The sequence below is a fragment of the Pinus tabuliformis genome, chromosome Q, assembly GCF_031772625.1.
Source record: "Pinus tabuliformis cultivar Carrire ecotype Pingquan chromosome Q, CPIR1, whole genome shotgun sequence".
NCBI lineage: Eukaryota > Viridiplantae > Streptophyta > Pinopsida > Pinales > Pinaceae > Pinus > Pinus tabuliformis.
This window is the reverse complement of record NC_142296.1, coordinates 1282215967-1282288055: the sequence shown is the minus strand read 5'-3', so window position 1 is coordinate 1282288055 and position 72089 is coordinate 1282215967.

Sequence of the window (72089 nt, the reverse complement as noted above, 5' to 3'; positions counted from 1 at the left end):
TCCTTTCGAGAACTTGCATGCAGAAAATATTTGAAATTTTCTTTGGTGAACACTTCGTCCAAATGTGAATAAGGATATAGAGATGTCAAAGTATAATTTTTTTATGCAATAGTCAATGTTTCATTGGATAAATCTTTCCTTGTGCACAACTTTTATTATACAGAGGAAGCTTCAAACATTAACTATGAAAAAATCGAATTTAACTTCAACTTTATGACCAAATCAAAAGAAAAGCATTTGTCTCCCATTGTGATATTGCGAGTCTGACCGTTTAATCTTATCTTTGTGAAATTGCGAGTATGACCGTTTAATCTTATCTTTGTGAAAAATACTAACATATATGATAATGCATACAATGGTTTCATTGGTTTGCCTAGTTTTATGCGATTACAATTAAACTTTTATTTATAGTTTTTTTTATGAACCAATATTCAGAGTAAGTTTATGGCCAAGAGCGGAGATATAAGAGTAACAATTACTTTGGAGTGCACTAGTTGTACCCAAGATAGTGTTTATAAAAGATTCCCGGGGATTTCTAGATATACGACTCGGAAAAATCGACGCAATACACCTATTCGATTGGAATCAAATAAATTTTGTCCCTATTGTTACAAGCATACCATTCATGGAGAGATATCTTAGCAATTGTTTGCCACAAATATGGTTGGGTTGATTAAGTTTATGTGGCCTCCATTAAAATCTTAGTCACATTCACTTATTAAATAGTCACATTCACTTATTAAGTGTAGTAAGTGAAAAGTTCGTATAACATTGTTAATTTTGACTATTATTTATTAAGTGATGCATCCAGGAGTTTTTTTCCCACTTTCTTGAATGCATCGTTGCCCATCTAGGGGTTGCCAAAGGCTATGGTGGTCACGGGAATTGTTGTCTCTGTGGAGGGTTTAATGAGGTCGTTGATGATGATGTCGAAGGGATAGAGCGTTGCAAGGAATGCATCCAGGCTGTGGCCGGTGGTAGTGATGGTTATCTCCTTATCCTTGTATAATTCCGTCGGTCGCTTAAGCTCTTGCGGGACTTGATTTTTGGCACTAGTTTTGTTGAATGGCGAATGGGTTTTGTCAGATGTGTAGATAGGGTTTGTTTGTTGGTAGTTGTTGATATTCAAGAAAATCTGTAGTGTCAGATGTGCAGATAGAGTTTGTTTATTGGTAGTTATCAAATTCAAATCAGAATTTGATTTCGATTAGATATGAAAAAAATGGACATTATAAAATTTAATAAGGAAAAATTTGAAAATATACATTTTAAAAATATTAATAATTTTCTTTCTCAAAATTTAAAAAAGATGAAATGAACTAAAATTATATTCAAAACTACAAAGAAATCTCATTAAATATTTCTCACACTATCTTTGTTTGAGTATGTTCAACATTATTTTTTTCTATCTATTTAGATGATCTAGAAATAATAAAAGAAGAAGATTGTGAAAACTTATAAGTAAAATTTAATAATATAAGTTTAAAAAACTCAATATTGGAGTCCAAAACAAAGAATAAGATATTAAATATTAATAATAGGCATCAAGTAATGTTTACATACTAAAAAAATTATCTCTCCATTTATATTAATTCAACAATAAATGTGTGTAGATTAATCTTTCTGATGAACCAAAAAATAAATTTCTCAAATAAATTTCCATAACAATAATCCTCAGTTTACAATCACCTGCAATATTGTCCAATATTACAAATAAATTTCCATAACAATAATCCTCATTTTACAATCACCTGCAATATTGTCCAATATTATAATCACTGTCATCCAGAAAATGGTAAATTTAAAAAATATATGTTTTAAAATTTTTGCAAACTTTTAAAACATCAAACTTGCTCTTTCTTTACAATATTATAATCTGAAATTTATAGATTTTTTACTGTTATCTTCTTTCTTACAATGTTAAAATACGACGTCTACTATTTTTAAATACTATCTTTTTAACCTAACTTCTTTCTAATTTTCAAATACAAAAACTATTATTTTTTACCTTTAATATAAAAAATTTTATTAATAAAAAAAATCCTCCCATATTAAATCTTAATATAAAACTTCCTAATATGAAAGATTTAATCAATAAAAGAATGAGTAAGTATTAAACTTAACGAATTATTAAACGAATCGAATCGTATTCACACATTTTCGATTTCTTTTGGACGATACCACCGAAATTGATAACTATGAGAAAGTCCATTCAGAGTTTGGCTCAAACAGTGAAAGGGAAAACAAATTTCTAGTTTCCAGATATTAAATGACAGTGAAGGATTCATTAAAATTATTATTATGAAGTGTACAAGAAAATGAGAGACAAATTTCTAGTTTAAGTGATAGTGAAGTATTCATTCAAATTATTATTATAAATAGTGTACAAGAAAATGAGAATTTCACAATGTAATTTGCGGAAATGAAAGTTTTATTCAAACTCACCATATGTGTGCATATCAAAGTTGTGGATCCTAGCTAGTAGGGGGCACTAGTGCAAATTTGTGGAAATGAAAGTTTTATTCACACTCACCATATGTGTGCATATCAAAGTTGTGGATCCTATCTAATAGTGGGCACTAGTGCAATTTCCATATAAGTGCAAACAAAACAAATTTAATAAAGAGAAGACAAACAATTTATCAATAATATCATTTTCTTTTAGATAAATAAATAATAATGACATTGAATTTTTTAAGGACACTGGGATGATAAAGTTCATGGTTAAAATTCATCTCATAACTACAGTTGTTTTAAAAGTCTAATGTGAGTTTTCCACCATACAAATGCCTTTTCCTAGTTTCTCATGATTTTGTTTTTTATTAGTTGTGCTATCAAGTTTCTTTGAGGGTGTGGAGGAAGTTTTTGTTGTGAGAAGTGCAGAGGTGGCTTTCATTTTTAAGAGTGTGGAGGTTCAGAGGAAACATCTATAGAGACGGGAATAATGATATATTGTGGAAATATTTCCAGGAACATTATCGAGTAACGACAAAAAATAAACTTCTCATTACCTTAATAAATTAATTAACGATAGAAACGAAAGCTATATTACATTGTATTAATTAATCTTATTTTTTTCCCTTGGAAAAATCTGCGTAGATCAACTCTGAAGGGAATCTTTTAAAGCGCGTTGGCCAGACTCGCAGGGCCTAACCCTAAAGGCGTAGAGGAGAATTGACCCTATGACTTCCCGATCGATAAGGTACTTAATAACAAGGACTCAACCAATTAAACTAACCCTTAAAACTAATAATTAATCTTATTATATATATGTAAAATATATAAATTTACAAAATATCAATTTAGTAAAGTCCTAAATAAAAAGAGTAGAAAACATTATATACAAAGCATAAAATTGAGCATTGACATGAGCTTATGTCTATGATTTTTTTTAATTTTTAAAATCGAAACCTATTCTTAATTGTTCCAATGGTATATTGAGTGTCATGTATGCAAAATAATATGGTATAGAAAAAAACGTTTTAATCTTTGGCAAGTAATATAGAAATTTCACAAGCAAATGAGTCAAAGCACACCATTAAAAATACCGCACACTAATATTTATAAATATTAAAATTCATCATTTAGATGTATAATGTATTTATGAATTTTATTAGTAAATTAAAAAAATAGGCGTATTTTTATAAATATAAGTTAATTGTTTATTAAATATTTAATAAGTATTATAGTTTATTAAGGTTTTTTGTCATATTAAAATTCATAACTATTAGTAAAATTTTAAATTTTTATAATTATTTTAAGTGGGTAGTACGTTCCAAGTTTTGCGGGTGAAATTGATTCTTAATGAGGTTAGTGTGATATTATTCCAACGCCATATGCAGTTTCTGGTTCTTCTCTTCCTCAAAAACAATTCAAGGATTTGAACTTAGGCCAAAGCTCTCATAACATTTGAGGTTTACAATTACACTAATACCGACAAGTATTAGTAAACTTCCAAACCCTTACCATTACATTGAGGAGTCAATTAGTCTCATGTTCCTAAAATAACACTTAATCCATTTACTTATTTCCTAATAAAATAAGAGTGACTTTACCCAAATAATTGAAAATGAAAGTGAAAAAGAAAATTAACTTTATCACAACGAATTGAAATTAAAAACATGAAAATGAAATCATTGTAAATATTACTAACAAGATAATTAAAAATAAAAATCTACCATTTAACTTCTATGTTAAAAATGTCCTTATAATAATGGAAGACACGAGACACATCATGCATAGGCAAATTTGAACCACATAGACATAATATCAAAAGTAATATCAAAATGCACATGTGATAATGGCATAAACGAGAAAATTAAAACAAAAACAAAATACAATTTTGTAAAGCATAATCGAAATGCTAAAAAAAAAAAATTTTAATTCAAAAAAGAAACACATGTAAAAATGAGAAACCATAATGGTGATTGATTTCATTAATCTCATTTCCAAATGCATATATATTTGATTTTTTTGGTTAGAGACATATTTTTTAGAGATTATATTTTAGAATATTCACTTGTTTGGATGAAAAATAATTACAATTAAGGTTGAAAAGTCATGACCCATCTAATAAAAATTTTAGAATATTAAACCAAAAATCACAATATGATGTATTAATGTGTATTATATACATGAGAAATGCATTTAGCATTACTAATTTTTTCATATTCATGTTTGTAATAATATATTAAAGGTATAACAAGTTTTTGCTATGCCTTCATCTATATCAGCTTCGGTAATGTTGATCAATTTGTGATATTTTGTCCCTTTGCGGTTGTGCAATTCATCTATTATTCAATACATAAGCCTTAAAAATGCCTCAAAATACCATCCCAATAATACGAGCAATGTGTTAGGCATTTTGTAACACCCTACTCCCACATCTACCTAACTAATCGACCAACCGAGGTAAACATGTGACAAGAGGCTACTATGATATGACTCAACCTCCTAGGTGACCTTAAAGAAGTTGAATCGATAGAAACACCTCAAATATACCTTCCCCATTAGCAAAAACACTCCTAGGAGCCATCCCAACCACTCGGGTATCATGCCCCCGGGTCCCACTGAGTTTTTAAGTTATTAAACCTTTGGACGCTCCCATGTTATGGGCATGCTAGCATCTAGAGAGCTTTGGACACTCCAATAAGCCTACATGCCTGTGTCCAAGGATTATTTCCAGCAGACCTATGCTAGAGTCTATGGGATTTAAGGCACTTTTCAAGCCTATAATTCCAGTCACTACCCATAATTTTTTGTAACTTCTGGAATCCATTAAACACATGATGACAAGATTAATAAAAAAAAAGCTTACTCTAAGACTATGCATGACCATCCCCAACTAGGACTAAAATTTTGTCAAACACTTGGAATCAATGCAATCTACAGGTCTAGGATATAAGGCAAATAATGAATGTCTAAAAAATCTTATGAGACATGACAAGAAGGATCAACACCTTCTCCCTTGAATTGTTATGACATCACTTATGTCTTGTATCCATCATTTTAACAATTACAAGTAAATACATGAAATAACCATGACATGAACAAGTCAATTAACCATGCTTATAACTAGAATAAAACCATGAAAATAATAGTGAAATAAAAACCGTTCAATCCACATATAAATATGCACAAAATCAAAAGAACTTAGCTTTTATTAAACATAGGCAGATTCGACTAGGTTCAAGACTTCCACATACCACCCGAACATAGACATGGTTGAACCAAATGTTTCTTTTAGCCAGTCACCCCCGCGCCATATTCCAAGAATGAATGCAGGATCTCATAAAACACATCAATCCAAAACTATCAAGGGCTTCGAGAGGCCAACCACCTCAACCCATGAAATAGTGATTCCACCTCACAGTCAGGCATCACAAAACAATCATCGGATTGGTCTCTACCCAAGCCTTCCAGGGCTCTAGAGAATTTGTTCCAACCAAGGCTTCTAGGAATAGTAACTCAACCCACAGATGTCGTCGGGCTTTCAGAGCCTTTGTCCAACAAAAACTTTTAGGACTAGTAACTCAACCCACTAAGGGCTTCCAAAGCATTTTTCAAACTAAGGCTTCCAAGACTAGTAACTTAATCCAAGTTGTTACAGGGCTTTCAGATCATTTGTCCAACCAGGGCTTCCTAGAACTAATAACTCAATCCAAGCTAAAGGAAACAATAGAAACAACTAGAAAAACAAAGAAATGAACCCACACCACCACGAATATCCAACAAATGACAAGGATAGGAAAATCCACTGTCAACCCAAGAAATCCTCCATGCTAATGACAAGCATAACTAAGAAACCACATACATGTGCCATGCATGCCAAAAATAATGAGGAAAAGATACATGCAACTCGGTACCTACAAGAAAAATCTGTTGTAGCTGATGATCTCGATGTCCTCTTGGGCTTTCATGCCCTTCCTTTTCCTTCTTGCTCCAAAAATCCAAGTATGCCACACTCTCCAAGAGTGCTCCAAGTAAAGTCCAAGAGTATGATACAGAATAGAAGAGAGCTCCACCAAAACTGAACTGACTAAGATTACCCACTAATCCTCTGAAGCCTTTTTATTAATGAGGCCTCTATTTTCTCCATTTCCATTATTTTCCTCCTCACATGCAACTTGTGACCTTTCACTTCCCTTTTCTCCTAATTTCCATTATTTTCATAAATAAAATGCCAATTAATGCTTATTACCTTTCCAAATCCTTTTCCATTTCCTTTTCCAATTTCCTTAGCCATAATAAACTGAATGAGCACCCACTAGGATGCTTTTCCCACCATTAAGATTGGAATACGTGTCCCATGACCGTGGTCTCATATATTTTTACATGGATTTCTAACTAGAGCTATTACAGAACCCTCCCCCTTAGGGGAACACCATCTCGGTGTTTAATAACACCTGTAACCATCAAGACTGCTAAAAACAAAACGTACTGCCCATGGAGCTTTATAACACAACTCATTATAGTATTTATAATGACCAATGTTGAAACATGACAATCGTACCTCTTACTAGAGCTTTATAACACAACTCATTACGGTATTTACAATGACAACCACATATACTCATGCACATTTTATTCAACCAACAAATAACAATATTGTTTATGGAGCTTTATAAATCCAACTCGATACAATATTTACAATAATATACACATATACCAACAAACAAAAGGATATGGTGCCTGCATTAGAAAAAATGGAATCCAAAGCCTCACAACTCCACCCTCAAAGTAATACTAGGATTCACCTCCTTCCCAGGAAGTCCAGAATCCACTACAAGGTCAAATCTACATCTAATGTCCAACACTAAAATCCATCTCCACTTGTTCTCTCAGTGAACAATTACCAACTCATTGTTCTAGGGCACACTCCCAATGTGCATATGATTACATCTAGTAATGGTAATGACCAAAAACAATATATCCCCGACCTTCCCTTCTGTGCTATATAGTCCCTTGGGAAATCTAGTCACCCCCTTTTGTGCAGTCACAAACCTTTGAAGTTCCACTAGCACCCCTATCCTAGGCAATCCATCCTGTTACACAGTAATTTGTTACCATTTGTCACCGTCCATGTTACCCCTCTCTCGCATGTTGGAGGACTCATTCTGGGACTTGTGAGAAGTGACATAACCTGAAACCACTTGCATTATATTCCTCTAAGTATGAGCTTCATATGCCTTGAAGACATCTCCTGCAGAATACCCATAAAAAGACCTCTTTTTGCATTGGCGCGGTTCCACAGTGTACTGCTCATGCCAATGGGGGAAATCCTCTAAAGAGGGCGCGCCAGTTGGCGCTCTGTCTCAGAGTCGCACTCGCGCCAACCTAGTTGGGTAAAGTTTTTAACAAACAAACTTCCGAAGGTTCTCCTTAACCCATTCACCGACTGAATCCGTGTTGAGTTAGGATGGTTTGGCTTCGAATCTCCATAGAAGGGAAGGGGTTTGCTACCTTTCATGGAAGCTTCTAAGTGATAAAGCCAATCCCATGAATATTGTGGTTGATCCTATCTCCTTCCCCTCTATCTATAAAATCTTGTTCTTTTGTCTTGAGCAAGCTAGTTCCAGCAGAGTGCTAGTGGTAGTAAGAGTTCCAGGATTTCAAGAGATTGAAGTTACAAGAGCCTTCTTTGCATCCATAAGGCCAAATCTAAGTGAGGAGATTCTTGTCACCAAAGAGAGAGAGGCTTGTTTCCCATCCCAACAAGCTTTGCAAGACTTGTGTAGCTGATCACCCAGCCAAAGGAGGATTTGACGTCAGAACTATGGTTGTATTCTTCTTTGTTATTTATCAATAATAAATGACTATCATTATGGTTCCACTCTCATTGTCCTATGATTGATATTGAGTTATATCTTTTATGACTGATATATAATTGCATCTATTGGATTTTATGCTTGTATTTGTGTTCTTCTTTGCATTTGCAGGTGTCCAATCACGGAGATTATGGGGATCGTGACCGGCCGAGGCAAAGGAACGAGAGCGACGTCTCTTCTACGAATATTAGCATTGGAATCCAAGTAGGTTCTCATCATCCACTTTTAATTTGAAATTAGGAGCTTGCGTGATAGCATTGTTTGATTGTTGCTAGACCCGGTCTGGGCTAGTAGGGATCGTCTCTGTCCGCAGAGAGGATTTACCTCCACAACACATCCCTTGGCAAGTCTTCCTCGCATTCAAAGATACAAATAAGAAGGCATATCCCTATGTTAAAACAATCATACCATTCATAGCATGCTCATGGAAATCAATGGACTCTATTGGGTACTAGTGTCCCACAATGGCCTTGCTCCTGAATGTTTTACCAGCATGTTGTTGCATATTCCAATTCCTTTTGTTATTGCTACTAATTCTTGTTGTCAATTTTAGCTACCCAACAGTGTTGGGCTGTGTTATATTCTTTCCACGTAGTTAATAGGGGGTTTGAGGGGAACCCATAACCCCAATTTATGGTTTTGTATCCTATGTTAGGTTCGGTAGACCCACCTATGGTTTTGTGCATGATTTTTGCACATGTTTTTTGGACGTGATGGTTTTTGGTCCATGGTATTGGACGCGATGGTTTTTCGGTCCATGGTATTGGACGCAATGGTTTTCGGTCCATGGTATTGGATGCTTCGACATGTATAAATATGTATTATAACATTAAAAGGAACATAATGAAAAATCAAGCTGGTAGTCTCAGTTTTGGGATCCAGGGGAAAATCTTTGTGTATATGTGTTTTATGTGTTCTTCTCTCACATTATTTTATTTTCTGTGTTTTAGAATTTGTATGTAGGTAATTTCTCTACGGGGTTAAAGCCTACATTAGGTATCGGAGCAGATTTGGCTTCAAGGGGACGCCTTTATTGCTGAAAGGTTTCGCTAGGGCCTATGGTAGACCATGTTCAATGGGAGATATGTGAGATTGATTCTAGTGGTGAAAGAAGATGGTGAGCAGTGGAAAGATAGAGATCAAGAAATTTAATGGTCAGAGTTTTGAGTTGTGGAAACTCAAGATGGAGGATCTGTTGGTGGATGAAGATCAGTGGATTATGGTAGATCTGGGTACTAAACCAACAAAAGTGTCTGAAGAAGAATGGAAGAAGTTGGATTGGAAGGCAAAGAGCATAATACGATTGTGTGTCTCAGATTCAGTATTGTTGAATGTATCAGGGGAAGCTATAGCAAAGGCTATGTGGGACAAGCTAGGGACTTTGTACCAATCTAAGTCTCTGGTGAATAAACTGTTCCTATAGAAAAAGTTGTATAACCTGAGGATGAAAGATGGAGACTTGGTGATAGAGCATCTGAACGCATTTAATACTGTGGTAAGTCAGTTAGCATCTGTTGATATTAAAATTTCAGATGAAGATAAGTGCATCAGTTTGTTGTGTTCTCTACCAGATTCATGGGATAGTCTGGTTATTGCAATAGGTAGAAATGCAACTGCCTTGCATTTTGATGAAATAGTTTCAGCCTTGCTAACGGAGGAGATGAGACGAAAAAATATGGAGATCCAAAATGGTGATGCCTTGTCTGTATGAGGACGGTCCCAGAACAGAAAGAAAAATAAGTGATCAAGTGGGAGATCTAAATCTCCAGGAAAACCTGTAAAGGTGATGTGCTGGAAATGTGGAAAGGAAGGCCACTTCAAAAGGAACTGTAAATCTAAAGCTCTTGACAAAGGAAATGGATCTGATGAGGCTCCTTTTGCAGAGGTGAAAACCACCTCAGATGAAGGTGGGGATGTGTACTTGGCTTCTTCAAGTACACATGTAGATCATGAGGCATGGTTGATTGACTCAGGTGCATCCTTTCACTTCACTCCCCATAGAGAGTGGTTCTATGAGTATGAGAAATATGATGGTGGTGATGTCTTCTTGGGGAATGGCAGGAAGGCTAGAATCATTGATCGTGGAAAAGTAAAGTTGAAGCTGCAGGGTGGAAGGGTTAGAGCACTGCCGGGTGTTCTACATATTCCTGCATTAGCCAAAAATCTGATTTCTATTCGTAAGCTGGATGATGTAGGTGTAAAAATAGTGTTTGAGAAGGATACCTGCAAGATGGTTCGGGGAGCACTGCTATTGATGCGGGGAGTTTGGATTGGAACTCTATATAAGCTACAAGGTAGCACTGTTGTTGATGGGTGCAACAGTTCCATGGTTCCTGAAAGTGGAGTAGAAAATCTAGTGGTCTCTAGAGAAAAGACCATGCTTTGGCATCAAAGGTTTGGACATATTGGAGAGAAGGGCCTTCGAATACTCCATGCTAAAGGTATGGTAGAAGGTATGAGTAACAGCTCTCTGGATTTTGATTTCTGTGAAAATTGTGTATATGGGAAGCAGAATCGGGTGAGCTTCCCCTCTGGTGGTAAGAGGGCGAAACATATATTAGAGCTTGTGCACAGTGATGTGTTTGGACCTATGAAGGTTCCATCACTAGGTAAGTTTGTGTACTATGTATCATTTATAGATGACTTCTCAAGGAATACATGGATATATTTCCTTAAGAAGAAACCTAAAGTCATTGATAGGTTTAAAGAATTTAAGGTTCTAGTGGAAAACTAGACAGAGAAGAAGATAAAGGTGTTGAGGACAGATAATGGTGGAGAGTTTTGCAATAAGGAATTTGAAGAATTCTGCAAGAAGTGTGGTATAGCACTGAAGAAGACTACTCCATATACACCTCAAAAAAATGGAGTTGCAGAAAGAATGAACAAGATGTTGATGGAAAGGGAAAGAAGCATTCCCAGTGGTGCCAGGTTAGGACAAGAATTCTGGGTAGAGGCAGTGGATATTGCACGTTACCTGGTCAACAGGTCACCTTCATCAGCATTGGAGGATAAGACTCCATCAGAGGTATGGACTGGGAAGAAACCCTCTCTTTCACATCTGAGGGTATTTGGATGTGATGCATATGTACATGTTCCAAAGGAGAAAAGAACAAAGTTGGATAGTAAATTTGAAAAGTGCATCTTTATTGGGCATAAGGATGGTTTAAAGAGTTATAAGCTTTGGAACCCAATAGCAAGGAAGGTTATGTACAACCAAGATGTGGTGTTCAGAGAGGTGAAAGATTTTATTAAACATGATGTCCAACCAAAGGAACCTGAGAAGATAGAGTTTGAGCTAAAGGAGGAAGAATCAAACTCTACAACAGAGGAGGAATCAGAAGATGAAGAGTCACAAACTCTAGATGTGAGAAGATCAGTTCGAGAAAGAAGGCAGCTAGAAAGGTATATTCCATCTGCTTTCTGTTCGAATTTTGCTTTGTGTGTTATTGATGATGATCCCAGAACTGTGAAGGAAGCAGTGGATTCAGAGGATGGAAAACTTTGGAAAGAGGCCATGGTTGATGAAATGGCATCTTTGCATAAAAATGAGGCTTGGGATCTGGTAGAGTTGTCGGCTGGAAGGAAACCCATTGGCAGCAAATGGGTGTTGAAAAAGAAGATAAATGCAGAAGGAAAAGTGGAGAAATACAAAGCTCGGTTGGTAGCAAAAGGTTATTCCCAGGTGCTGGGAATTGATTTTGGTGATATTTTTTCTCCTATTGCCAAAGTAACTTTTATTAGATTACTTTTATTTGTTGTTTTTGCTTTTGATTTTGAGGTAGAACAAATAGATGTGAAGACAACATTTCTTCACAGGGATCTGGAAGAGGAGATCTACATGAAGCAACCTGAAGGCATTGCGGTGAAGGGTAAGAAAGAATTGGTATGTAAGTTAAAGAAGTCTCTATATGGGTTAAAATAGTCACCAAGGATGTGGTATCAGAAATTTGATACATTTATACGGGGACTTGGCTTCACCAAAAGTAAAGAAAATCACTTTGTGTATTTTAAATTAATTGTTGACCGTGTTAATTATCTGGTCTTGTATGTGGACGATATGTTTTTGGTTGGAAATGACAAAGAAGTTATGCAGGATTTGAAGACCCAACTGTCCTCCAAATTCGACATGAAAGATATTGGTGCTGAAAACTATATTTTGGGCATGGAAATTAAAAGAGATCAGGCAAAGAGGAAGCTCAAGTTAAACAAGAGGAAGTATGTCGAGACAATATTGCAGAGGTTTAATATGTAGGATAATAAACCGGTGAAGGTGCCTATTCCTGTAGGTGCGAGGCTATCTACTGAACAGTGTCCCAGGACACAAGAAGAGGAAGAGGACATGTCCCATGTTCCATATGCAAGTGCAGTCAGTAGCCTGATGTATGCAATGGTCTGTACTAGACCAAACATTGCACATGCAGTGGAAGTATTGATCAGGTTTATGTCAAAACCAGGGAAGGAGCACTAGACAGCAGTGAAGTGGGTTTTCAGGTATTTGCGTGGCACTAGTGATTATGGTTTGTGCTACTAAGGAAGACCAGGATTGGACAGAGTGTTGGATATTCATGGATTTGTTGATGCAGACTCGGTTGGAGATCTAGATCACAGAAGATCTACAAGTGGGTATGTGTTTAACCTATTTTGAGGTGCAGTCAGTTGGATGAGTAAGAAACAATCTGTAGTGGCACTGTCAACTACAGAGGTAGAATACATGGTAGCCACTCATGCAAGCAAGGAAGAAGTTTGGTTGCAGAGATTGTGTTCAAGTATGGGGTTAGTACAGGAAGCTATAAGGATAGACTGTGATAGCCAAAGTGTAATTTTCTTGGCAAATAACCCCGCATATCATTCAAAGACAAAGCACATTGATGTTCAGTATCACTTTGTGAGGGATATGATAGAAGACAAAAAGGTGTTGCTGGTAAAGGTGGACACTTTGAAGAATACTGTAGATGCATTGACAAAATTTGTGAGCTTTGAGAAGTTCTCTTGGTGTAGAGAGACAATGGGCATTTCAGGGCTAGAAAAATGACTAAGCTCTCTTGTGGTCCCCTGTGGAAAGAAAACGACAAGTGGGAGAATGTTCAGTTGTGTTATATTCTTTCCACGTAGTTAACAGGGGGTTTGAGGGGCACCCATAACCCCACTTTATGGGGTCTGGGGAAACGCCCTAGAAAATTTTGGTTTTGGACCCTATGTTAGGTTGGGCGGACCGACCTACGGTTTTGTGCATGATTTTTGCACATGTTTTTTGGACGCGATGGTTTTTGGTCCATGGTACTAGACACCATGGTTTTTTGGTCCATGGTATTGGAAGTGATGGTTTTCGGTCCATGGTATTGGATGCTTTGACATGTATACATATGTATTATAACATTAAAGGAACATAATGAAAAATCAAGCTGGTAGTCCCGGTTTTGGGATGCAGGGGAAAATCTCTCTGTATATGTGTTTTTCTCTCGCATTATTTTATTTTTTGTGTTTTAGAATTCGTATGCAGGTAATTTCTGTATGGGGTTAAAACTTACAAACAGGGCATTTCATGATTTCTTGTACCAAGCACGTAATTTACATTAGATTCAAAATAAATTTAAATAGCTTCAAATCATACCTCATTGGTAGCTCATCAACAAGGTACACTTGCAATCCTATTTGCTTCTTGTCACAACAAGTCAAACTAGCATCTTTGACCAAATAATCATGTATAAATACATCACATCAGGCTAGATTGAAACACAACCATCATAGATCAAAATCATAAGTCACATGTAACCATCATAAACCAGAATCATAGATCACATGTAATCATCATAGACTAGAATCATAAATCTCATGCATAATAAAACTAAAATAAAATATTGATAGTCATCCTTTAATCAATCCTTAGCTTCTACCTTTGTCCTTATTCCGTACGCACTCCGAATCGATTGCCGCACTTGGAAAACATCCAACATTTTCTCCTCAACCATGTGCATATACACATAGTGTGCATCACACACATACAACCACATACGACATACAACACCATGCAATACATGCACCTAGACCTGACCTACAACTCATACACCTACACCGAGGGTATAACACAACACATACATACACCTACACCTAGGGTACAACACAAAACATATGTACACCTACACCTGATATACAACACAACACATATGTACACCTACAGACAATGTACAACACAATACATGCATCTATATCTGATGTACAATGCCACACAATGCATGTATGTACACTTGGCATACAACACAACACAATACATCTATACCCGATGTACAACAACACACAATACATGTACCTACACATGACATACAATACAACATAATACATGCACTACACAGAGTACAACACAATGATTACACATGTCACGATACCCCAACTACACAATGGACATACATAATACTGCATGTACACAAAACAACATGTATGACATGAACCTAATACCAGATGGACACCAATACCACATGGACACCAATACCACATGTACAACATGTACACACTACCACCTATACACAACACCTCCTGCATAATGTGTACACAACATCACATGTACACGACACCACCTACACAACATGTACACAATGCCACATGTACATCATACCACCTATACAACGTGTACAGAATGCCAGACGTACACATCAAAACGTGCATGAAAAGTACATGACACCACATGTACACAACACTATATTCACGACATGTACACAACACTACCTGCACACAACACCATATGTTCAACATGTACACAGTACCACATGCTCGCAGCACCACTTGTACAATCAAGCACACAACACCATATGTACATAGCACCCTATGTACACAACACTGCATATCCAACATGTGCACAACACCATATGCACACAACAACACATATCCATCATGTGCACAACACAATATGTACACATCACTGCATATCCAACATGTACATAGCACAATCTATACCCAGCATTGTATCTGCAATATTCACACAACACTATCTATACCACCTTGTACATCAGATTGCATAAATAACATGTACAAACACTATATATACACAATATCGCATGCACACAACATCACTGATGCACCATGTACAACATATACACAACAGTAGTACCACACATCCAAAACCACACTATCTCTACCAGGAAACCTTGCTTCTAGTGTATCTATGCCATCCATGCTTATCCTAGCATGCCATGGACCACACTGCTTTCATTTCACTGATGCATCCCTTGGTATAGCCTATTCATAACATAAACATAGGCATAATACAAGCATGCGATATCAGTTCATATCCACACGATACTGACCTTATATATTTTCCATTACTACTCCTCCCACTTGATTCCTCATAGCCAGGAACCTCTTCATGCCATTCACCTACATAAGCAATAATTCCTCCACAAGAATGATCCCTGACAACCTTGTCATTTAGTGACATATATGTATATATATAAACATTAACATTAAACCATCATGATCCATGATGACCCTGTCAGACATGACATACATACATATATATATGTATACACATAGAGAAGAAAACATAATCATGATCACAACATAATTACTAAATATCATAAGATCAAGGTTAAGAGAACTCCCTTTATGCATGAAAAACATGCACAACATCGAGAACAATAGTTCCAAACATAGCCAAGGCATATGATGCCTCAAATCCATTCACCTTATGTTTCTTGATTACCTTTCCCATGACTGTCCTTCCATTGTCCATTTACACTAATGGACCCAACCAGTCAAACTGGTTGTCATACCCTTGCCTTCAACTACCCTTATACATGCACAAAGCTTCATCCAGGTCTTACCTTACCCGTTGAGTACCACATAACTCTCCTCGAGCTCCATTAACTTTCCTCTTTCCCAATCAATTCGCAAGACTCAAAACATAAAAGGCAAGACAAGAAACAAACAAGAAGAAAACCATGAAAATAAATAACAATACAACACCGCAAACAAAGTGGAAAGGCCTTGCACGAGACATAACAAAGATGCAATCAAGCGAAACCAAATTAAAAAATACGAAAAGCATAAGACCGGCGACAAATTATATGACTCAATCCCATGGTTACCAATGCTTCTAAGGGAAACCTCAACCTGAGCCTTCTCCAAAATGTCATGGTAGTCTCTTTGCCATAAAATCCCATGTGTCATATTTTCATAAACACATAACTGCCAGTGCATAAATAAACATAACAACATACTAGTTACCTTACCTTGTTGTGCAAATAATATTCCTTGTAACTGAACATGTCCATGCCATCTCTCAAGAGACTCCATGGGCATGCTAGCATCCAGAGAGCCTTGGATGCTCCCACAATTTTGCATGTCTGCATCTAGGGACTATTTCCAGCAGACCTGTGTCAGAGTTCACGGGACTTAAGGAACTTTTCTAGCCCTCAATTTCGGCGACTCCCCAAAACTTGTTGTAACTTCTAGAATCCATTAAAAACATGATGACAAGACTAATAAACAAAAAAAAAAACTTCAAGAATAGGCCTAAACATCCCCAATTGGGACTGACATTTTGTCAAACACTTGGCATCAATGCAATCTACAGGTCTAAGATACAAGACAGAGAATGAATGACTGAAAACTCTTATGAAAAGTGACAAGAAGTATCACCACCTTCTCCCTTGAACTATTATGACATCAATTGGGTCTTGCATCCATCATTTTAACAAATACAAGTAAATACATGAAATAACCATGACATGAAGCAATGAATTAACCATGCTTATAACTAGCATAAAACCATGAAAATAACAATGAGATAACAACCATTAAATCCACATATAAATAAGTAAAGGATCAAGAGAACTTAGCTTTTGTTAAACATAGTAAAACCTGACTAGGTTTGCATTTCCACATACCGCCTAACTATAAACATGGTTGAACGAAATCTTTCTTTCAGCTAGTCACCCCTATGCCATATTCCAGGCATGAATTTCAATCTCATCAAACACATCAATCCAAAACCATCTAGGGTTTCCAGAGGCCAACTACCTCAACCCATCAAATAGTGATTCCACTTCATAGTCAAACATCACAAAATTATCATCAGATTGGTCTCTACCCAAGCCTTCCAGGGCTCTAGAGAATTTGTTCCAACCAAGGCTTCCAAGACTAATAACTCAACCCACATATGCCATCAGGCCTCCAAAGTGTTTGTCCAACTAGGGCTTTGAGGACTAGCAACTCACCAACCAAGGGCTTCCAGAGTGTTTACCCAACCAAGGATTACGGGACTAGTAAGTCAACCCACGTTTTTACAGGGTTTCTAGAGCGTTTGTCCAACCATGGCTTCTAGGAACTAATAACTCAACCCAAGCTAAAGGAAACATGAGAACCAATCAGAAAAACTAAGAAATGAACCCAAAACACCATGGCTATCTAGGAAATGGAAAGGCTAGGAAAATCCACTATCAATGGAGGAAATCCTCCATGCCAATGGAAAATCATAACCAAGAAACCATATGAATATGCCATGCATGCTAAAAATAGTGAGGAAAACATACATGCAACTTAGCACTTGCAAGAAAAACCTGTTGTAGTTGTTGATCCCAATGTCCTCTTGTGCTTTCCTACTATTCGTTTGCCTTCTTGCTCCAAAACTCCAAGTATGCCACACTTTCCAAGAGTGCTCCAAGAAAAATCTAAGTGTCTAAGAGTATGAGAGAGAATGGAAGAGAGCTCCACCAAAACTGAACTAACCAATCTTACCCACTGATCCTTAGAACCCTTTTTATTAATGAGACCTCTATTTTCTTCATTTTCCTCCTCACATGTAACTTGCGGCCTGTCACCTCCATTTTCTCCTAATTTCCATTATTTTCATAAATAAAATGCCAATTAATGCCTCTTAACTTTCCAAAGCCTTTCTCATTTCATTTTCCATTTTCCTTAGCCATAATAAACTGAATGAACACACACTAGGATGTTTTCCCCACCATTCAACTTGGAATACGTGTCCCATGACCATGGTGTTATATATTTTTACATGGATTTTTAACCAGGGCTATTACACATCCATTAATTTTAATTTGGAGCATTTCACTCTTCATCAAGTGCTATTGGTGGGTGTTCATTTTTTTTTTATATGACTGCAGCAGTCGATCCACAACAAGTATCTGGTTTTGAATTGACCCTATTGTGTTTGACAATCATCTAACACAATTTATGTAGTTCTTAAACACTCTATGTTAGATCGCCAAGTTGAATGTAGGTTTTAGAAGAGAATCAATAACATTTTTGAATGTTTATCCACATATGGAAATGAAACATAATGTTTTTGTTAAATATTTGTATGAGGTGCAGAAAAAGCAAGAGTAGTGTTTGTTGAATTGATGTACAAGCAAATGCACTTGGAGTTTTTGGAATTGTAGAAAGAGTTGTTCATCAAGGGATACAAATTTAAAACTCCATCAATGGAAGCCTAGACAATAGCATTGCATGAGAACATTACATCTCATCTATGGCATGCTTCTTATGCATTTGAGATGGACATGGATTTTGGTTCCATTGTTGGGATTGGAAATAGGGAATTAAAAGTTGTCATCATTCACGTTTGCATTGGTATATTATCAAACATTAGTAGATATCATCAAATATCATCCAGTACTAGTTTGGGAATTTATCCACTCCAGCTTTTACAACCCTAGATCTGGGTACTTTTCTATAAGGCCTAATGCTGTTGGATTGTTGTTCACAATTATTTTCAGAAGATATATAAAGGATTTGACATATAACGGTAGGACTGGAGTCTTATTTCTCCATGATAGTTATATATAAATATATATATATATATATATATATATATATATATATATATATATATATATATTATATATATTTATATTTGATATTTATTATTATGGGTTTTATTGTGGGTTTTAACAGTTGCTTTGAGCAAATTTATAGAATGTGGAATTATTTCTGCTTTGTGCACTTACAAAAGATGATTTGAAGCGAAACTTTGTTTTCATGAAGGGAATGCTTCATTAATTCAACTCTAATATCACAAATATTGGTAACTTGAAAACAGTTTCTTTTGTAAGTTCACTTATTCATTTAAGAAAATAAGTTGAATTCCATTAGAAATGAGTCCGTTTTCGCTTGAAACTAACACTCTTCATTTTCTTAACGTTTAAATTGCTGAAAATGGTTAGAATTTTTGAGTTGTTAGAATTAGTGAATGCATGGGAAAAGATTTAGTTTCTTTACCTTGAATGACAACTTCAACAAGATGAATGACAACAAATGAATCAACATTTTGAATTAGTTCTTGTAAAAAATAATTTGATTTTTGAGATTGATTCCCATTAGCATCCAAGGCTTGATTAGAATAATGATGCCACTTTAGAGGTAGTTTCAAATAAAGATGCAAAAAACCTACTTACACTTCCTAAGCCCATCATCAAACCTTGGGAATAAGTCATCAACAACAAGCACAAAACTGGTCTCGAATGTGGAAAATAAGTGACCTTTCACATTCTAGACTATTCTAAATGAATATGTCTTTAGAGTGTTAGGTTTCTTCACGACAATTCATCCTTACGTGTTCCACATCCACATTAGAGTTTTAGATGTCAACATTGTCATCGAGTTGGCCACATGAATTATCTATGTTTTGATCTTCACCAGGCTTGCGAGCATTGTGGAAAAAATACTCATCATCAGACAAATGTTATAGTCACAAGACTCCTACAAGAGAAAATGTTCACCTTGGTTGGATCCCTTGTTGGAAATGGTCTTCAATAGAAAAGAAGATATATTGGTCATACTAAAAATTTCATTCTTGAGCATTGGCATAAAACATAAAACTGATATTCATATAGATTCTCCCTTGGATCCCAAAACTGGGACTATTAGATTGATTTTTCATTATATTCCCTTCAATGTTACAATACATATATATACATGCCAAAGAATCCATAAACTCCAATCCATTAACCATGGATTAGAAAATAACCATAGTTCTCTTGACCGGATCTATAAAATACAATGGGTAGAAAACCATCATGCCCAAAACCATGTCCGAAAACCACACACAAAACCATAGGTAGGTCAACCCACCTAATATAGGGTCCAATTTTTTTCCATGGGGCATTTTCCTAGACCCCATACAGGGGGGATACTGCCCCCCTCAAAACCCCTGATAGCCTAGGCTGCCATCCCTCTATGACCCCCTTGTTGCACCTGATGCAACAAACAAGGGGGGCTATCACCCCCCAGCCCCCGCCCACCCCGCACATGGGGCTAGTCATGGAAAGAATATAACACACACCCAACATGATGGGGGGGAAATTGATATTCATCTACTAGCTTTGTATTCATACAAAACCAAGCCGAGCCACAACTAGAAATAGAGCCTAAAGATAGAGCTTGGAGTGAGCATCAACCATAGCCATAGTTAGAGGTGTAGCTAGAGACATGCCCATGTTCCATGAGCACTAGTTGATTTGTGGTCCTCCTTAAACCACCACTCGGTAGAATACTTACTAATTCTATGAGATAATAGTTTGTTGTCTTATTTAAACCATCATTAGAGAGAACTTCCATTTAGCAGAGGACATCAACTTCTTGCTAGACTTATAATTATTCCAAAAATTTCTTTGCGCTAAGTTCTATAGTTAGAAGTAAACCTTAAATACCGTGTGGGTAGAAGAATTTTCTTATGTTACCCACTTGGTCCATGGTGTTCCTTAAACCACCAAATGTAGAGAGCACATCTAGTCATTGGCTATTATTTACCTTAACATTTCAACCCCTCTTCTTGGACTCACATATTCCCTTTAAATTAAGAGGAAAATGTTACAAACACAATCCTTATAGGTTATGTAAATTTAAAATCTTTACTTGAGAGAAGGGCGAGAAGCCACAAATTTAAAAAACATGAGAAATGAAAGAGACCTCTTACAATATAAAACCAAGAGTCATAATATGATGTATTAATGTGTATCATATAAATGAAATAAACATCTCATACATATCAAACTATTTTTTCAATTGATGTTTTGAACAACTCTTTTTAAGTTTCTTGCCCATATAAATACTTGTCAAATTATGGTTCTCTATTATTTATTATTAAATCATTTCCTTTCCTCTTTTAAATTATATATGTGCAATAATTATTTTTCTATTTATTAGTTGCACAAACAAAAGTACGAAGTGAATTTAGAAGAAAGGATACAAATGATGGCATTAGAATATGATAAGTTATATATTTACATAAAGTATACAAGCAATCTAATATTTCATTATTACTAATAATACTCCAAGAAAAAATAATATTGGATTGTCTCTTATATGAATTTAAATCAAGGTAAAATTACGAAGAAAACATTAAAAAAATTTCCCAACAATATTGAAAAATGTTTGATATGAATAAATAAAAGTTGATATTGAGATTTTACTAGGTAATACACAATGATGGATAAAACATTTTCCTATGTAATTTTTTAGTTACAAACATGTTATTGTTCTAATATATAAAATATAATGATATTTATATTACAATATTTATAATGTTGTGAACTTCATAATACTCAGAGAGGTTCAATCAGTGTTTTGATGGACAAATAACTTTCACAACGTTTTCCCTTGTCTTCACAAACCACTAAATCACACGTAAATTAACTAGCAACATCATATAAAGACAAGGGAAAAAGTTGAAAAAATTATCCATCAGGAACACAACATAACATAAAACATGATCATCATAATAAATAACAAATGCATGAGAAAGAAAATCATGAGCAGGAACACATCAACAAATAGGAAACCATACACATGAAACAAGGTGGAAACCCTTTTAGGGAAAAAACACCAACTACTTCTACTCTACTACTTATTATTATTATCAAAATATTCTTCTTACATAATCATTGGCAACCACCAAATTTCAAGACACGACCTTCTATTATTGTGAGTAACTCTTGCTTTAGACAACTACCTTACGGAAGCCACCACTTCTTGAACTTTGTGTACTACCATGTAATGGAAACCATCACTCCCACTAATTTACAAGATTCCACCTACTGGATTCCCCAACACCCAATCTTATATCTAGCCACCATTCTGTTGGGTCCATTTTTGGACAGTTTTGAGCACAAAGTGGGCACAAAAAAGAGAAAGTGAAAGCCAAAAAAAGAGTGGCTTAGTGAACATAAATCAATGATGTAAATAAGAAAGTGCCAATTGAAAAATGGATAAGTGGACAAAGCGGTTGTTGTTGGGAAAAGTATCTATTTAGAATGCCCCTATCCCACTCTAAGGTGTGATAGTGCCTTAGCAACAAACAAGGAAAACTACTTGAGTATTCTTCTTTATGAAATGTAGACGAAGAGGAAGGATAAACTAACCTGTGTCTTGCGCTAGTTTGTTGATCCAATCGCTCCTCTCTTCAATAGCTCCCAGCTCCCTGCTCCCTTACCGGCCCAACTTCACCGAATTCCTACAAGATCACAGAAGAGAGAAACTACACGAAGATATAGATTTACATTCATAAAAAGCTTAGGATCAGAATAAGCTAAACATGCAAATATAACAAAACATCATTGATACACAGCATGTAGGAGAAACTCAAATAGTTTTAATGATATGATAAGAAAGTCCAAGAGGAGATACAACCAAGTGAGTCCCGATCCAGCATCTACCTCCCAGCAGAGGAATCCCTTCCTCACCTCCAACAAAGCATAAGTCACCCAATGCACTAATCTCAATCTCAAACCAACAACAATTCTCTGCAAAGTACAAAATTCCAGCCTCTGGATCTCTGGGATGAGGGATCCATATATAGATGTAAGCAGAGAGGATGAGTCAGCTTATGTTTTGGCTTGTGGCTTCTCTCTGTCAGTTCTTGCTTCCACTTGGAGACTGAGAGCCTCTTACTCATCACTGGTCAAATTTAGTGAGGCAAGTGTCATTGGAGAAGATTCTGGAAGCTTCCATTGTCTCTCCACCTCTTGAATGACTCTGGCACTTGTCATTTCCCGCTCAACGCACCTGGGTAGTGCATTCAAGTGTGTTGCAACGCACCTAGCCAGTGTATTTGGGTGCTTTGCAACGTAGGCAGCTAGTGGAGCTTCTGAATTGATCCTGATTTGACTAGTTTTGAGCAGTTTCTGGTGGAGAACTTCTGGGAGAAGCTGTCATTGGTTGACCTTGTTCCTTTAGGATCTGTAACAACATCTTTAGGGACTTAGGATCCCTTGATTTATGGACATTTCATGCTTATAGCTGTAAGGCACAAAAATGTCTATAACAGTTGCCCCCTAAAGTATGAGGTCGTTTATCGGGTGAAATGCTTTATTAGGAGGATCTGAAGTTCTTTCAATGCTGGGAGGAGACTTGTAATAAGATACAATACAATACATTATTTTTCATACTGTTTTCATGATTTAGCTGAGGCGGGCATTCCCATGCTCAGCTTTATAAATTCATTTTTATGTACATAGGACAGACAATCGTCTGATGGTAGACTGATGATTCTGATGAAATCATCATCCTTTTGGTAGGATGATTATCTGTTCTGCAATGCTGTACATGTCAATGTCTTTATATTTCCTGAATACATATCGCAGCCCAGATGGATGAAACTAGATCCGAGGTCTTCAATCTCGTCCGATCTTCACTCTAAGTACAAGTTGATCCATGTGAGAAATGTTTTGAAGTCGAACATGGAAAGACATCGCTTGATTACCAGTCAATGATGTAAACTGTTAACAAGCGCGAGAGGAATCACCGATAAGGATGATGACCCTCAAGGTACTGCAGTACAATTCACGTGGTGTGAATAAAGGACTTGGTGTTGAACACCACGCAAAATCTTTCAGTCGAAGGTCATTGATGTATACCTGTCGCCGGAAGTGAGAAACTTGCCATTGAGGCATGCAAGCTTCAAAGTACTGAAGGGGGTGTTCCTAGATCATCTTCTTGGATAATGAGCTGATGTCGAGAAGAAATGATCCGTCAAAGGAGGGCCTTAATGTATCCCACATCAGTGACACAGAACAGAGCAAATTATTTTGATGGAGGTGAAAACGATCTGATGATATATGGTTCAGGGTGGCGGTCATGAAAGAATGAAGTATAATGTATGGTAGTGGATGGGACATGGGTGACTTCTCTGGATGACTTCTCTTGAACATATCAGCGACACTTATATGATGGATTGGTAGCATTTACCCCAAAGGTGGATGGTATGGTGAGACCATGGTGATGTGACTGGTGAATGAAACAACCCAACCTGACTCAGGCACGGAGTGGAAGTGTCATGTTCAAGAGCGACTTGCTACCAATAAAGGTTCTTTGAGTTTCTTCCCAATTTTTCCCCAGTCATTGCTGACCAGTACCTCTTTATTTTTGTCAAGATTGAGGAGGATAACATATGCTTGTTCTATAATTTTCCCTTCGGGAAAACCCATCGCTATGTTTTAACGAGCCTAGCGATAGTGAAACTCGTTCTCGTCTAAAGACAAGTTTGTCGCTATTAATCTTTTTAACGAGTCTAACGACAAAGATAACTCGGTCCTTTTCATTTTTAGAGAGTCTGAAAAGGTACATAAAGTTAACTCCGGAATTCCTTTTTCGTCATCTAATCCCTTAAGTTCGAAAAAGTATAAAACAATACAGAAGGGATGAATTTTTGATAGTTTTAACGAGCCGAACAAAACAAGCGCTCGATCTTTTTGTGCAATAATCCCTCAGGTCCAAAAAGATTAAAATCTAGAGGAGGGATAGCTCTTCCTGTCGCTTTAACGAGCTGGAAGGCCAAAACTCGGCAATCTTTTCATATTTTACGAGTCAGATGAAAAGAGCTTAAAGAAGACTCGTCTTTTGAGGAACGAGTGATAAAATGGGTAGCAGTTGATTCCAGGTAAGGGTTGGAATTTTCCAATCACGGCAGTGTCACAGGGATGGCTAGTGAAATCACTCTTCGCAGCTGTTCCTCAAAATGGGTAAACAATCAAATGGAGGTGAATGATCGGCCAATGGAAAAGTGGAGGTGACGGTGCAAACACGACCAAGGCTTTAATGGCTGATAATGTTACATTCATGGTGGTTATTTACCGGAGGATAATTCATTTTTTAACGAGCTTAAACGCGGGTTGAAACACTTGCTAGGTCTTATGTTTATTTTTTAACGAGCATGAACTATGTGCTAAAACTGCTCGATAATCCAGTCATATGATAAGAATGTCTCATATAAAATGGAAACATTTAGATTTTTGCCCCACTTCCTTTCTTTATGCAAGTTAGGAAACGACTAATCCTACGAGTTTAAAGGGTTAGCCTACAGGTTTAAAGGGAGGACCTAAAAATTTAAAAAAATAAATAGCCGCCCCTCGCTTGCACTCCAAAAGGTTTGCATGCCCCCGGGTATAAAACAGAGTTTCGAGGTCTCCCTCTATTCGAGCTGACAAAACATTCATTTTATTAGGAAGGGCCACCCTTTATTCGAGCTGCCAAAACATTTGTTTTATCAGGAAGGGTATTACCTCTTACAGGCTACCCAAAGATTGTTCTATTTACACCGTAAACAAAACACTTCTCTAGCGATGTCTACCGAGATAAACAAAGGTGAGTGACAACGAGCGCCACACACATAACTTTGACAAGAGAATCTTATTCTAGAAAAACCCCTCTTCCAATTACGGACGGGGTACAGACTAGTCGTATTCTCCCGCGGAAACCTACCCTATACCCAAATTTTTCCTGCCGAAGCAGACCAGGACGCATGCCCCCTGGGTTCCAGTCATATCCCTCCGAATTACTCGCGCTCATCGGGAGGACAGACCGTGGGTTGAGACATTTCTTGCGTGAAGAGACCATTTAGGGACGGTATATGACTATTTGCGATGCGTGATCCGGGAAATGAAAGTTGGTCCACAAGCTTGACCACTCTTCCTTCGTGCGGAAAACACATTACTCTAAAGAGTGAGGAGACGATGGCTCCCATGTAATATATATAGTCTCGTCCAAGGAGTAGGTTATAATCCAAGGGTCCTTGAACGACCATCACGTTCATTTGAACAGTCTTTCCTTTCAATCTTATGGGCACATTGGGGAGGATCCCTAAAGGTCGACTGGTTCCTTTATCAAAGCCTGTCAGATTTCTCATTTCAGGCAAAAGCGATGGCGAACCAAGCGCTTTCCAAGCAATAGAGGAAAGGATACTCACAGATGCCCCCTCATCAATGATGGTGCCAGCCATGACCATTCTGTATATTTGATGATGATTCTGAATGGTATGCTTGCTGGTAAACGGGGTCTGCCTAGTTGATTCCAGTCGAAGGAGACAGCTAGGTTGCTTGGAGGTGGGACCGAGTAGATGGCCGGGTACGGCTCCGACGAACTTCCTTCCTGCGATAAAGGAATGGGTAGGTTTCCCCCGTGTTCGTCAAAGTCTGTGTTGATGAAGAGAATTTGGACGGTGTCATCCTTATTCTCCTCAGTGACTGTATCATTCGAAGATAAAACCTCTGAAGGCAAGACCGGGTCAACTGCCGCCTCGACCTTTTGACTTTCGTCGGGTATGGATTCAGCTGGTTCATCTTCAATGACCGGCGCTTCAGCTGACCACTTGAGCGGGCCAGCTAGATTTTCAACTAACGAAGGACTTGTCAAGAGTTTTTTATATCCAGGAGGGAGTCGTAACGGTGAAACCGGACGATCATCCAAAACTCTTTTAGCTTCGTCTAAGAAGGGACAACGGTGGATGGCGTGATTGCCTTCGCATAGTTTACAAGGAGATCTAGCTCTCCCTTTTTGTCCAGGGACTTCACTTTCGCTAGTTGACGGTGTGCTTTCAACATGGCTATCAGAGGTTGACGCCACCGGATTGTGCAAACAGGGAGACCAGTCCCTTAGTATCCGAGGGATGCAGGGAAAATCTCTGTGAAAGTGGTCTCCCTTGCAAATGACACATGGCGATTTAGGCCTAGTCAGTGCAGTGTGTGGATTTTTGTTAGACGACACTCATTTGCCCCTAGTCACTTTTGGCTCCTTCTTCTTCTTCTCTTTCTTCTTCTTTTCCTTCTTCTCCTTAGGAACTTGACTTTTGGCTTTGCCAACCCCATCAAACGAAGAGGAAGGAGGAGAGGAAGAATTAGAGGAAGTGGAAGGTTGGTGGGTAACTCTGGACTGGTCTAATTGCTGATTTGACTATTCAGGAATAGTGGTGTTCTGAACGACATTGGTTGAGAAGAGCCAAACTGGCAAGCCAATTGTCAGTCCTGGAAGCGACAATGTGGCCATATGGGGCGCACCAACATCTCCCCAAGAGGAGAAGGGACTAGGATTTCCACCAAGGGGAATTCCTTGGTTGGTAGGCTCCATTTTCTCAACCTAAAGATCAACGCGGGAAAAAGGGTATGAATATTCCGTTTAAAATAAATTTTAACGACGCTTGGACACAACTTGCTTTTTCAATTTTAAAGAGTCGAGAAAAAGTAAAAGATGACTCTAGTCTCCTTCGATTTTTAATGAGCCTGAAGTGACAAGTGCTCAGATGGACCTTTTCCGTTAAGGAGTCTGAAAAGGAACGAAAGGGACTGCTCTGGAGATCTAGGTAGAGGGTATACCGAACCAATCGCAAAACCGCAGAATATTTTTTAGGGTACGGGCGGTCAATCTTCCCGAATGTTGTGTTCAATGCATTGCGATCAGTAGGGCGACTGACACGACTTCCTATGGATAAAGGTTTTATGCCTATAGGGGTTTCCCAATATATACTCGACAGTACGTGGGAGCACAATCCGTACTGGCACTTATTGTCTCATAGTGGAGGAATCACCCAACCAACAGTGAGGACAACAGTTACCAGGCTTTACGACGCTGGAACACGTCTCTAGCCTAGACCTCTATGTTGTGCGTTAAGTTCCAATGCGTTGTTAAGTTCATTCAATTTATTTTAGGTTGATCTTTCTTAGAAGTTTGCCTTTTTGGATCACCACGAGATGTATATATAATTCCTAAATGCAGTCTAAAGATGATAAGCAAGCTTTTATCTCTTTTCAACAATGAAAATCCTAGCTACAAGGGGAAAAGAAAGACACAATATTTTCTCAAAGAGCATAGAGCACACTCTAAATGCACTTTTCCTAAATCAAACCATACAAACTGTCAAAATGCAAATGCACTTGTGCATGTATTTGTTTTCACTTTCTTAATATTGATGCCTAAAAAGAAAGTTTTTGTACAAATTTGAATTCAATTTCAAGTGAAAACACAAACAAGCTTTCTTTTCAAAATCAAAAAGACGATTACGACACTTTATGATTTTGAAGTAAACACTTGTTTCGACACTAGAAATTCACCAATTCAAACCAAAAGACAAAAGTAAAAGCGCAATCAACTGTCAACAGCAAACAAACTTTCTCCTAAGATCAAAACGACACTTACGACAGGTCTAGATCTAAGGGCGACAGTATGACTAGTTTACTTTTGTAATGGGAAACTGCAAATGATGTAACAAATACACAAAAACAAATACAGTTTCTTTTATACAATTGAGGCGAATTAAGGCAAAGAAAAGGGGTTTTCAGATAGGTACACACACTGATAACAGGCTGCAAAATTCAGAGATAAAACTAAACAAAATGAAGCAAAGAACCACAGCTGCACAGGGCAAAGGCTGATCAGCGCACCTGTTGCACAGAGAAACTGAATTGCAGTGCAGGTAGCCCTCTCAGGACCTGCGTTGAAATGCAGAACCTCTTCACAGGGCCTGCGCTGAAGCAGAAACGTGAATTTTCTCTGGGTTCTGGGTCACGGTTTGCAGTTTAATCTATGGTTTTTGGCCGGATAAAAGCTATCAGTAAGGTACAATTAGAGGGATGATTTAAAGGAGGACTACGAGCTATCACAAAGGGCAGTTAGAGCATTTGTGGATCAGCTGTTCAAATCATAAACAGGCCCAGCGAATGGACTAGAGTAGCAGATCTCTACTTTGCATTTGTCAATGGCAAATGCAGTTCGATTCGCCACTCCTAAGTTTATGAGAAGAACAACAATAGAAACACAAATAAACTAACTAGATACGATCCCCAACGGAGTCGCCATTCTGTTGTTGGGAAAAGTATCTATTCAGAATGCCCCTATCCCACTCTAAGGTGTGACAGTGCCTTAGCAACAAACAAGGAAAACTACTTGAGTATTCTTCTTTATGAAATGTAGACGAAGAGGAAGGATAAACTAACCTGTGTCTTGCGCTAGTTTGTTGATCCAATCGCTCCTCTCTTCAATAGCTCCCAGCTCCCTGCTCCCTTACCGGCCCAGCTTCACCGAATTCCTGCAAGATCACAGAAGAGAGAAACTACATGAAGATATAGATTTACATTCATAAAAAGCTTAGGATCATATTAAGCTAAACATGCAAATATAACAAAACATCATTGATACACAACATGTAGGAGAAACTCAAATAGTTTTATTGATATGATAAGAAAGTCCAAGAGGAGATACAACCAAGTGAGTCCCGATCCAGCATCTACCTCCCAGCAAAGGAATCCCTTCCTCAACTCCAACAAAGCATAAGTCACCCAATGCACTAATCTCAATCTCAAACCAACAGCAATTCTCTGCAAAGTACAAAATTCCAGCCTCTGGATCTCTGGGATGAGGGATCCATATATAGATGTAAGCAGAGAGGATGAGTCAGCTTATGTTTTGACTTGTGGCTTCTCTCTGTCAGTTCTTGCTTCCACTTGGAGACTGAGAGCCTCTTACTCATCACTGGTCGAATTCAGTGAGGCAAGTGTCATTGGAGAAGATTCTGGAAGCTTCCATTGTCTCTCCACCTCGTTGAATGACTCTGCCACTTGTCATTTCCCGCTCAACGCACCTGGGTAGTGCATTCAAGTGCATTGCAACACACCTAGCCAGTGTATTTGGGTGCTTTGCAACACAGGCAGCTAGTGGAGCTTCTGAATTGATCCTGATTTGACTAGTTTTGAGCAGTTTCTGGTGGAGAACTTCTAGGAGAAGCTGTCATTGGTTGACCTTGTTCCTTTAGGATCTGTAACAACATCTTTAGGGACTTAGGATCCCTTGATTTATGGACATTTCATGCTTATAGCTGTAAGGCACAAAAATGTCTATAACAACGGTTATCTTAGAAATTGTCAATCGAGCATGAAAGAAGGATTGATAGCATCAAGCAAGCATGGGTTAGAAAATATTGGGTCAAAGAGGAACTAAAATTGATTGTGTCAAGTTGTGGGGTTTAATTTTGACCACATCAAGGGTGTGGATTGCTTGATAGCATCAAACAGACCAAAGTTATATAAGAAAGGAAAGTTTCACAGACATGAGGATATGAGAAAATGTTCATCATGCTACCATAATTTAGGCTCATGCTATAATCACCAGGGAAAATTTTAAGAACCACCCTAAATTTATATGTATTATAAATGGGTGAATCCCCACGATACATAGGAAAAATGGGAGGCCATTTTATCAATGATATAATATGTACATATATTTTTTTTGGTGAATCTCTCACCAGATTATATTATCTTGTAAATTCATGGTGAATCTTTCACTGAATTATAAAATCTTGTAAGATCTTGGGAAATATTTCACTGAATAATAAAACATTGTGAAGTCTTGGAGAATGTTTTGTAAAAAGTATGAAACCATATATTATAATAGGAAAGCATATTCATTAAATTGTAATATACTAACATACATGTTTGGAAAAAAGAAACATATTTTTCTCTTCCTAAAAATAATGCTACAAGTTCCAGTGGCCATGTTTGTCAAGTTTCTTACTGCACACTCTTTCATATCCTTCTTATAGTTTTGATAATATTCCACAACAAAGTTCTTGTATGTGTTGATCTTTACCACTAGTTCTGTCGAGGTAGGAGAGATTAATCTTCTCTCTGCCACTTTTTTCAAGCTATGAGAGATTAATGTTTGTACAAATTTTGTTTTACTTTTCTCCCAACTTTTGTTTCCTTGAGTGTTTCTATCAATACCTTGTTGATTCCATATCAAACCAATTTCTCAAATGCCAGCCTAACTGTGACAAAGGACTTTATTGCTTCTACAAATTTGCAGCCTCATTGTAAGGATAAGTTTTTATATTTGTAGGGGCAATTTATAAACACTTTCATTAGCTCTCCGGGTAGTTTTTAAGCCATCGACCTTCAGGTAGTTCATCCTTCCATATGATATTTGGTCACTACACGTTGTTTTCAAGAAATATATAAGTTATGAAATTCATTCTACCATGTGATGAAGTGTTGAATCGAGGGAATCCCATACCCATGAACCTTACCTGTGGTCCTATGATGAAATCTTCTGTTTTGAGTCATTATTAAATTCCCTCCCCCTCAAGCATGCTTTATGCAAGTAGGAAAATAAAATAGGTCCCCCCTTACTTACCGACCTTCCTTTCTCTTACTCGAATAGTTGTATCTTACCCAACCAAAAAATGGTTGCTACCTTGAATGATGGAGTTTAATAGACCAACAATGAAAGATTTATGTAACTCTGGTCCCCACCACCTGAACACCTTATGGCCCAACATGAATGAAGGCATGTTAAGGATTTCTTAATTAGTCTTCGTAAAGATCATTTCAATTCATATTCGTCATGACTTCTGCTAACCACTCATGTAGGGTCACTTGTCTTGGCAATGCAAATTTCTCATTAATGCTTCCCATGAATCAACCACCTTCAATCATATTCATTTCAACAATTTCATTTTGATTAGAATTTGTAAAATTTATATGTGGTTTTTGTCATCAACAACTACTATTTTTTCTTTAATTGCTCCACCATATTCTTAGGTAGAATTTCCATGATCATCATCATCACCTAATAAAGGATAACATCCTTGAGGTAGACTCAACATGTTTATAACAACTTTTGCATCTTTATCACCAGGTATTTCAAAAACTTGTCTACAAGACTCATCATTTGTAAGAGCATCATAATTGACTAGCCAAATTATATTGCACCTGCATTCCACATTAATATTAGAGGGTGTCAAGGTCCTTTCAATAGATATGCTAGCAATTACAACTGTTTCAAACCTTTTTACCTCTATCCATGGGTTTTTTGCCATCCAATTTATTCTCTCAAACCTTTAATAATTCTTAAAAGGCCCAAACACACTTATAGGGTTGCAACTTATGAGTAATGTCTAAGAAGTGCCAACACTATGTATGCCTATCGTGTTTTCCTCTATGGTTTGTAGAGCTGTGGTGTTGTGATGGCCATAGAATTTTAACAAGTATATGTTTGTAAGATAGATGCCTCCAGGTAAAAAGTAACAAAATGGTCTAGCCAAATAATAAACAATTATTTAGTCATCCATGCATTAGCACGTACAACCATGGATATTCCTTTCTCACAATTGTTGACATGGTTCTTCATATTTTTATTTCCCTAAAACAAATATAGCCTAAACATTGATAAACCAATTGTAATTGCACAACAAAATATAGTTATCCATGTTTTTGTTAGGAAACACTTTGGCACATTTTCACTCATTCTCTTGGAATTTATCCACATTCCACAATTCCTTCGAACTTGGAAAGGAAACTTGTCACAATTTCATATATATTTTGTAAATTTTATGATTGATATGTGTATGCCTTGGATAGATTGTAATAGAACTTGGCCAGAATCGTAAGGTGTAAATCCATAGATTTGTCTCTATTTAGGATTTCAATTGTTCATAATGCCAGCTCATGATATCTTTTCTTAACTCCTGCATGTTAGTGTTGGTATCATCATCCCTTCGTCAGTGATAAATCCTCTTGTTGCATTACATATTAGGTGTCCCACACAGTTAGCTACATTCCATTAGGAGAATGGATCATCTGACGGTAGTGGTTTCTCCTACATTTTCCCTCATTTCTTTCACCTGCTGGCCCATTTTTACTCATTAAGATCATTTTCAGTCACTTTTTGTCGTCAAAATTTGCAAAAGTTTTTCTAAGGTTTCACTGTCATTAGGTCTAGGGTTTCATTAGGGTTTCATCAAAAAGGTTTTCAAAATGTCCAATAATATCCAGCAGGTACATGAGGAAGATCCATTACTAGTAACTTTTATAAAAAAGTGCTCAGAGATGTATTTTTCCTCAAAACTCTATTTTGAGGAAAAAACAGAGTTTTTCAGGTTTTATTGTATAAATTCATGTAATTTCACTTCCTTCATATGTAAATCAGTTCAATGGAAACCCTGGTCACTTTCCCTAGCCTAAGTAGCTCCAATCCCCTGCAAAGCAAACCAAAAACAAGTCATTCAGTTCATCAGAAAGCTCAAATAAAGTCAAAAGCTCAAAAAACAAAGTTAAAATGTCAAGTCATATTCGAAACATTGTAAAAGTGGGGTTTTATGCATAAAAAATTAAAAGCTCTTTGTATATAACTGTTTCCTCAAATCAAAAGCCCATTTGCATTCAATCAACAAAGTGTGAGCAAAGAAAGGCCGTGTGAGAGCAAACAAGTGACATTGGAGGAAAAACTATACAAAATCGGAGGCGAAGCGCACTGGGTGAGTGGCATAGCACATAGAAGAGGTGCGGTGCATAGGGCCGCGATTTATAGTGCAAAAATGAATGAGCGTGATGCACAAACAGGGCGCGACACATAGAGTTTCCAAGCCCGTTTCGCTCCAAAACTCTCTCAAATTGCCAAAATTGTTCACGACTCCTATTGTGCAAGTAAGCCACGATCTCTCCATTAGTAGTAAAGGTGTTTTTCATAAAGTTTATGGTGATTGTCTAAAGGAAAAATCAAACCCTACATTCTTGCCATTTCTCAGGAAACTGTTGCCTAGGGTTTGTATTGGTTATTTGGTTTCCAAGTCCATTTTTTCATTTCCTCACCCTTTCACTCCTTCACTCGTTTTCTCACCTTATTCCCCCATTCCCTAACTCCCATATTCCCAAAAAATCATATATCCCTATCGCCAATCCCATTTTCCCAAAATCCTAAATATAAATTCCAAAACCCTAGTTGTTATCCCTAAACTACCATATCACTCCCTAATCTCTTGTTTCCCTAAATAAACCCTGTTCTAAACAGTCCTAAAATCCCTCATTATTCCCTCCCTCTACAGTCCCTCATTTTACTTTTCCCTTGGTGGCATAAAATCAAGAAACACCATAAATTTCCTATTCCTCATCAAGAAACAACTTACTAACAGAAATGGAGTCTAATCCTTCATATGATCATGAAGAGGAGGTACACAATGACTTTCCTACAAAGGTACATGCACCCAGGAGGCCTCATAGATGTGGAAAACATATTCGAGAGGAGCCTACTATCATTGTGGAGCTACAGGCCTGCCCTCTCGCCATGACATGTTTCCAACATCAGTCCTACTATGAGTTCTGCGAAATGGTTGCTAGAATTCAGTTTCATCATGAGTTGGCCCATTTGTTTGTGCTTCATTTACATGATGGTCAAGCCACTCTAGCTGGTGTAACATTCACTTTAACACCAGAATCTATTTCTCTAGCAACCGGTATTCCCAATATTGGAGAGCAATGGAACAAAAGGTAGCAAATTGATAGGCAACATTATGAACCATACATCAAGCTCGGTTATTTGAGACAACTCAGCAGAGTTTTTCCTTTTCGGTACCTGAAAGATTCCTATGCTCCTATGAGGGACGATTTTCCCGTTTATATGCCTATGGTATCAGGTTGCTGATGCATTTTACCAGGGTGAGGATGATGAATCTCCCTTACTTCATGTGCCGAAATATTGAGAAGATGACCACCCTAGTACAGTAGAAGACTCCTCATCAGTTCAACAATATTTACCATTTTGCTCTCATTAAGATTGTGGTCATCCATCAGCTTGGTTTACAAGGCATCACTTTGGAGGATTTCATTTCTCGTGAGTTCTTCACATCTCCTGAGGGACCTCCAGAGACTTTGCATGAGACAGGTGAACCTTCATATCAGCATGAGGGTCATGAGACACAGACCGCTAGTATGTCGATGTTTGTCACCTATGAGAAGGGCACTAGACGATTATTTGCAGCAACAAAGCAAGTATTATCTCCACCTGGGGTGGAAGGGGTCTTGCTTCCTTCATCGGCACCGTAGGTTCAGAACAAGGGAAAGAGGCCAGTACATGATGAGGGGCCTTCAAGTGAGTGGGAGACCGATTTCATTCTCATTCATGACGATGACACGGATTTGGGCCCATAAAGCTCAAAGCTCAAGGAAGCCATCCAAGAGCAACAGACAGACATCAATGCTTTGTCCCTCAATTTAGACAAAGCTGAGTGGATAATAAAGTACTTGGAGGAAAGAAATAAGTAGCTTGAAGACTAGCAAGCGATTATGGAGTTGCAAAACATTCGGGAAAACCGCCAAGCTGCCAAACGAAGGAAGGTGAAGCTCACATCACTTGAGCAAAGAAATCAATGCCGATCGAGAGTCGTGGCTTGAAAGAGCTAATATCCACTTGGAGAGGAGGTTGGAGAAGGCCAATAAGGAGAAGGTATTGTTGAGGCATATGGTTTATCATTACATGGTGAGAAACAAAGTGTATAAGGCAAGAATCAGGAGCTTGAAGGAAAAATTGAAGAGAGCATCGAGGAGGCGAAAGGAGCAAGATAGACTTCAAATCTTGGCTAAGGCTTCCTTGGCCCAGCATAACTCTTGATGGAGGAGACTTAGCTTGGGGCACTTTTTTCATTTTTGGATTTTTTTGCTCAAAAAACAGGTTTTTCTGCTCTACGCGTCGCGCCATCTGGCGCTCGCTTTTGATGGGAGCCTCCAAATGACAAAAACTCAAAATTTTTGGATTTGGCATGGAAAATATGCTTTCCTACCAATGGCCAAGAAATTTTGATAGGTTTTGGGCCCTTAAAAAGGTCAAAAACACTCAAAAAATGACCTTACTGCCCCTATGTTGACACACAGGAAGTAGTGTTGGGAGAACTGAATTTTGGAGGGGCAAATGGAGGCCAAATTCAATAATTATACCTGAGTTGGAAAGTAGACATGCTGACATTTCCAAAAAGTACACGGAGAAAATTGTGACATCCAAACGGCCTGTAAAAGTGGCTTCAAACAGGCGCTATGCATAGAGAATTTGGCGCGGCTCATTGGGTAAATTTGGCTCAACTTGTCCAAGAATGGTCTGTTTTTCGCCCAGTTTTTGATAGTTTGACTTGTCCTCCTTCTTAATGTCAAACTTATGATGTAATTTAATGTGAATAGATGGATCATGATGTAAATATGTTTAATTTTTACTTATGGAGGTAGATTCATCTATCGAAAAGTTGTTCGAAACTGAATGAATCAGTTCCCTAGTTTCTAGAGGCAAGGTGTTCCATTGCCTGATTTCTAGTTCTCAGTTTAGAATTAGTTGAAACAGCTCCTAAAATTGTGAGCTCAACCTCTAGAGGCTAGGATAAGTTATGGTTTGTCTATATATTGTGATCTTTCAGTCATTAGCATGGTTGGAGTTTTGAGAAAGCAAGGAGCTTCATTGTATATTCATATCAGCATTTTGGCTAAGGAATTGAGACCAAGAATTGCAACACTCTTTGGGATTCATGTGGAATTTTGTCTTGTTATAGTGATTTATTCTGTAATTGTGAATTTAATTATGTGTTATGTATTCCATTATCTATATTATTTCTTATTAAACTAAAACAAACAAGGGAAAAGGTAGAATCCATTGAAAGTGTAGTGCTCTACCTAGGGTTTGCTTTAGTTTTTGATGTTTTCAGCTGTTTGGAGAGGATCCCTGAGCTTTCTTACCCTATTCAACTTCTCACCTATCTAATCTCTCCATCTCATTCAATTTAAAGTGCCAAATTAGTTTGCCTACCTTGCCCCATTGAGATCTCTGCAAGACTAAGCCTCATTCCCCGCACCCAAAATCGGCTTTTCCATTTGAGCCAACAAAAACATCATTTTATTCAATCAAACTCTCTTGAACATATACCTAGCCTAAGATCAGTATTTATATAAGTCATATCAAGCCCTCATCAATCATAATTTGCTGAGATTGACACGGAGAGAGCCCTCTCCTGACCTGTTAGGGCTAACTGCCAGGTTAAGCGTGGTTTGATGTTGTCTTGGATGCTACCTTTCTCAGCCTGAGGTAGATTTAGGCACTAGCATAATGGTGACCATACTGGGGAAGAAAATATTATCATTTTTTTGCTTTGTAAACTACAGACGGAGCCTGAAATTAGCTAGGTAGCCTTCGAAACACTCTTGCTTTGCATTGGGGAAAGTAGATGAATGCTACTTCAGCCAATCTCTGGTCTAGTTAATGAACTGAACATCTAGTTTCTTCAGTAAAAATGTAATCAAGTTCAGATCTGATCGTTGATAGTGGACAACGATCAAACACTGCAAGGCTGAAGTCATCCACCTGGAAACTCTAAATCAGTTTCGAGATCAGATCCAAGGACTCCACTAGAAGATGAACCTGACCAGGAAAAAGATGAAAGGACAATATGGAAAGATCAGGTATTCAAGTTGGAATTTCATCCAGGAAATTTTGTTCTTTGTAATAAATTATTTCTTCTCTTTTCACAAGAATGTCAAGAAGGCTTTGCAAAGTATATTGTATTTGAGAAAAGATCCTCGGCCTGCATTTGATTCCTTCCCTTTGAATATTGTGAATACCAAATATTTGCATGCCTTTGAGCTTGATCAACACCCCTCTTCTAATCCTTGTGATGACTGTCTTCAAACTGATGAGCCTTAAGAGATCAAGACTGATTCTACACCTTCTATACATATTCCTATACCTTGTAAAATTCCAGATCGATACAAGCCTCTGATTTTACCTCCTATATCCCATGCTTTCCCTAAAAATCATGATCTATATCTACCAAGATTTGATGGTGAACGCGACAATATCACTGTTGAGAGACATGTATTGAATTTTGAGTCCTTTCTCGACCTTTTTGAAGTTGATGAAGAAGATGTCAGTATTAGGCTTTTTTCTCTTTCGTTGCGAGGCAAAGTCAAGAGTTGGTTCAAAATCCTGCCTGATGTGAGCATCTCAGATCTCCAGCAATTCGTCAAAGTTTTCCTCGATGGGTGGGTGGTCAGACAGAACCCTTTCTTGATTATAGAAGAGTATAACTAGCTGAAAAGACTATTAGGGGAGACAATACAACAATTTTATACCCGATTTAACAAAGTATATTTTTTGATGCCAGTTAATATAAGACCTCCTCTTAGATCCGCTCTTTTGCACTACCCCAGTGCTTTTGATTGGGAAATGGAGTTTCAGCTGAGAGAAATGAATCTTGCAACACTTGAAGAGATGCAAAACAGTGCAGTAGATGTAGAGGCTCATTTGCTGATTCGAAGGTCAAAGTTGAAGGAAGAAGAGATGAAAAGCATAGATCCGAAGGAATCAACATCTCTAGAGGTAAAGCTTGACATTTTGGTAAGTGCAGTGGAAGAGATGATGCAAAGGATCATCACAAGGAATGAGTATAATGTTCAAGCCCATGGCTCGCTGATTGAAGAGGAACAAGTTGCTGATCCAAAACATCTTCTTTCTTATCCTATTTGTCATAGATCTGATAATGATTGTTTTGTAGATCATCTTGGAGAAGAGAGATCTGTTGATGTGACATGTATGCTTGATGATGTCTTTTATACAGATGATTTGCCTCAGTTTGATTAGTATGACGACGATTATGTTCTCCAAATAGAAGCTAATCTTGCAGATAAATCAACAGCTAGTTTGTGGGAGGAAGAAGTTCACTTTCAGCAGCTCGAATACAATGTTCAGCCGATGCATATCAGTCATGGAAGTGAGGAGGAAACCGCAACAAATTTTGAAGTAAGTGAAGGATATTTTCCTGTTTGTTTTGATTCGTTTCAAATCATCAGAGATAACATTCATGCAATCAAAAATCAACTGTTGACAAATCTTGATCTGAACCTTTTTGAGGGCAATGAAAACCTTGTTCAAGACTTCTCATATCCAGATTTGCAGCCCCCGAATGCCATGGATTGTCAAGTTGCAGATGAGGACTTGGAATCTGAACCATATAATCAAATGATACAAGATGATTCCGTACCTTTCTGTTTTGAATCATTTGAGTTTTTGAAGGGAAAATTGCATAGTACATCTTCAGTAAAGAATGAGCAGCATGTAGGGAATCATGTAATCTCATCGGAACCAATAGAAAATGGGTTGCAGTAGTCTTTCCAAGTTTTTCATGATCCAATAGCTGATGTGTTGGATGATCTCTGTAGTCAAAGTTCTTCTCCATTGACTACATGTGAGCTTGAAACATGTGTTGATATAAACTTGATCTGGCGGCCGGTTTCTTTGTCATTTTCAGCAGGAGTCTCGTCACAAAGCTCAGATGAAAGTTTGCATTCATGGTATGAGGAAAAGAGAAGTAATCCATTGGATGAGCTAAGTCCTAGTGTGCATGAACTTCAAGATCCTTATGCAGTGTTTTCGGAGGTGGATAGAGAATCCATATTATTCAATGGATCTGTTCACAAATTTTCATGGGAGTTGCCTTTTAGTAGTTCTCTCTTGTTGTTCATAAGCAAGCACTTGCGGATAATTCAAGCAGCAGCTAGAATTCTTACCTAGTTGCATTGGTTGTTTCATTTCACTTGATCAGGTGATGAATGAAACTATTAGAGTAGGTTTTGATGAATAAGCTCTACTTTGAGCATCATTTCTAGTTTGTCGGTTGTGTTTAAGTATCGAGTCAATTTTTAGTTGAGTGAGAGTCAGTTTTTGTCGTCAAGTCGTCAGTTTTCAGTCATGCATTTCAACTTGAGTTTTTGATTCCATTGCCCAATGGATGAAGGCACTGTCTACTTTCCAATGATTTGTAGTTCTTGGCACCTCCAAGGAGCTACCATCCTCATTGGAGCCAATGTTAGTGTCGGTATCTTCATCCCTCCCTCAGAGATCAAATCCTCTTGTTGCATTGCATATTATGTGTCCCGCCCAGTCAGCTGCATTCCATTAGGAGCATGGATTATCTGACAGTAGTGGTTTCTCCTACATTTTCCCTCATGTCTTTCACCTGCTGGCCCATTTTTACTCATCAAGATCATTTGCAGTCACTTTTTGTCCTCAAAATTTGCAAAAGTTTTTCTAAGGTTTCACTGTCATTAGGTCTAGGGTTTCATTAGTGTTTCATCAAAACGGTTTTCAAAATGTCCAATAACATCTAGCAGGCACATGAGGAAGATCCAGTACTAATAACTTTTATAAAAAAGTGCTCAGAGATGTATTTTTCCACAAAACAGAGAAACTGAGTTTTGCAGGTTTTATTGTATAAATTCATGTAATTTCATTTCCTTCATATGTAAATCCGTTCAATGGCAACCCTGGTCACTTTCCCTAGCCTCATTAGCTCCAATCCCTTACAAAGCAAACAAAAAACAAGTCATTCAGTTCATCAAAAAGCTCAAATAAAGTCAAAACCTCAAAAAATAGAGTTAAAAAGTCAAGTCATATTCCAAACATTGTAAAAGTGGGTTTTTATGCATAAAAAATTAAAAGCTCTTTGTATATAATTGTTTCCTTAAATCAAAATCCCATTTGCATTCAAAAAAAAAAGTGTGAGCAAACAAGTGACATTGGAGGAAAAACTGTGCAAAATCAGAGGCGTGGCACACAAGGTGAGTGACACGGCACATAGGGCCATGATTTCTAGTGCAAAATTGAATGGGCGCGATGCACACATAGGGCGTAGTGCATTGGCTTTGAGGTGTGGCGCATAGAGCTGCCAAGCCCATTTCGCTCCAAAACTCTCTCAAATTACCAAAATTGTTCACGACTCCTATTGTGCAAGTAAGCCACGATCTCTCCATTGCTAGTAAAGGAGTTTTTCATAAAGTTTATGGTGATTGTCTAATAGAAAAATCAAACCCTACATTCTTGCCATTTCTCAAGAAACTGTTGCCTAGGGTTTGTATTGGTTATTTGGTTGCCAAGTCCATTTTGTCATTTCCTCCCCCTTTCACTCCTTCACTAAGTTTCTCACCTTATTCCCCCATTCCCTAACTCCCATATTTCCAAAAAATCATATATCCCTATCCCCAATCCCATTTTCCCAAAATCCTAAATATAGATTCCCAAATGCTAGCTTCTATCCCTAAAACTCCCATATCACTCCCTAATCTCTTGTTTCCCTAACTAAACCTTGTTCTAAAAAGTCCTAAAATCCCTCATTATTCCCTCCCTCTACAGTCCTTCATATTACTTTTCCCTTGGTGGTAGAAAATCAAGAAACACCATAAATTTCCTATTCCTCATCAAGAAAACAACTTACTAACAGAAATGGAGTCTGATCCTTCATATGATCATGAAGAGGAGACACACAGTGACTCTCCTATAGAGGTACATGCACCCAGGAGGCCTCATAGAGGTGGCAAACATATTTGAAAGGAACCTACTACCCTTGTTGAGCTATGGGCCTGCCCTCTTGCCATGACATGTTTCCAACATCAGTCCTACTACGAGTTCTACGAAATGGTTGCTAGAATTCAGTTTCATCATGCGCTGGCCCATTTGTTTGTGCTTCATTTACATGATGGTCAAGCCACTCTAGTTGGTGTAACATTCACTTTAACACCACAATCTATTTCTATAGCAACCGGTATTCCCAACATTGCAGAGCAATGGAACAAAAGGCAGCAAATTTACAGGCAACATTATGAACCATACATCAAGCTCGGTTATTTGAGACAGCTCAGCAAATTTTTTCCTTTTCGGTACTTGAAAGATTCCTATGCTCCTTTAATGAAACTGATACTGAAGTATTTCAGCTGTGAGGGCTGGTTTTCCTGTTTATATGCTTATGATATCAGGTTGCTGATGCATTTTACCAGGGTGAGGATGATGAATCTCCCTTACTTCATGTGCCAAAATATTGAGAAGATGACCACCCTAGTACAGTAGAAGACTCCTCACTAGCAGTTCAACAATATTTACCATTTTTCTCTCATTAAGATTGTGGTCATCCATCAGCTTGGTTTACAAGGCATCACTTGGGAGGATTTCATTTCTCGTGAGTTCTTCATAGCTCCTTAGGGACCTCCAGAGGCTTTGCATGAGATAGGTGAACCTTCATATGAGCAAGAGGGTCATGAGACACATACCGCTAGTATGTCAGTGTTTCTCACCTATCAGAAGGGCACTAGATGGTTATTTGCAGTAGCAAAGAGAGTATTATCTCCACCCGGGGTGGAAGGGGTCTCGCTTCCTTCATCGGCACAGCAGGTTCAGGACAAGGGAAAGAGGCCAGTACATGATGAGGGGCCTTCAGGTGAGTGGGAGACTGATTTCATTCTCATTCATGACGATGACATGGATTTGGGACCACAAAGCTCAAAGCTCAAGGAAGTCATCCAAGAGAAACAGACGGACATCAATGCTTTGTCCCTCAATTTAGACAAAGCTGAGTGGATAATAAAGTACTTGGAGGAAATAAATAAGGAGCTTGAAGACCAGCAAGCAATTATGGAGTTGCAAAACATTCAGGAAAACCACCAAGCTGCCAAAAGAAGGAAGGTGAAGCTCACATCACTTGAGCAAGAAATCAATGCCGATCGAGAGTCATGGCTTGATAGAGCTAATATCCACTTGGAGAGGAGGTTGGAGAAGGAAAATAAGTTGAAGGCATTGTTGAGGCATATGGTTTGTCATTACATGACAAGAAACAAAGTGTGTAAGGCAAGAATCAAGAGCTTGAAGGCAAAATTGAATAGGGCATCGAGGAGGCGAAAGGAGCAAGATAGACTTTAGATCTTGGCTGAGGCTTCCTTGGCCCAACATAGCTCTTGATGGAGGAGACTTAGCCCAAATTTCAAAAAATTTGTCGCACTTTTTTCATTTTTGGAATTTTTTGCTCAAAAAACAGGTTTTTCTGCTCTATGCGCCGTGCCATCTGGTGCTCGCTTTTGATGGGAACCTACAAATGACAAAAACTCAGTATTTTTGGATTTGGCATGGAAAAATATGCTTTCCTACCAATGGAAAAGGAATTTTGATAGGTTTTGAGCCCTCAAAAAGGTCAAAAACACTGAAAACCTAACCTTACTGCCCCTATTTTGACACACACGAAGCTGTGTTGCGAGAACTGATTTTTGGATGGGAAAATGGAGGCAAAATTCAAACGTTCAAATTGGGTTGGAAAGTAGACAGGTATACCTTTCCAACAAGCACACTTGTATCAAATTTGGACATTGGAAAGGCCTCCAAATGTGGCTTCGAATGGGCGCTACGCATAGAGAATTTGGCGTGGCGCATTGGGTAAATTTGGCTCAGTTTGACCAAGAATGCTTTGTTTTTCGCCTAGCTTTTGACAGTTTGACTTTTTCTGCTTCTTAATGTCAAACTTATGATGTAATTTAATGTAAATGGATGGATCATGATGTAAATATGTTTAATTTTCACTTATTTATCTCTACTGTCTCTATCCTTTGTAAAGCAAGTCCTCATGATGAGTCTTGGTCTAGGCTCGAAACGTCGACAAAGAAAAGATGAAAACTATGGAATATCTTAGCTCATATTCTAAAAAACCTAACCACAGAAATCTATAATCCATTTTCGAAAAGTTGTTTGAAACTTAATGAATTAGTTCCCTAGTTTCTAGAGGCAAGATGTTCCACTACCTGATTTCTAGTTCTTAATTTAGAATTAGTTGAAACAGCTCCTAAACTTGTGAGCTCAACCCATAGAGGCTAGGATGAGTTATGGTTTGTCTATATCTTGTGATCTTTCATTCATTAGCATGGTTGGACTTTTGAGAAAGCAAGGAGCTTCATTGTATATTCATATCAGCATTTTGGCTAAGGAATTGAGACCAAGAATTGTAGCACTCTTTGGGATTCATGTGGCATTTTGTCTTGGTATAGTGCTTTCTTCTATAATTTTGAATTTACTTATGTGTTATGTATGCCATTATCTATCTTATTTCTTCTTAAACTAAAACAAACAAGGGAAAATTTAGAATACATTGAAAGTGCAGTGCTCTACCTAGGGTTTGCGTTAGTTTTTGATGTTTTCAGTTGTTTGGAGAGGATCCCTGAGCTTTCTTTCCCTCTTCAACTTCTCACCTGTATAATCTCTCCATCTCATTCAATTTAAAGTGCCAAATTAGTTTGCATACCTTGCCCCATTGAGATCTCTGACTCATTTCCCGCACCCAAAATCAGCTTTTCCATTTGAGCCAAAAAAAACATAATTTTATTCATTCAAACTCTCTTGCACATATACCTAGCCTAAGATCAGTATTTCTATCAGTCATCTCAAGCCCTCATCGATCATAATTTTCTGATATTGACCTGCAGAGAGCCCTCTCCCAACCTGGTAGGGCTAGCTACCAGGTTAAGCATGGTTTGATTTTGTCTTGGATTCTACCTTTCTCAGCCTGAGGTATATTTAGGCACTAACACCACACACCCTGATTTCCCCAAAATCTATCTTTGAATGGACTCAAAGTGGAGCAACGTTAGCCTTAAGTTGTATCAACTCTAGGTCATGGCCAATTTCAAGTATCTCCTTACACCAATTAACTATTTCCTCCTTTTGTTCAATTAACACTGTAATAACTCCTTTCTTCTTCTTCCTTGCATGAGGTATTAGCCAATAATGTATTGATGCTAGTGAGTTCCATATCTGCAACTCTCATTAAGCATCCATTGAAGTCAACATCATCAATTTCCTTTAGCATATCCTCTTTAGTTCGGCCTCTATTAACACTAATATTCTTGTTTAAACTTGCACCTTTCACTATAATTGATGCAGAAGCACCACCTTCGATATCTACATTATATGCTCTTCAACTTTTATATTATTATGCTCTTCAAAACCTATCAGATTTAACTCCTCATTTGAGGAATAGTTTTGTAGATGATCAACCCTTGTCACTTGCATTCTTACCTCACAAGAGCAACATTATTTCCTCGTGCATGACAGAAAAACATTAAACAAGCAGATATTGTAGAATAATAGAGTTTGATGCAGTGCATAGCAACAAGGAAACAAAAAACTTTAAGGTAAACATAGGTGAAAAGAAACAAAACTTTAAAAGGAGAGAGTTTATGAAATAGTGTTGATCCCTAACTAAAGATTTCTCATGAGAGAATTGCTTGTAGTAACCTATAGAGCAGTATTATAAACTAAGTTGAAGAAATGGTGCTTCCATTAATGATGGTTTAGATTTATAATGCTCCATTGGAAATCTTGATTGATGAGTCCCAAGAATAAAGATACATTGTATGAAATTCTAACAGTGATCTAGAGAGAAGTATTGTAAATTGAGTTTCTGCAATGGTGCTTCCATGAATTATAGATTAAATGTATAACATTCCATTGGAAATTTGAGCGGTGAATGGTCATCGACATGGATTTCATATGCAGAATGATGATATATGTGTCTAGGATTGATTTTATTATGATCTAGGGGCTCTTAGTTTCTCTTAGCCAATGTTGGTGCTTCTAAAATGTTTAATGGCCCTGGAAAATTGATTTGATTAATGGTCATTTTGAACATAGTTGAATAAGTTACTCCTTTGCATTACAGATTACAAACTTAGGGGTGGGTCATGGAAAGCATTGAATGATAAGCATTACCTATTCATGTATGATCAAATGCACAATGGGAAAGAAGAATTGAGATCTATTGGACTTGAGGTTATACATATTGGAACACCATTTACTATAGACATTCTCCATCAATCTACCTCTCTGTCAGATGTGATAGGTAATCCGTACATCAAAACTGAACCTTTTTGGACTAAACATATTATGGTTCTTAATTTCTAAGGATTTGAAGTGTCTTTACATTAGAGAATTTAAAGATGTGTTTGGACATGATGTTTTTTATGGTAGTGAACTAAGAGTCACTTTCTAGACAATTGTATGCCTAGTGAGTTTATGGACTATTTTTAAACTTGTGAGCATTCTTTGTTATTTTAATACCACTTTTATAATGTGTCATTGGTGTGTCATGTTCTGATTTGTTATAGCTTCATAGGTCAAGTTCTATCTCCACTATTGATCCCCATTCCACTATTGGCTTCCCTCCCCTAGTTTATCACATGCTCCAGAATCACAAACTCATGAGGCATTGATTACAATTGAAAAGAACCAATGGGAACATGACAATAATATCAATGGAGTTGCAACAATAAAAAAACATAATTAGGTCACTGTATTAGGACAATACATTAAGTATGCAATAATTATTGCGAGAACAATCTCCATTATAGTAGGAATGACTAGGGATCATGACATCAAATACAAAAAGATTCAAAGCATTGATCAACAAGAGGTGTTGCTTAAGAATAATGTTTTACCCCACAAACAACACATCATGTTTAATTTCAAATGTATTATTACACCACAAATATCACCTCATGTTTAATGTCAAATGTATTACAACGACCAATAGAGGAACTGGAAACATAAAATCCCAATAATCAAATACATGCATAACCTAGCAGGGACTTCTGTGTTTTGGCAGTGGAGTAATGAAAAATAGTCAAGACTGAAAAAAATGTTCTCTTTTGATGAATGACATATCATAACAGTTGTGTAGGAATTAAAACAAATCATGCACAGTCACCACATTATCAGACGTAAATCCCCATTGAAAAATCAGAGTAGCTAATCAAAAGCAAAAAACTCTCAATTTTGCAGTATGCACCAAAAAAAACAAGCATAAGAGTTTGAGATGATGACTAGACACATGAAAATAATCGTTGCTATGTAATAACCGAGTTGCCTAAATAATGTTACCTTATTCGACCAATAATACTCAAAACAAAAAAGTACATTCTACCATTTCTGAAAGAGTTGAGTTGGAATGTACATGCAGATGAAGGTTTCTCATTAAAACACCATTACGATTTGATAAACCACCATGGTTGTAGACGACTTTCAATCTTGATCTTCGACACCTAACCTAATGAAAACTTGAGCTAATTAAATCATATTACTTTATGCAATCCATGACACAACAACAAAAGTTTTATATTCTGCAATTTCCAGAGAGCCTATATAGGATGTATATGAAGATGAAAATTTTGCATTGAGAAAGAAATTATTACTAATTGAAAACATGCCAAGTCTTTACCTGTAACCTCACACTCAATCATGATGTTCAAAACCTGAGTTAATGGAAACATCGTAATACACCATGCTCGTCATTCACAAAATATTTTACATCCTGCTAATTCAAGGAGAGATTAGTTGGAATATATGTATATGCAAATGAAAGTTCACCAAGGTATAGAATTAGTTACTCATATGTTTCACAATCCTAGTTTGGCAAATTCCCATTATTCTTTTCGGCACTTCCAACTAAAAACAATCTCTAGCAATGTGAGACTGCACTAGCTATAATTTGCACTACTTTGAACATCTAGTTGGTTGAAATGCCTTGCATTTGGTGGTCACACAAAAATTTGAGCATTCAAGAGTCAAATATTTTGAAACAAAACTTAACCCATGTTCATCATTTAGATACTATGATTCCATTGAATAATACCCTCTCCTGTTAAGACAATTAAGACTAGAAGGCTATTAAATAAAAAGCTAAACAATGTTGTCAACATGGTCTTACCTAGTCAGTGAAAGAGGGGTGTTGTTATCATGCCCACTGGGGTTCAAATCCCCCAAGTGACATGTTCACCTCTCATGGACTGGCATACCTCCACAAGGGGTTTCTTATTGTGTATGGGACTAGTTACAAGTCCTATGCAATTTTGGAAAAATAGATACCACCCAGTCATGGTATATTTTATAGTCCTCAGGCACATCACATCACATCTCACAACCTTAATCCAAAAATCCTTGCACTTTTTTCTTCACCCCATAAAACTCCATTAAAAATTATATATACACTTGTTTGGCATAAGTGAATCCAATAGTAATTGGATCAAATACTTCGCTTAGTTTTTTCTATTTTGGCTCTCAAATTTGTCTCTATATACTTTGCATTCCTCTGTACTATAGATTAAATGAGAACTTGATTCTATAGACTCAATAAACTCAGGATGTAGCTTCCTAATAGTGTAAGTCCCAATCAATCTAATATACTAATTAATACTAATATAATTCAAACAGTAAGAGTAGTCAGCCAGTCAAATGAAACATAGATAGTGTGTGTAAAGTGGTAAATTTACTAATTAAACCTTGTGTAAATACCTAATCAAGCTATGTCAATTCTATCTATAAACCATGGATAGGGTGGTAAATTAATTCTATAAAGGGTGTGTACAATAAATGTAATAGTAGAACTTTCTTTCTATTTATTTCTACCTAAGTCGTTATGCCTACTATTCCTATTACTTAGTCCTAACCAATAGAAGAGAGTCTAAATAATTTCTCAGGAAAATGAAGGATTGAAAGGGTGTACCATACAAATTATGTAGGATTTTTTTGCCAATAAATCAAATAGAAAACTCAACATCCATCACACCAAAAGAGAATTTGTATGCTTATACTAGGAAAGCACATAAATTCTAGAAAAATACAGACCTCAACATGGTTCATTTCTATAATCTACAAATGGGTCCAATTCTTGCCAGCCTATGTGAGATGATGAATATAACAATAAAATCTTAGAAGCCCAATTGATTGAAAATGTGTCATGTATACATGGAATTTGTGCATGTGTAGAAGTATCTTAGTGAACACACATTATGAAACTATGTAATTGGCCCAATACCTGGGCCCTTGAGAAGTATGGAATATTACTTTCTAGGCTATATAAAATATCCATATTCACACCACATAAATAAGTGCTATAATAGATTCCATACAATTTATCAATATTTTTCAACCCAAAATTCTTGTGATGAACAAAAAGAGAGTCGTAAAAATTGCCAATAAATAAAATGGCAAAGTCAACATCCAATACATCGGAATAGAATCTGTTAATGCTAATGCTAGGAAAGCACATAAATTCAGACAATATTCAGCTTAAAACATTATTCATCGCTATAATATAGACATGGAACCAAACCTTACCAACCTGGTTATCATCACTGAAGCCCAGCCTAAAAGTTAATAAAGGAAACTTCTGATCTTGTGAGCACGTCATATATCTAACTAAGATTTTCAGTGCCAACACCAAACAATGGAAATTGGCTAGCAAATTAGTCAACCCGCTTTTTGAGATCAACAATGTTATTCCGTAGCTAGAAATTGTCTGACTTAATCAATTCTATAAAATAATTTGTACTTTTCACAGAGCCCTTAGCCTTAATTGCTATTTACACCCCCTCGTGGATAAAATCTGCAACCTTGATAAAGTCATCCTAAAGAAGCCCGCTGGTGGCTAATGCAGGATTCCTTATGCATATACCACCAGGAACCATAACACTTTTATCACCTGAAAATGTAAGGTATTAAAGTAAGCTATATCATCCCATGGAGAAAGGAAAATCAATGAATCCCTTACATTTAAATATACAAAGAAAAAATTCATGTAACCTGGTACAAAATTATTGTTTTGTGTGATAGAAGAAACATCCAAAACATCCTCTACTCTTGCACCATCAATGCCCTGTCCAAGCCCATTAATATATACTATGTTACATTCAAACAACTAAATCCAATAAAAATCAATATAAAAGTAGGTTTTTTACTCTAGCACATGAACATAGGATCCTTACCAGGGGCCTCAAATCAACTAGAACTAAGTGATTTTCACTACCACTGGACACCAAATTGTAACCCAAATCCATTAGGCTCTTTGGAAGGGCTCGTCAATTCACTACAACTGACTAAAAATATTTTACCTTTGATAACAAACAAAATCCATTCAAAAAATAATTCACATGCATGAATTTTACATATGCTTAGACATGTGAGAGTGCTAGACTTGTACTTGATAAGCCTCGAATTTTGCAGTTACATCCTATTTTAAACAAACAAACAACCCTCCTATGGTATGGTTATGTGGTCCTCCCTAGAAAGCGACAAATTATTTCATGTATCTTTTAGAAACGAAATGATACAAAAAATCGATATATCCAATATTATGATATTGGTGAGAAGGAGAACAATATGGATGATGGAGGAAAGGAAGGAGAACTCAGATTGACCTGTAACCCTGGAAAAACTACATTTATTATGGTTGTCTCTAGGTCGACCCCCAATATTGGTTCCTTCTTGAAGAATATCATGCCTCCCCAAAGACCTTGTAAATACGACATCACAACCCTCCAATCAAAAAATATTTGAGAATGAAAAATATTAGAAGGATAAAAATGAAAGGAAAAAACTGAAACAATTGACAAACAATTCAAGGAACATATGAGTTTCAATGAAGCTTTTATCTAGTAGAGATAAGAAACAGAAAGAACATAAAATAATGAAAATAGGAAACTGAATCAATGAACATGTAAGAGAATCAAAAGGAAAATCTACACCTCTTAACTCTATAATCACTCCTCCTATGATGGGAATGGCAGATTTGTTTTAGTTCTTTGTCGTTTCTTTAGCATTAATGGGATTCTTTTTCTTCTACAAGGGGGAAATGGCACAGATAGATAGCATTAAGATAGATCTAAGAAAATATCCATCTAATATAGTCATATTTTTAATCTAAAGGGTGAAGTGCAGAGAAAATGACTAGCATCAACTCACCTTGTGCGTTGTAGTTGTTACTACATCACAAAAATAAAATAGACCGGCCATTATAGAAGCAACAATGAGACTATCTATGTGTGCCATGTCCATCATTAAGTATGCCCTGACTGTATTGGCAATCTTCCCAAACCACAAACTTTTTAGTACTAAAAATCATAAAAAAAATCCAACATTACATACTATAAGAACATATTAATAAAATATTCTAGACTAATCATTGTTGGAAAGGTAAAATTTTGAAAGGACTTCCATTATAAGATATGTAGAAATACCCAGCTTCAATACCTTCCTCATGCGGGGGTAATCAATATCTCAGGGATATTCACTAGCACCAGCAATGATAAGCTTGATCCTAAAAAGGGTGGCATTCTTCTCAAGAATCTCATAGTCAATGAATCCTACAACCCAAGAAAACAAACCTGACCATCTAAGCTTTGAGCACTTCCCCAAAACATTGGTTCAATATTTGCCAATGATAGAACTGTTTCCCTTCTAAATATTATTAGCCTGGAAATTTGAGCTCACCTATGGACTCATCTAGATGATATGGCATTGATTCAAAGTAAATTGATGTACCATATAATCACTTTTTTGCTATCATGAATCCTTGAGACAGATGCCCTCCATGTGGTAAGTCCAAAACCTAAATGTTGCAAAGACAATTTTCACATGTTACATGCCCAAATAGGAATGATAATATTATCAAAGGAGGTTCATAGTTCAAAACCATACACACCATAATGCAATGATGTGGTTGGAGGAGAGTTGTATAAACAAAAATTAGTTGGGAATCAAGATAATGGTTGAAAATTAACACCCCATGTATTGTTGTCAAGATGGAATGCTTCTAGGTCCCTCTGCTAGCAAAGCCTCTCACTTTGGTCAATGAATTCATTGTCGGCATATTATACGCATGGCATAAATCCCAACCCAACACAGTAGTGAATAAATATAGAAAAGTGTCCCATAACTGTATCCATCATTGTGATAATAGATACTCATGCAACAACTATAGGTCTCTACACTATAAAGCTGAACCCAGAAACCATTGCACACATGTCAAACATTCAAACTAAAAAGTACAGGTTCAAAATCTAAGAGAAATTGATTTTAACAAGAAAAAAATACCAAGTGGCAAGAAGAAACTACCAAGCAACTCAGACACAATCACAATCATGATGGTGTCATTCTTCACATTCCAAGTAATATCTCCAGGTACTTACCTCTTACCAGGGAGTCCTTCTGAATACTTGTTTGTTAGACATGATCCAACAACTTCCATAACCTCCCAGGATGAAAATTTTTCAGATTAAATAAGTTCCAAGCCATTGAATTTTGACTGCTTTTCTTTCTCAATTCTCACATTCATTTAAGGATCGATCTCACTCAGAGGAGCATATACAAAGCTCTTATTTCCCTATGCACAGAGTAATTTACAAACTAGATAAAGAAATCACAATAAATTTAGTACCCTCAGTAATTGAGGCACGATTTGATAGGAGTATTAATTATATTATTGAGGTCTACAATTTATGTTTGTTGGCATCTGAGGGGAATCTAGATCAAGAACAAAGTCTTTATCAAGCCATTAGCTAACCACTAACTCAACAAAACTATACATAAAACTGAGGTATTTGACATAGTTCATTAAATGAAGATAAGAATCTTATTTGCAGCAACTCAATTACCAAATGAATCTTCTAAACACTTCCAAGTTAAACTATATTGAACTATGATCTGTGCTTTCTTCACTTGGTCTTCAAATGACAAGATTATCAAGGATGTCACACAAGCTATCTATACATGTAGCAATTTCAACCAAAAACAAATACATAAATAAATAAATCATATCGTGAATTATGAACAGCATGCACACCTGTGAAGTTGTAGGGTTACGTTAACATGAACTCCAAAGGATTTCCCATTGTCAAGCTTGTTGTGATAGAAAAAGGTTTATATGATGGGCACAACCTCAAAGTTTCAAACCTCCTAATTTTCTGCTTTTCTATTGCCAGGGAACCCCCAAAACTAGTTGTGAAGTTTTGGGCATCAAATTCGTAGTTGGGTTCAGATTATATTGACCCAACAAGCCCATCCCTACTATTTCACTACCCATTATGACCTGAAATGAATATGTTTTCACCTGAAACAAGAGCTATCCTCTATGCCAACTTCAAAATGTGAAAAATATTCAAAATCAGGAGACATGTGAATCGAGAACTTGATGTATTGTGGATAATTATTAGGCAAAGGTAGAGATGAAAGACACCAAAAGTAGTACAAGTTTGAATTTGCCTCCTACACGTTGCTGACTTGGGTTCAAATTGTAGATAATATACAGAACAAGAATATCACACATGCAGGAGCAGCTGACTTGGGTTTTAATCACAGATAATATATAGAACAAGAATATCACACATATTCGCAGATAATATATATAACAAGAATATCACCTTGGCAAGCACCAACAAATAAATGCGATGGATAAGTTTTATCAACCTCCATATTGCAACCCACCTTGGAACTTTAACCTTTGGAGCCATTTTTATGCCTTCATATAGGTATTTTATTTGATGATGTACCTGAAAAGGAGGGATCTCCTTGTCTATCATCAAACAATCCAACAAGGAAGCCTCCTGCCAAGTACCTTATCCTGAAATAAGGGGAGAATAACACCACATACCTCCTAAGCAAAAAATAAAAATGAACACCAACACGTGGTCTATTGTTTCCCCTTCACATTTTCATAGAGTACAAATTCCAGGACCCTACCTTGTCCTATTTTTTAGAACCTCTCACGTCAAAACATTATTCGTTAGGGAAAACCACATAAAAATCATGGATTTCATTGAAGATTTAACTTTGCAAATCTTCCCCACCACCAAGATACTACTACTGCTTCAGCATCAAAGATAGCCTTGTACCGCAAGCTAGCTGTCAATAGTCATATGGCAGGATCGTTACACCATACGACTTTCTTGTGTGAAGAAGACATGGAGACAACTCTTTGCTCCTAAATGCAACCAATTTTGAGTTAAAAAAAAATAAAAAATTGCTTGATTTTGTACTGACCACAACAAAATATAAAAAATTGCCTTATGATATAGCTACTAAGATGGAATCTTCATCTACAAACATTTACCTACCAGGATGAGAAAATGAAAATCAAATTTCTTTCTTATTCCATAGACTCCAACTAAGAGAGAAAAAGAACACATCAAGTTTGTTTACCTCAACACGCCAACAAGTAGCAAGCCCCAACTATATATATAAGAAAGTAGTAGGTATCCCAAAGGCCTAAACGAGATCGAATAGAAAGAAATGAAGGGGATCTAATTGAAAGAAGTGATTTTTTTCACAAGCCTTCCAATCAATATATAAATATATAAATGTAGATTTATCATTATTTTAATTGGAAATCTTCAATTAAATAATAAAATTTAATTACGTCTCTCCCAATCTAAATTTGTTATTAGCATAATTCACTACCTTCATACGTCTTCCATTTTTTAATAACGTTGTAACATGTGGAATAATTTCCTTTTTGGTGCACAATCTCCACCTTTTAGGAAAATATGGTGTAGTGGCCCAACCCCTACATATCATTATGAAAAACTAAGAATAACATAGGAGATGAAAGGTTGTACAAACCAACATATTTTTCAAGCAACTAATCCAACATCACTACCTTAACATTTTCATAAAGATATCATATTTAGAATGTTTGAAAAATGGTGGGAAATCTGGGCAGTTACTATCTCTCTTCTACGAGGATGATGTGGAAAGAGTGATAAGATTTCATTGTTTTGATTTTTTTTTTGTTAAATCAGAAAAACCAATATTAATGGAGATATTGGTATTTTTTACTAAATTTTATGAAGTGACTAAATATAGCTTTAACCATTCACCTTAAGATGTTTGTCATAATATAAGTTCCTAATTCTATTTAATATCTCCATTATCATAAAAACCAACCTATATCCATCTCAACTCTACATCTACCAAACACTTAGAGGGATGAAATCTAATTATCCCTCTCAGCACTTGGTAGACCCGGAATTAAGATGGATCTAAGCTCATAGAATTCCCCCTTTAAATAGTCTATGCTCACATGAATACCATGGTATTACGATGGGTCAACACCATGGCTTATCATAAACTTGGAGCTTAAAAACTACTATTAGTAATTTATAAAAATTAATAAAATTAATAATTGATTTTTATTTTATTTTATTATTTTAACCGAATTAAAATGTTTAAGTGACATTAAATTCCAAGATCCATTTTTACTCCTCATCTACCAAGCTCTGAGAGGGATCAAATATTTTTTCACTCTATGCTAGTTTGCATATCATGGTATTTGATCCCTCTCAGCACTTAGTAGATCAGTAAAGATGGATCTATGTTGGTTTAATTCCCCCCTTTAAATAGGCTACATTCCACATGAATACCATGGGTCAATACCATGTGCCATCTTTATTTTTATTAATACTACTATTAGGGTTAATAATGTTTTCTTCCATGGTATTAATAATAATTTGGCCCGTGCTATTTGGCCCATAGGCTTCACCTAAATATAACATATTTTTTTAGTGTTCTTAAATATAAGGTGAATTATGGAGTAAATATAAAAAAAAAATTATTTATTTACCATTGGCCCATAGGATTCACTTAAATAAAACCTATTTTTTGAGCCTTCTTAAATAGAAAGAGAGCTATAGACTAAATATAAAAAGAGGTTTTATTTGTTTACCATACCTCTAGTTTATCTATATTTTTATTTATTGACCATACCTTTGGAGTAAGTATAAAAGAGGTTTTATTTATTTACCATACCTCCACTTTATTTATAATTTTATTTATTTACACTCTTTCCATCAATGAAAACCACATTTGAGAACATGGAGTTGTTCATAGAAGAAATCACGGTGATCGAGACCAAATACAACCTCCCAAACCACCTCCCAAACTAGAAAATGGGTGTCTGCAAATGAATTTAACATTGCAAAGCAGAAATCAGGCGATTGTAATGGAATATAACCTCCCAAACTAGGCGAATCGGGTGAAATGAGTCTTTTCATAGTTTATCCACCCCCTTTTTTGGGGCTAAAATGAAAAAATTAATTATTTTTTAAATAAAAGTTGCGCTAAATATATGAAATGGGTGTTTTATAAAACTTTCGCCCCTCTAAAATGAAAAACCCCTTAAAATTTGCCCTTGGGCTAAAATACACCCCTAAAATTTACCATGATAATCACATATCCTTGTATTTTGTAATAGAAGGTTTAGTTGATTGATATATGAAATATGTAATTGTAAAGCCACAAATATATGAGTGCAATGCATTTCTGTCTTGATAATAATAAAAGGGAGACTGTTGTAGGGAGGTTCAATGTGTAATGCACGTGTTTATGTGTTATTATATATCTTCTTAAAAGAAATTAAATTCATATTATAACTTACGCACACTACCTTTCTTATTCTCTCTGTAATAGTTTTATGGTTTTTGTTTTATATACAACTAGTAATATGTATCCACTCACATTCTAAGAGCCCTGATAATCCACTTAAGTCCCTGTTTTGCTTAAGGTGAGACCTTCTTCCCTTGCGGAGGATTGAAATTTTTGATACAAGCTAGACTACAACAAAACCCTTTTTGTTGGCCCTGAAGTAGAAACTTACACTCTGTGATAAGTTTTCACCAACAAATGGTTCCATTGCCAAGACTTGAACTTTAATTGGGGTTTTGTGACAATGTTGAGCAGTATTTTAAAGAGGATTATTTAGGAGTGGCGAGCGGAAAAGTGTGATACTTTCATTCTTCAGCGAGCCTAGCTACAACAAGAGAACCCTGATTGGTTGTGTGAAGAGATCTTTTTCTCTGAGTCTGCCAGTGAACAATATGAGATTTTTTTTATGACAAATCATATCATAAATAAATAATATTGATAATTACATTAATTATAATTAATTAATTAACACACACACACACATAGATATATATATATATATATATATATATAATTAAATATTAATTGAAAAATTATGTTTCTAATATCATAGTATTATTTTATAAAATATTTGTTAATATTAGTTATAAAACTTAAATTACTTTTACAAAATTAAATATATATTTTAAGTTACATCATTATTAATTAAAATATTCCTAAACTATAATATACATTACAATTTTTAGGGTTTTATTGTCGGCTCTTCATCCTCACCTTCCTTTTTCTATTTATCAAAAAATTTCATGAATCAATATTTCTTATCTCTTTTCATCTTGAAGAAGAACCATAGTTATTGGTTTGAAATGTTGATTACAAATAATTATGAATGAAATGGATCTGAAACCTGTTTGGAACAAAAAGTATGAGATATTTTGGGTTGAGTTCCTTGAGAAGTTGTATCATTGGTTGCAAAGGTTGAAAAATTCATTGAGGGATTGGATTTATATTTAGATCTACCAAAACTAGACCGCATCAGATCTAAGTGCATTACATCGACTCAACCATAAGCTTACTAGAATTGTTTATTTTTTGGCAAGAGCTACTTTGGGAGGGTACATTATCAAATTCACTGTAGAAAACCAATTAGTCCTTTTCAAAAGAAGAATCAATTTTCAATTTTGGCTTGAGAGGAAGGTTTTTAAAGGAAATCCCTTTGTGGTTCAAGATCTTGATGGTGGAAGAAAGATTGTTTCCCTATCATTCAAATAATATGGAAATTTAAAAACCTTATGTTGGGGGGAGGATCTTGGAGTGGAAAATGACTGGTTATAGAATATAAGAGAGAGTTGTGATGGAAGGGAAGCAAGGTGGAATGCAAGAAATTTTTAGGTAGCGAGAAGGGAATGTATATATCAAGAATGGAGGGTGTTGGAAACCCATTGGTCAGGAAGGCTAATAATGAAACATAAATGTAAAAATTTAACTAATGGAAATGCACAAAAATCATGACAAGCCAACACACCAAAATTCTCCCACTACATTACACAACTGTTGTAAATAACAAGAAACTAGAATCTAGATTCTACCCTTTAACATAAGAAAAATTTACATAACATGCAAGCCATCCTTTCGATGGTGGTAGGGAGGTTGCATTGCCTCCAAATCTCTTCTCTCAGCCCCAAATCCCTACGTGGAACTCCAAAAGAGACACAAACGCCGATGAATGCCTCACCAAAACACCTAACCCTAATTGTTTTCATAAAACTAGAGGGGATTATTTTAATAAAATATCCTAACTAATTTTCCCTCAATGGAAAATTCACATTTAACATAATTTACATCACATTTTGATTTCACCTTCTTTGCAAGTGCATGTCCTTTACAAGTACATTCAATTTTCATTTACATTTCATTACATTTACATTTACATTTACCCTTTCTAATGCACTATACGTCATACTTTCTTCCGAACAAGCCCCCAACACAAATCGTTGGATTATCTTGAGCTAGATATTTTCAGACATCCACACTCGCTTGTGTGACAACTACATGATCCAAATCCACTTATAAATGTTGAATTGTAGGTTGCTACCTAACGTCTACTTCACTCTTCTCTCCCTCTTTGTGCACATCTTCCTCTTTCTATGGGAATCCCAACCTCTTATTCGCAAGACCCCATTTTTCTTCTTCTTTACTCTGCTATGTTTCTTCCTATTCTCGAATTAAGTACTACAACTTGCATTCTTCTCCTCATTGGTCTCCCTTGTTCCACATCCTAGGTCTATCATACCTACACAAATTTTTTACTTTTTGTCACTTGCTAGTGCTATTAGGTTTCACTATTTATTCTGGGTTGGAGTCTTCCGCAACAAAACTATCTCTCTTTCTACAGCTTCTACTATTTTAGGACATCTACAATGGATTTTAGCACTTAGTTTGCACAAAAATAGCTAGTTGTTATAGCACCATTTACCACTCTAGGTATATGTGATGCTTTGTTTATGGCCTAGGGAAGCCCTCTTTCCAGACTTTGTCCAAATATATAAAAAATAGTGTTTTATTCCTTGTACGCTACTTTTCCCTGAGCTAAAAGTGTGTACACACGGGTCAGTCAATACCAAACCCACGTATATGTATTAAAACACTTAAAAATTTTAAATTTCCTTAATTTTGGGCGGAGTTCATGGGTTTTACCTATTGATTATCTCCTATTGCCCATGGCCCAATTGTTTCCAAACTAAAAAACCAATTGGGAGAGGTATAAATAGACATCTATGGGAAGGCCTTAATGGGGGAAGAGTTAAAGTTATTATATTGCGATTATCCCTGACTGAGTCTGATGAATCCCTGTCCCTGATGCACTTCCCCAAGCTTCAAGAAACCCTTGTTTCCTTGATTATAGATATCCTTCCTTTTTCTTGAGATATCATGGTGTTGGTGATGGAAGAAGATCGTTGAAGGCTGGGATAAGATTAATCTGGAGGATGGTTCCGCTTAGAGCCAAAAAAACACTCATGTGAATTCTCTCAATGTTATTTATAGTGTACTGCAATAAAAGAAATATTGTCTTGTTTCTGAAATTAACTATGTTTATGCATCAAATTATTTTTTAATTCATATATGAATGTCGTTTTGATGTATGATCAACCATTTGTTTATATGATATAAATTCAATTTCATGAATATGCTTTACATCTATATTGCTATCTATGTTCGCAGTGTGATTTTCAGGTTTGAAGAACATCGGGAGTTGTCGAGGATCTAAACCCTACGGGACCTACTCGAACGAGGGAAATCTGGGTACGGTCACTCTTACGTAGTTTGATAATATAAGCATCTTACTTGAGTTGTATGATTATTTCTTGGTGTAGTTTTCTCTTGCTCCGTTGGGGTTCTAACCCAAAGCCCTAGGGTGCTTTCACCCGAAACAGAATTTTCTACTCCACTGGGGATAACAATCTTGTTATTCCTAGTTTCGGTTGTTAGTTCTCAATCATGGCTTAGTCTTTGGTTTTCTTGTGGTTACAGTCTTATTTGGTCTACTAGAGTCCCAAGACTCAAGTCTGATATTTTGGATCAGACTTTGTTTTTTATTTTTTCTTGTAAAGCTTTGTATATGCTCTTTACTTTATTTATAGTAGCGTATAGACACTTGTTTCTATAAAGTGAACTCTTGTATATGAAATTTTCCTATGTCAGGAGCGCGTGTTCACGCCTTTGTGTTTGAACACAGCCGTGTATGCAAATTTTTTCATTTTTTTTCAAATCTTTTCGCCCAGATAGATTTGTTGCCTGGTCTTTTCAGTCTCTATGTGGTCAATTACTATCTGAAGAATTTAATTATTCTACAAGCTTATTGTTTTGAAGTCTCTTCCTCATTGAAAATATTTGGCCTAGGCTTTCTTCTTTTAGCAAGTTTGTAATTTGTGCTTTGGCACACAAGACTTCGTTCTGAAGTTCTTGATGGTTCTGGTTCTCCAGAACATGAGATTGTTTTTAGTTTCAATGTTAAGCTTGGATTTCGAATCTACTTGCTTTGCTCTCCTTTATTTTGGGGCCTCATAGCTTTTCTTGCTTTTTAAAAGTCCTTTTGAGGAATTTGGAACTATTTCTTTTTTGGATTCTTGGTCAGTTTTCAAGCTCTTTGCTGCTATTTGGATTGTTTTGTACAAGTTGAAGTCTTTTTTCTCAAGTTTTTGATCATTTTCAAGTTTGTAACTTGCAAGGACTCCTTTTCATCTTTTTTCGATCTTTTGAGTTTTAGTAGCATTTTGGTGATTTCAAGAAGTTGTTTTGGCTGCTTCTTTAAAAAAGAAATGATCTCAAAAATCTTTGTTTTTGTTTTTCTTTTGCCAAGTTTTGTTTATGATTTCTTTTTGTTGTTGAAAGTGAATTGTGATCTTTTACAATTTGTCCTTCTTGTTTGGAAAGAATTTTTTGTTCAAAATTTCTATCCTCTTCAATACTTAATTTCGCTCATTATTAGTTATAAACAATTGCTTTTGCTTTTTGAGTGTTATTTAGGATCTTGCATCTCCATTATATCTTGCATTAGGGTATTTGCAGTGCTAGAGAATTCATAGTCTTTTTTTTTGGGATGTGTGAAGTGTGTTTCAAGAAAAGAAGAGAAAAAGTACTTTTCTTTGTAGAAGTTTCATAGAACCCATATAGAGATCTCTTTTCATCGAAGAAAAAATGATTTCATACATGTAGTTAGTTTTTCATTGATTTATATTGCGTCACACAAACATCATTGGTTTCACACCCATCTTTACCCTTGACTTAAAGAACAACCATTAAAATCAAGTGATTAATTAAATTAAACTAGAACTTTTATGTTATCATTAGAATACACAAACAAGTTTAGGCCTATTAGGGCCTTGGATTAGCAGAGAGGAGAGCTAACTCTCCAAGGCTGCTCAAAATTACAACAAATAGAAGTTTTATTAATGAGAGAAATCCAATAGCATTAGGGATGTTAGAGTCGGTCTGGTCAGCCCTCCGTCAGAGATCAAAGCTCTTTGTGCATTTCAATTTCAGGTGTCCTGCTTCATTCACTCAGTTAGATTTCGCTAGGGACATGTCATGATCAGACGGAGAAAGTCATGTTGCTCATTTTCCCTCATGCCTAGCCTCTGCTGGTTCAGGTCTTGGTCCAAAATCAATCAAAGTCATGATAGTCAAGGTCTGGTCCCATATCAGGACAGATTCATTTTTTATGGTTTGAGTCTAGAAATTCATCAGTTTGGTCCCTGAAAACATGTCCAGAAATAAGCCACGCAGGCCAGAGGGAGATCTTATACACCTACAGTGCAGAAAGCTTCATCATCACTACAAGAGACATCGACTCTTCTTCAAAACTCTGGTTTGAAGAAAAGTCAAACAAGGTCAATTATGACAAAATTTTCTAAAAATCGATAATTCACATTTTCAGATGCAGTTAAGGATTTCAAAGGCAGATGCTCTGTCATATAGTCCCTGCAAAGATGTGCCAATGATTTCACCATTAGAGCCAAAATTTCAAGGAAAAAATGAAAATCAGTGTGTTTAAAGGTCAATGAAAAAGTGCAGAACACAAACATTAGAAAATGCGTTTACAAGGAAGAAAAAATCAAATCCATCTCCTCCAAGCCTATATATACTTGTTTTTTCCCAAATCAAATGCCATTGAGCTCTTGCATGACTTGGAGAATTACATTTGCAAGGGCAAAGTTGATATTGGGAGAATTTGAGTGAGGGAGAGCCGGTTTCAGTGAGCGCGGCGCATACACCAGGTCGCGCGACGCACAAACAACGTGCGGCGCACCGACAGCCGGCCTGCAGTGGAAAATTTGCAAGGGCGTGATGCATATAAGGCGCGTGGAACACATAGTCCAGCGGCCCAAAAGCGGTGCCAAAACACTTCAACAGTTGGGAAAAGCGATCAAATCGATAGGTAGGCTTTGTGACATCCCCGCCCATCAATTTTTTGTCAAGAATATGCTATTTGTGAAGAGGTTGAATGAGATCCAAAACATATTGGCCATCCATGCCAATCATCCTCAAAGAAAAAATGATAATGGGGGTTTGTAAATTTGAAGAATCCACCAAGGTTTTGTTTCCCCTCCCCTTCTCCTCTCACTCCTCATCGTTTTCACCTCCATATCCCCCATATCTCCTAAAAAAACCCCGCAAAAAACTCCACTAAGACCCATCCCCTGTTTTTCCAAGCAAATTGCTTCATTGAACCGCACGCGGCGCACACACAACGTGGCGCGGCGCACTTAGGGCGGGCGGTGCACTGGGAGCCCGGCCACAGTGTTAGCAATACACTGGCGCGATGCATACCTGGCGTGCGGCGCACTGGGCAAAGCGCATGGCGCACAAGCCCGTGAGCCTAAAAAACCACCAAATTTCCCAAATTCTTATGTATGGCCCTCATATTTGGAGAAGTGACCCTAATACCTTCATCATTGGCATTTAATTCAAAGAGAAACATGTTATGGTGGCCATGAAATCGAAAAGCAAATTTTTTTAGCAAACACAAAATGACACAAAGAGGGACAAGGAGCTAGGGTTTTTCTACAGTAACATAATGGCTTGACATACTCCTATCCTATCTCTATCTACCAAATTCTCCTAGATCAAGTTTTCCTAATAGCTACCCTAGCTACATTGCGGTCCCATCCCTTTGTCCCCTTTACTCATATAGCTCAAAAGTTCCTTAACCCTACCCCATCAAAATCACACCCCAAACACTCCCAAATCCCTGGTAAATTCCCCCTTTAAACCCCTATTCCCCTTTTCATCATTCCTCTCCTAACACTCCCCTATTTTATTGTCCCCTTGGTAACAGATTTTCAGAGCATTCATCAGTGTCATTGGATTCAGAGGGCAGCGAAGAAATTTAGGGTACAAGCAACAGAAATGGCATCAGAAGTTTCATCAGATTATGAGGGGGAAACTCACAGTGACACAGCTTCAGGAGAACAGGCTCCCCGAAGACCTAGGAGTGGCAGACATGTCAGGGATGAACCAAACACCCTCACTGAGTTGCAGGCATGCCCTCTCACTATGTCTTGTTTCCAGCACTTGGCATGTTTTGAATTTTGTCAGAGGGTGGCAAATGTCAGAATTCATCATGAGTTGGCCTGCCTTTTTGCACTTCACCTACATGGAGGACAGTCTATCTTGGCAGGGATCACTTTCACATTGACATCCAAAACCATATCAGTGGGAACAAGCATACTGAATGTTGGAGAACAGTGGCACAAGAAGATGAAGGTGGAGAGGGAACTTTATGAGCCTTACATAAAGGCCAGTTGTTTGAGTCAGCTCACGAGAGTTTTCCCATTCAGATTTTTGAGAGATGATTATGCTCTGCTCATGAGATTGATCATGAAATACTTCAGTTGTGAGGGGAGGTTTTCTCGCCTTTATTCCTATCACATCAGGTTACTCATGCACTTCACCAGGGTGCATATGATGAACCTCCCATTTTTCATTTGTGGAAACATAGAGAGGATGAGAAATTTCATGCAACACAAGACCCCTCGGCAGCAACTCAACAATGTATATCACTTTGCTCTCATCCAGATTTTGGTGGATCATCAGTTGGGATTGTAGGGCATTGCTTGGGAGGACTTCATCTTCCGTGACTTCTTCAGCACTCCACAGGTAGTATCGGAGGTCAAACATGAGGTAGGTGGTCCTTCTCATCAGCATGAGGTCCATGAGACCATTGTGGTGCCATTTTCCATCACATATCATAGAGGCTATCCGAAAGGCACAAGGCCTTTGTTTGCAGCAGAAAAGCGAGTGTTATCTCCACTTGGGGTGGAAGGGGCCTCGCTTCCTACATCGGCAATATGGGTACGGGACAATGGCAAGAAGCCCAAGCACGAGGAGGGAAATTCAGTTGTTTCATCAGGTAAACAAGAGACTGGATTCCTTCTCACTCATGATGATGATGATGCAAATACACGTCCACAAAACGCACAGTTGAAAGAGATCTTCCATGAGCAAGAGACAGTGATTAAATCCTTGACACTCAAGTTGGAGATGGAAAAATGGAACATCAGGTATATAGAGCAGAGGAACAAACAGCTAGAAGACCAGCATGTGATCATGGAGCTGCAGAATATCCGTGAGGATCGCTTAACTGCCCAGCAGAGGAGGATTGAATTCACTTCATTGGAGCAACAGGTTATGGATGATCATGAGTCTGTTCTTGAGAGAGTCAACATGCACCTAGAAAACATGTTGAACAAGGCCGACGAAGACAACACACTGTTGTGACACATGGCTCGTCATTACAGGTCACAGAACTTGAGTTTGAGAGCCCGAATAAGGAGTTTGAAAGTAAAATTGAGGAAAGCCACAAGAAGGGCAAAACGGGAAAAAGATCAAGACAGGCTTAGACTCTTGGGTCAAGATTCCTTGGCTCAGCATGGCACTCCATAGAGAGGCACTAGCCCAAATTTCAAAAAATTTGGGGCAATTTTGTGTTTTTGGAAATGTTTTTGGTCAAAAAACAGGGTTTTTCTCCCTGTGCGTCGCGCACCCTACGCGGTGCTAAACTTATAGAGCTCTAAATGAGGAATAGATTACATATTTGGATTTAACATCGACAAATACATCTACTGGTGTCCGGGTAAGAAATTTTCATAAGTTTTGGGTCTCCTAAAGGTAAAAAAAACACCTAAAAATGGCCTCTCTGCCACTTTTTGGACACACAGAAAGCAGTCTTGGGAGAATGAAGTTCTGGAGGGGAAAATGAGCTTGAAATTCAGAAATTATAATGGGGTTAGAAAGTAGACAGGCCATGATTTCCAACAAGCCCACTTGGGTACATTTTGGACACCTGAAAGTGCCCTAAAATAGGTCCCAAAGTAGTGCGACGCAAAGAGAAAAGCGCGCGACGCACAGAGGAAATTTTGCCCAGTTTGCTCCCGTTTCGCGAAATTTTTGGTCATGACTTCTCCAAGTAGGCCTGGTCATCCACTATTTGGATTTTAGGCACCAAAGGCAGCTTTTAAAGAGTTTTCTCTCCAGGTGGGCATCTATCCAAGTGTCAAAGAATGCAAAGGGTCACCACAGCCAAATGTCATGCTTGAGAGCACTACACTTGTAGCTGATGGTTGGCTCTCCATCTCCTTTTCGAAATGATTTGAGTAGCTTCTCAACCCATGGGCGTTCAATATCTTCTCTACACTTTCTATATATTGTAAGAAAAGTTATTTGCAAAGGGTTGGCTGGCTTGTAACTTCTGGGAGACTGTGGGAAAGAAACATTATTTCTGCATTGTATATTTTTACAGAGAATTAATGAAAGGCAGCGGCTCTGTTTCATGAGATTCCTGTGGTTGTGAGTGTAGCAGGTGTGTCTCTTATGTTTCATGTGTACCTTGTTATGTTCCATATTTCATTTCATATTCATTTTTCATGAAATTTTTCGAATGAGATTAGGTAGAATTCAATTTTATTGCTCTACCTGTGGGAAAATTTCATGTACAGTGTTCATTCTTCTGTTGAAAAGGATTCATGTTGTCCATGCCCTTTTCACCTTCTTAATCAATCTCCCCATTCTGCCGTATCTTAAAACTAAAATTGTTATACTTTCCGCCTATGTTGCCTCACGAAATAATCTGCGCCTTTATGTTAAGTTCTGTATTCATTGAGGTTCAGTGGTCCCATAACATCCCAGAAACACATTCATTCATAAAAATCCCTCTTTATGTTCATTTCACTTACTAGCCTAAGATAAATTGTTCGTTGGAAAGTCATCTCAGTCCTTTTCGTTCATCTATTCACTGAGTGTGACTCGGAGAGAGCCCTCTCCTGTTCTGGTAGGGCTAGCTACCAGACTGAGCATGGTTTGTGGTTACCCTGAATTTTTCCTTCTTTCAGCCTGAGGCGGATTTAGGTGCTAACATAGTGGCGACCATACTGGGGACTACAAGTTGAAAATAAAATCCCCTTGTTTCATAAGAATTCTAGGCTCCCGGATGATGGGCTTAGGATTGGAAAGGCTGAGTAAGTTGGTTGTGTCTCGTAATTCTTCTCGATAGCACGCTAGCTTCAAGACGATATACCAGAGCAAATCTGGATCCAGATCCTCGTCGCATTTACGAAAATCCCAATTTGATTCCAAAACTCCTTCGTCAAGAAATCACCTTCACTCCGTATTCAAATCCCCTTCATGTCCCAACATTTTTGAATACGTTGAAGAGTTTTAGTTTGATGAACGATTTGAGATATCTTTGTTTGAATCTAAATCCGAAAGGGCTATTGATTACACCGTCCCTGATCCTAAATTTCTTGTAGACCTTGAGACAGAAATAGCTAGTAGATTAATTGATAATGACATTGCCACACAGCCCCAAACTCCAAGTGCAAGACCCTTGCAGACTGTGAACACTCCTCCAACACCTCCAAGGCCAAATCCACCCAGAATGATGGCTACCCGTTTCGCTCCTCTTATTCTACCCCAAGTGCTAGATAACATGCCAAATGATTATCAAAGTAAGATTCCATGTTTTGATGGCACTCCTAACGGTGTTACAGCTCAACAACATGTAGACAAAATGGCAGACTTATATGAACTTCATGAGATCGATGCGGAGAACGTGGCAATGAGGCTCTTTGTACAAACATTTGCAGGTGATGCGAGGAAATGGTTCAGAGGTTTGACAGCTGCAAGTATCACCACCTTAGCTGAGCTACAAAGACAATTTTTGAACAGATGGGAAGTGAAAAAGAATCCCCTCCAAATTTTGGCTGAGTATGAGCAAATCAAAAGGAATGTAGGTGAGTCGGTCCAAGATTACTGTGTTAGATTTAATGTAGTCTACAAAAACATCCCAGATCATCTAAAGCCACCTGTGGAACTAGCAATGATGAAGTTTCCAGATGGTTTCGATGCTAACATGGCGTACCAATTAAGAGAGAGAGAACCGGCTATAATGGAAGATTTGCAGAAAATTGCAGTCAGCGTTGAGGCTAACCTGTTGTCCAAAAGGGCAAGGGCGAAAGCGGAGAAGAAAACCACGGTGAAAGAAGAATCCTCTTCAATGGATCAGCTGCTCAAAAAGGTGGAGCAGATGCTTGAAAGAGTGAAAATTGACAAGCCTGAGCCACAAGTTAGGAATCCTAACTTTCATGGCCAGCAGCAGCGGCCACAATATAGGATAAGACAAAGAGATCAGCGAAACTAAGAGCAGGCAGCGCAGCAGCCCATATGGACACCTTTGCAGCAAAATTTTGTGCATGGACCGGAATCAAATGAAGAAGGGAATGTAATAGGCGAGAAAATCACCTTTTCACTCCATATGAACTGCCTACTTACATCACCAAAGAAGAAGAATGTGCAGTAAATTCAGCTACACACCGAGACACTGATTTTATTCTAGCTAATGAAACCGTGTTGGAAGAAGAGTTAGAAGAATGCCAAAGAGGCTATATGAATGCTCTATCCACCCAACATCATCGATATTCACTGAGGAATAGAGATGTGCTAGTCAAAACAATTCAGAAAAAGAAGGAGGATGAAACAACAAAGAAGGATCCATCAGCTACACAAAGAAAGGGAAAGGAGGCAGTGGTCCTGGAGAGCAGCAAATCAAAGTCAGCAGAACAATCACAACAACAAGCTACATCAAAAGAAAGGGAAAAGAAAGAGACTCCATTCAAAGAGGTAGAAAATACTCCCACTTTTAGCATAGAGAATGAAATTTCTAAGTCAAAAATATCCATCCCTTTGACTGAAATCATGAAAAAGAGCAACTATAGAGGACAAATTTCCAAAATGTTGAACCTGGACCCAACATCCGACATGGTAAATGTGGAAGATGATCAGCCTAAAATGATTTTTGGGCCAGCAACGAATGGCGAGTCTCCTGAGAGCGAGGTGCCACCCTTCTACATCAGTTTACAACTGCATGACTTTGTGCTACACAATGCCATGTTCGATTCCAGAGCCTCTCACAATCTCATGCCCAAGTATATCATTGATAAGCTTGGTCTGGACATCACTCGGGAATATCAAGATCTCTATTCATTCGACTCCAGCAGAGTAAGGTGCATAGGGCTTATCAAAGACTTAGTTGTGAGTTTGGATCAGCTTCCTATGAAAAATGTTCTGATGGATGTAGTGGTAGCAGACATTCCTCCAAGGTTTGGCATGCTTCTTTCCAGGTCTTGGGTGGCAAAATTGAAGGGGACACTACAGCTGGATTTCTCCTATGCGACAATCCTGGTGTTTGGAAAAATGAGGAAGCTATATCGGGAACAAAAGATGAAGTATGTGATCACAAGCAAGGAGAAACCGATCAATCATCCTATAAACTATGTACATACAAATTTAGAGTCTTTTGTTTTGTTTTCAGATAGTTTAAATGAAATAGATAGTCAGATAGTAGAAGCATATGACATTCCAGAGATAACAAAAAATTTTAGAGAGATTTTGAAGAAAGAAAGACAAGAAAAACAACAAGAGATTGGGCAATCAGTTGAAAACAATGGACGGCAAATAAACAATGGACAACAAAAGGATTTTCAGCACTTGCAAGAAGAAGAAGAAGGCTTATGGACCATGGATTTTGATGGAGTAGTAGGGAATGATGGAGCAGTAGGGAATGATGGAGCTAGTATTGGCATTTGGCTACGCAGTCCTTTCTCCACCCTAAACAAAGTACCTAACAGCGTGAGAGTTTGCTCCTACAAGCTAGCCTTCGAATGTTCCAATAATGAGGCTGAATATGAAGCTCTGATTGCTGGCCTGAAAATTCTTAGAAAGTTGAATGCAAAGAGGATTTCAATATATGGCGACTCCGAGTTAGTAATAAAACAGGTCAGAGGTGAATATCAAGCAAAACATCCTAGGATGCGGGCCTATCGAAATGCAGTTTTGGACATATTGAAACTATTTACCGAAACTTTTGCTTGGGATTATTCTGATTTGAAGACCTATGATACAAATATCATTCAGCACACCATACCTATCAAACCCAATCAAAAACCATTTAGACAAAAGCTGAGAAGGATCAATCCAAAGTTGTTGCCATCCATTGAAAAATAGGTAAATAGGTTGTACAAGTCAGGCATCATTGTGCCCATAAGATTTTCAGATTGGATTTCTAATTTGGTACCCGTAAGAAAGAAGACCGGTGAGATCCGCCTATGCATCGATTTCAGAAATCTAAACAAGGTCTCATTGAAGGACAACTATCTGCTGCCCAAGATGGACCATATAATTTAGCGAGTAGTGGGGGCATCTCGTATGTCACTGCTTGATGATTATTCTGGATATAACCAAATTTCTATCCATAAAGTTGATAGAGATAAGACATCGTTCACAACTCCATGGGGAACATTTCACTATGCCAAAATGCCATTCAGTTTGAAAAATGCAGGTGCCACATTTCAGCGTGCAATGGACTTGGCGTTTACAAATGAGAAGGATGTTTTTTTGGTGGTGTACTTGGATGAATTGACAGTGTTTTCAAAATCAGATGAAGAGCACATGCATCACCTAAAAATTGTCTTTCAAAAATGCAAGAAATATGGTTTATCGTTGAATCCTAAGAAGAGCTTGTTCGCCATGGATGAAGGCAAATTACTTGGGCATATCATTTCAAAAGATGGCATCTGCATAGACCCAGCACGTGTCCAAGCAATTCAGCAAATTGATCTGCCTAGGAACAAAAAGGAGATACAGTCATTCAATGGTAAGATGAATTTTCTGCGTCGCTTTGTACCTAATCTTGCGGAACACTTGAAAGAAATGACAAACATGCTTAAGAAGGACAGCCAGGTGAAATGTACGGATGAGGCTGTAAAATCTTTTAACTTGGTCAAGTTGGCCCTTTCTTCAGCTCCAGTTCTAGTCAGCGCGGATTACACTCACGATTTCATCTTGTTTTCATTCACTTCTAAACACACTATGGCAGCAGTATTATTGCAGAAAAGGGATGATCATGAAAGACCCATCTCATTCTTTAGCAGAGCTATAAGGGATGCAACGTTAAAGTACAACATCATTGAGAAACAAGCTCTAGCATTGGTGAAAGCATTGAAGGATTTCCGGGTATACATTCTACACTCTCACATTCTGGCCTATGTTCCTAATACTACTATAAAAGATGTTTTGGTGCAGACTGATCCAGAAGGGAGAAGAGGAAAATGGATCATAGCCTTGCTAGAATACGATGTGGAGATAAAGCCTACAAAGCTAGTCAAAGGATAGGGGTTGGAAAAACTAATGGTTGAATCAAACTTGCATGCATTAGACATAAATTTGATCGTTGCCATGTCTGATGAGAATGAGGAAGGAACTTCAGTTCAGGTATCCGAAATGTTTGCTTTGCCCCCATGGTATTCTGATATAATATATGTGCTAAAAAATCTATCACCACCGCCCGGCATGGCTAGAAACAAAGTGAGAACACTTAAATTGAAAGCTGCCAAGTTTTGTATTTTGAATTATGAATTGTATTGGAAAGATCCCGCTGGAATTTTGTTAAACTGTCTGGTGGAAAAGGAGGCAAAGAAAGCCATGGAAGATTTCCACAGAGGAGAGTGTGGTGGTCATCTTTTTTGGAAATCAACAGCTAACAAAATTTTGAGAGCAGGGTACTATTGGCCTACTTTGTTTGCTGATGTGCATAAGATGGTAAAGCGCTGTCATATGTGTCAAATTTTCGAAGGAAAACAGAAATTATAGAATTTTCTACTCAAGCCTATCGAAGTGAGCACTCCTTTTTAGTAGTGGGGGTTGGATTTCATTGGGGAAATTTATCCCGCATCTTCCGGACAGCATAGATGGATCCTTACAGCCACGGACTACTTCACAAAATGGATTGAGGCAACACCTACCAAACAAGCAATGAACACGGTAATCATCTCATTTCTAAAAAATAACATCTTGTCTCGCTTTGGTTGTCCAAACAAAATAATCATCGATAATGCAGCAGCTTTCAAATCGAAAAGGATGGTAGAATTTTGTCACAAATATCACATCATTTTGGGTCATTCAACTACCTATCATCCACAAGGCAATGGATTGGCTGAATCTTCGAATAAATCTTTGGTCAAAATCATCAAGAAGCTGTTGGAAATTAATAAGAAGAGATGGAACAAGAGGCTAGTTCATGCACTTTGGGTAGATCGAATCAGTCAGAAAAAATCTATTGGTATGTCACCATTTCAGTTGGTTTATGGAGTAGACACAGTATTCCTAGCCACCCTTGCTGCCCCGGTGGTCAGACTTCTTCAGGAGGTAGGCAGTGAGGAAGATCCAGTGTAGAGAAGGCTGAATCAAACGATCCACTTGCAGCAAACAAGAGAATAAGTTTTCCAAAAGACATCCAAGTTGCAGGAGAAGATAAAGAAAATCTATGACAGAAAAGCTAAAGCGGACAAATTTCAGTTGGATGATGTGGTGCTGAAGTGGGATGCAAGGAATGAAGAGAAAGGAAAGCACGGAAAGTTCGAAAATCTGTGGAAGGGTCCTTTCAAAATTGCAGCATATAGCGGTCAAAATGCCTTTCTTCTGAAGGAAATGAACGAGGAAGACTGTCCTGGAGGGTCGATCAATGGTCGGCTACTCAAGCGGTATCATTGTTGATCTATCAACGCTACTTCCACTGTCATTGTAAATACCATTTTTATTTTAGCTTGGTTTCAGTATGTACAGTCAGTTTTTGAGTTATTCCAG